The 65987-nt window shown below is 46.8% G+C and overlaps 1 protein-coding gene and 1 non-coding gene across 3 annotated transcripts; both read right to left on the bottom strand.

Moving 5' to 3' along the window:
* Positions 1–13695: 13695 nt before the first annotated feature.
* On the bottom strand, positions 13696–35151 carry LOC138855487 (uncharacterized). Its single transcript, XM_070105088.1, has 3 exons — positions 34934–35151; positions 14005–14786; positions 13696–13700 (listed from the first exon to the last, which is right to left on the bottom strand). Exons 2-3 carry the CDS (start codon positions 14717–14719, stop codon positions 13696–13698), a joined length of 720 nt encoding a protein of 239 aa, XP_069961189.1. The 5' UTR covers positions 14720–14786; positions 34934–35151.
* A 4683-nt stretch (positions 35152–39834) lies between these two features.
* On the bottom strand, positions 39835–46946 carry LOC128701719 (uncharacterized). Of its 2 annotated transcripts, none has more exons than XR_011394717.1 (3): positions 46889–46946; positions 46354–46573; positions 39835–43530 (listed from the first exon to the last, which is right to left on the bottom strand). It is a non-coding gene; the product is annotated as an uncharacterized protein (transcript). The 2 variants fall into 2 exon arrangements; XR_011394718.1 differs by having other exon boundaries at positions 46883–46941.
* Positions 46947–65987: the final 19041 nt, after the last annotated feature.

The raw sequence follows: 65987 nt of genomic DNA, 5'->3' as shown, positions 1-65987 counted from the left end.
ACACACTGTTACACACACTGCTACACACACACTGCTACACACACTGCTACACACACACACTGCTACACACACACACTGCTACACACACACACTGCTACACACACACTGCTACACACATACTCTGCTACACACACTGCTACACACACACTGCTACACACACTGCTACACACACACACTGCTACACACACACTGCTACACATACTCTGCTACACACACACTGCTACACACACACACTGCTACACACACACACTGCTACACACACACTGCTACACACACTCTGCTACACACACACTGCTACACACACACACTGCTACACACACACATTGCTACACACACACATTGCTACACACACACACTGCTACACACACACACTGCTACACACACACTGCTACACACACACACACACTGTTACACACACACACTGCTACACACACACACTGCTACACACACACACTGCTACACACACACACTGCTACACACACACTCTGCTACACACACACTCTGCTACACACACACTGCTACACACACACTGCTACACACACTCTGCTACACACACGCTGCTACACACACGCTGCTACACACATGCTGCTACACACACTCTGCTACAAACACTCTGCTACACACACACACACTGCTACACACACACTGTTACACACACTCTGCTACACACACTCTGCTACACACACACTGCTACACACACACTGCTACACACACACACTGCTACACACACACACTGCTACACACACACACTGCTACACACACACACTGCTACACACACACTGTTACACACACACTGTTACACACACACTGCTACACACACACACTGCTACACACACACACACTGCTACACACACTCTGTTACACACTCTGCTACACACACACTGCTACACACACACACTGCTACACACACACTGTTACACACACACTGTTACACACACACTGCTACACACACACACTGCTACACACACACTGTTACACACACACTGTTACACACACACTGCTACACACACACACTGCTACACACACACACACTGCTACACACACTCTGTTACACACTCTGCTACACACACACTGCTACACACACACACTGCTACACACACACTGCTACACACACACACTGCTACACACACTCTGCTACACACACACTGCTACACACACACTGCTACACACACACTGCTGCACACACACTGCTGCACACACAATGCTGCACACACACTGCTACACACACACTGCTACACACACACTGCTACACACACACTGCTACACACACACACTGCTACACACACACTGCTACACACACACACTGCTACACACACACTGCTACACACACTGCTACACACACACTCTGCTACACACACACTCTGCTACACACACACTCTGCTACACACACACTCTGCTACACACACACTCTGCTACACACACACTCTGCTACACACACACTCTGCTACACACACACACTGCTACACACAGTCTGCTACACACACACACTGCTACACACATACACTGCTACACACACACTCTGCTACACACACACTCTGCTACACACACACTCTGCTACACAGACACACACTGCTACACACACACTGCTACACACACACTTCTACACACACACACACACACACACTGCTACACACACACACTCTGCTACACACATTCTGCTACACACACACACTGCTACACACACACACTGCTACACACACACATACACACACACACTGCTACACACACACTGCTACACACACACTGCTACACACACTCTGCTACACACACACTGCTACACACACACTGCTACACACACACTGCTACACACACACTGCTACACACACACTGCTGCACACACAATGCTGCACACACACTGCTGCACACACACTGCTACACACACACTGCTACACACACACTGCTACACACACACTGCTACACACACACTGCTACACACACACTGCTACACACACACTGCTACACACACACTGCTACACACACACTCTGCTACACACACACTCTGCTACACACACACTCTGCTACACACACACTCTGCTACACACACACTGCTACACACAGTCTGCTACACACACACACTGCTACACACACACTGCTACACACATACACTGCTACACACACACTCTGCTACACACACACTCTGCTACACAGACACACACTGCTACACACACACACTGCTACACACACACTGCTACACACACACACACACACTGCTACACACACACACTCTGCTACACACATTCTGCTACACACACACACTGCTACACACACACTGCTACACACACACATACGCACACACACACTGCTACACACACACTGCTACACACACACTGCTACACACACACACACACACACACACACACTGCTACACACACACTGCTACACACACACTGCTACACACACACTGCTACACACACACACACACACACACACACACACACGAGGAGAGGTTAAGGGAAATCAACCTGACGACACTGGAGGACAGGAGAGATAGGGGGGACATGATAACGACATACAAAATACTGAGAGGAATTGACAAGGTGGACAAAGACAGGATGTTCCAGAGATTGGACACAGTAACAAGGGGACACAGTTGGAAGCTGAAGACACAGATGAATCACAGGGATGTTAGGAAGTATTTCTTCAGCCACAGAGTAGTCAGTAAGTGGAATAGTTTGGGAAGCGATGTAGTGGAGGCAGGATCCATACATAGCTTTAAGCAGAGGTATGATCAAGCTCACGGCTCAGGGAGAGTGACCTAGTAGCGATCAGTGAAGAGGCGGGGCCAGGAGCTCGGACTCGACCCCCGCAACCTCAACTAGGTGAGTACACACTGCTACACACACACTGCTACACACACTCTGCTACTCACACACACTGCTACACACACACTGCAACACACACACTGCTACACACACACACTGCTACACACACACTGCTACACACACACTGCTACACACACACACTGCTACACACACACTGCTACACACACACACACACACACTGTTACACACACACACTGCTACACACAGACACACTGCTACACACACACTCTGCTACACACTCTGCTACACACACTCTGCTACACACACACTGCTACACACACTCTGCTACACACACTCTGCTACACACACTCTGCTACACACACTCTGCTACACACACTCTGCTACACACTCTGCTACACACAAACACACACTGCTACACACACACACACTGCTACACACACACACTGCTACACACACACACTGCTACACACACACACTGCTACACACACACACTGCTACACACACACACTGCTACACACACACACTGCTACACACACACACTGCTACACACACACACACACACACTGCTACACACACACACACACACACTGCTACACACACACACACACTGCTACACACACACACACACACACACACACACACACACACACACTGCTACACACACACACTGCTACACACACACACTGCTACACACACACACTGCTACACACACACTGCTACACACACACTGCTACACACACACACTGCTACACACACACACACTGCTACACACACACACTGCTAAACACACACACTGCTACACACACACACTGCTACACACACACACTGCTACACACACACACTGCTACACACACACACACTGCTACACACACACACACTGCTACACACACACACACTGCTACACACACACACACTGCTACACACACACACACTGCTACACACACACACACTGCTACACACACACACACTGCTACACACACACACACTGCTACACACACACACTCTGCTACACACACACTCTGCTACACACACACTGCTACTCACACACTTCTACACACACACTGCTACACACACACTGCTACACACACACTGCTACACACACACTGCTACACACACACTGATACACACACACTGATACACACACACTGATACACACACACTGATACACACACTGATACACACACACTGATACACACACACTGATACACACACACTCTGCTACACACACTCTGCTACACACACACTGCTACACACACACTGATACACACACACTGATACACACACACTGATACACACACACTGATACACACACACTGCTATACACACACTGCTACACACACACTGCTACACACACACTGCTACACACACACTGCTACACACACACTGCTACACACACACTGCTACACACACACTGCTATACAACACACACACTGCTATACAACACACACACTGCTATACAACACACACACTGCTATACAACACCACACACTGCTATACAACACACACACTGCTATACAACACACACACTGCTATACAACACACACACTGCTATACAACACACTGCTATACAACACACACACTGCTACACACACACTGCTACACACACACTGCTACACACACACTGCTACACACACACTGCTACACACACACTGCTACACACACACTGCTACACACACACTGCTACACACACACTGCTACACACACACTGCTACACACACACTGCTACACACACACTGCTATACACACACTGCTACACACACACTGCTACACACACACTGCTACACACACACACTGCTACACACACACACTGCTACACACACACTGATACACACACACTGATACACACACACTGATACACACACACTGATACACACACACTGATACACACACACACTGCTACACACACACTGCTACACACACACTGCTACACACACACTGATACACACACACTGATACACACACACTGATACACACACACTGATACACACACACTGATACACACACACTGATACACACACACTGATACACACACACACTGCTACACACACACACTGCTACACACACACTGCTACACACACACTGCTACACACACACTGCTACACACACACACTGCTACACACACACACTGCTACACACACACTGATACACACACACTGATACACACACACTGATACACACACACTGATACACACACACTGATATACACACACACTGCTACACACACACACTGCTACACACACTGCTACACACACACTGATACACACACACTGATACACACACACTGCTACACACACACTGCTACACACACACTGCTACACACACACTGTGTTCACTCAACACCTCACCATGTTTACCCTCACTCCTCTTATTTAACTCCGTGAGGGGAACCACTTCACAGAGACCCCTCACCTTATTCAGTCTTCCGCGATATTACACGATCTTCCGGGAGGGAGCGCGCGGGGGGGGCGCAGATCCCCTGCAACTATTAAGACGTGAGCAGTGTACAAGGTGGATGAGCACGAATATCCATAAGAAGGAGACTACCACATACACCACCTCTCCACCATCTTGCCCACACTAACGTGCCATATAGGAAGACTCTGCCCACATACACCACCTCTCCACCATCTTGCCCACACTAACGTGCCCTCTAGGAAGACTCTGCCCACATACACCACCTTTCCACCATCTTGCCCACACTAACGTGCCCTCTAGGAAGACTCTGCCCACATACACCACCTCTCCACCATCTTGCCCACACTAACGTGCCCTCTAGGAAGACTCTGCCCACATACACCACCTCTCCACCATCTTGCCCACACTAACGTGCCCTCTAGGAAGACTCTGCCCACATACACCACCTCTCCACCATCTTGCCCATACTAACGTGCCCTCTAGGAAGACTCTGCCCACATACACCACCTCTCCACCATCTTGCCCACACTGACGTGCCCTCTAAGAAGACTCTGCCCACATACACCACCTCTCCACCATCTTGCCCACACTAACGTGCCCTCTAGGAAGACTCTGCCCACATACACCACCTCTCCACCATCTTGCCCACACTAACGTGCCCTCTAGGAAGACTCTGCCCACATACACCACCTCTCCACCATCTTGCCCACACTAACGTGCCCTCTAGGAAGACTCTGCCCACATACACCACCTCTCCACCATCTTGCCCACACAAACGTGCCCTCTAGGAAGACTCTGCCCACATACACCACCTCTCCACCATCTTGCCCACACTGACGTGCCCTCTAAGAAGACTCTGCCCACATACACCACCTCTCCACCATCTTGCCCACACTAACGTGCCCTCTAGGAAGACTCTGCCCACATACACCACCTCTCCACCATTTTGCCCACACTAACGTGCCCTCTAGGAAGACTGTGCCCACATACACCACCTCTCCACCATCTTGCCCACACTGACGTGCCCTCTAGGAAGACTCTGCCCACATACACCACATCTCCACCATCTTGCCCACACTGACGTGCCCTCTAGGAAGACTCTGCCCACATACACCACCTCTCCACCATCTTGCCCACACTGACGTGCCCTCTAGGAAGACTCTGCCCACATACACCACCTCTCCACCATCTTGCCCACACTGACGTGCCCTCTAGGAAGACTCTGCCTACATACACCACCTCTCCACCATCTTGCCCACACTAACGTGCCCTCTAGGAAGACTCTGCCCCCATACACCACCTCTCCACCATCTTGTCCACACTGACGTGCCCTCTAGGAAGACTCTGCCCACATACACCACCTCTCCACCATCTTGCCCACACTGACGTGCCCTCTACGAAGACTCTGCCCACATACACCACCTCTCCACCATCTTGCCCACACTAACGTGCCCTCTAGGAAGACTCTGCCCACATACACCACCCCTCCACCATCTTGCCCACACTGACGTGCCCTCTAGGAAGACTCTGCCCACATATACCACCTCTCCACCATCTTGCCCACACTAACGTGCCCTCTAGGAAGACTCTGCCCACATACACCACCTCTCCACCATCTTGCCCACACTGACGTGCCCTCTAGGAAGACTCTGCCCACATACACCACCTCTCTACCATCTTGCCCACACTGACGTGCCCTCTAGGAAGACTCTGCCCACATACACCACCTCTCCACCATCTTGCCCACACTGACGTGCCCTCTAGGAAGACTCTGCCCACATACACCACCTCTCCACCATCTTGCCCACACTGACGTGCCCTCTAGGAAGACTGCCCACATACACCACCTCTCCACCATCTTGCCCACACTGACGTGCCCTCTAGGAAGACTGCCCACATACACCACCTCTCCACCATCTTGCCCACACTGACGTGCCCTCTAGGAAGACTGCCCACATACACCACCTCTCCACCATCTTGCCCACACTGACGTGCCCTCTAGGAAGACTCTACCCACAGAAACCACCTCTCCACCATCTTGCCCACACTGACGTGCCCTCTAGGAAGACTCTGCCCACATACACCACCTCTCCACCATCTTGTCCACACTAACGTGCCCTCTAGGAAGACTCTACCCACATAAACCACCGTATAAACCACCCAAGATAAACCAAAAAAGTCGAAGTAACTTGTTATCATTGGCGTTCTTAATATCTTATTTAAACCTAAGAGGTTTAAACAGGCGAAAATATTTTAACACGTGAGGAAGCTCTAAACCTGAAGGGGTCAGACACAAGCTATTTAGTGTTAATAAAAGGGAAGAGTAGCTCAAACTCCTCGAGTAGAGAGCACTTCTCCAAGATAACCCAAACTATCCTTCAGGACTGCTGTGCCTCCCTGGGGAGGCAGGCTGCTGTACCAACCAGGACTGTTGTACCTCCCTGGGGAGGCTGGCTGCTGTACCAACCAGGACTGTTGTACCTCCCTGGGGAGGCTGGCTGCTGTACCAACCAGGACTGCTGTACCTCCCTGGTGAGGCGGGCTGCTGTACCAACCAGGACTGTTGTACCTCCCTGGTGAGGCTGGCTGCTGTACCAACCAGGACTGTTGTACCTCCCTGGTGAGGCTGGCTGCTGTACCAACCAGGACTGTTGTACCTCCCTGGGGAGGCTGGCTGCTGTACAAACCAGGACTGCTGTGCCTCCCTGGTGAGGCAGGCTGCTGTACCAACCAGGACTGTTGTACCTCCCTGGGGAGGCTGGCTGCTGTACCAACCAGGACTGTTGTACCTCCCTGGGGAGGCTGGCTGCTGTACCAACCAGGACTGTTGTACCTCCCTGGTGAGGCGGGCTGCTGTACCAACCAGGACTGTTGTACCTCCCTGGTGAGGCAGGCTGCTGTACCAACCAGGACTGTTGTACCTCCCTGGTGAGGCAGGCTGCTGTACCAACCAGGACTGTTGTACCTCCCTGGTGAGGCGGGCTGCTGTACCAACCAGGACTGTTGTACCTCCCTGGTGAGGCAGGCTGCTGTACCAACCAGGACTGTTGTACCTCCCTGGTGAGGCAGGCTGCTGTACCAACCAGGACTGTTGTACCTCCCTGGTGAGGCGGGCTGCTGTACCAACCAGGACTGTTGTACCTCCCTGGTGAGGCTGGCTGCTGTACCAACCAGGACTGCTGTACCTCCCTGGTGAGGCAGGCTGCTGTACCAACCAGGACTGTTGTACCTCCCTGGGGAGGCTGGCTGCTGTACCAACCAGGACTGTTGTACCTCCCTGGTGAGGCTGGCTGCTGTACCAACCAGGACTGCTGTACCTCCCTGGTGAGGCAGGCTGCTGTACCAACCAGGACTGTTGTACCTCCCTGGTGAGGCAGGCTGCTGTACCAACCAGGACTGTTGTACCTCCCTGGGGAGGCTGGCTGCTGTACCAACCAGGACTGCTGTACCTCCCTGGGGAGGCTGGCTGCTGTACCAACCAGGACTGTTGTACCTCCCTGGGGAGGCTGGCTGCTGTACCAACCAGGACTGTTGTACCTCCCTGGGGAGGCTGGCAGCTGTACCAACCAGGACTGCTGTACCTCCCTGGGGAGGCTGGCTGCTGCACCAACCAGGACTGCTGTACCTCCCTGGGGAGGCTGGCTGCTGTACCAACCAGGACTGTTGTACCTCCCTGGGGAGACTGGCTGCTGTACCAACCAGGACTGTTGTACCTCCCTGGGGAGGCTGGCTGCTGTACCAACCAGGACTGTTGTACCTCCCTGGGGAGGCTGGCTGCTGTACAAACCAGGACTGCTGTGCCTCCCTGGGGAGGCTGGCTGCTGTACCAACCAGGACTGTTGTACCTCCCTGGGGAGGCTGGCTGCTGTACCAACCAGGACTGTTGTACCTCCCTGGGGAGGCTGGCTGCTGTACCAACCAGGACTGTTGTACCTCCCTGGGGAGGCTGGCTGCTGTACCAACCAGGACTGTTGTACCTCCCTGGGGAGGCTGGCTGCTGTACCAACCAGGACTGCTGTACCTCCCTGGGGAGGCTGGCTGCTGTACCAACCAGGACTGCTGTACCTCCCTGGGGAGGCTGGCTGCTGTACAAACCAGGACTGCTGTACCTCCCTGGGGAGGCTGGCTGCTGTACCAACCAGGACTGTTGTACCTCCCTGGGGAGGCTGGCTGCTGTACAAACCAGGACTGCTGTACCTCCCTGGGGAGGCTGGCTGCCGTACCAACCAGGACTGTTGTACCTCCATGGGGAGGCTGGCTGCTGTACCAACCAGGACTGCTGTACCTCCCTGGAGAGGCTGGCTGCTGTACCAACCAGGACTGTTGTACCTCCCTGGGGAGGCTGGCTGCTGTACAAACCAGGACTGCTGTACCTCCCTGGGGAGGCTGGCTGCTGTACAAACCAGGACTGCTGTACCTCCCTGGGGAGGCTGGCTGCTGTACCAACCAGGACTGTTGTACCTCCCTGGGGAGGCTGGCTGCTGTACCAACCAGGACTGCTGTACCTCCCTGGGGAGGCTGGCTGCTGTACCAACCAGGACTGTTGTACCTCCCTGGGGAGGCTGGCTGCTGTACAAACCAGGACTGCTGTACCTCCCTGGGGAGGCTGGCTGCTGTACCAACCAGGACTGTTGTACCTCCCTGGGGAGGCTGGCTGCTGTACCAACCAGGACTGCTGTACCTCCCTGGGGAGGCTGGCTGCTGTACCAACCAGGACTGTTGTACCTCCCTGGGGAGGCTGGCTGCTGTACCAACCAGGACTGCTGTACCTCCCTGGGGAGGCTGGCTGCTGTACCAACCAGGACTGTTGTACCTCCCTGGGGAGGCTGGCTGCTGTACCAACCAGGACTGTTGTACCTCCCTGGGGAGGCTGGCTGCTGTATCAACCAGAACTGTTGTACCTCCCTGGAGAGGCTGGCTGCTGTACCAACCAGGACTGCTGCACCTCCCTGGGGAGGCTGGCTGCTGTACCAACCAGGACTGCTGTACCTCCCTGGGTAGGCTGGCTGCTGTACCAACCAGAACTGTTGTACCTCCCTGGGGAGGCTGGCTGCTGTGCCTCCCTGGGGAGGCTGGCTGCTGTGCCTCCCTGGGGAGGCGGGCTGCTGTACCAACCAGGACTGCTGTACCTCCCTGGGGAGGCTGGCTGCTGTGCCTCCCTGGGAAGGCTGGCTGCTGTGCCTCCCTGGGGAGGCTGGCTGCTGTGCCTCCCTGGGGAGGCGGGCTGCTGTACCTCCCTGGGGAGGCTGGCTGCTGTACCAACCAGGACTGTTGTACCTCCCTGGGGAGGCTGGCTGCTGTACCAACCAGGACTGCTGTACCTCCCTGGGGAGGCTGGCTGCTGTACCAACCAGGACTGCTGTACCTCCCTGGGGAGGCTGGCTGCTATACCAACCAGGACTGTTGTACCTCCCTGGGGAGACTGGCTGCTGTACCAACCAGAACTGTTGTACCTCCCTGGGGAGGCTGGCTGCTGTACCAACCATAACTGTTGTACCTCCCTGGGGAGGCTGGCTGCTGTACCAACCAGGACTGTTGTACCTCCCTGGGGAGGCTGGCTGCTGTACAAACCAGGACTGTTGTACCTCCCTGGGGAGGCTGGCTGCTGTACCAACCAGGACTGCTGTACCTCCCTGGGGAGGCTGGCTGCTGTACCAACCAGAACTGTTGTACCTCCCTGGGGAGGCTGGCTACTGTACCAGCCAGGACTGTTGTACCTCCCTGGGGAGGCTGGCTGCTGTACCAACCAGGACTGCTGTACCTCCCTGGGGAGGCTGGCTGCTGTACCAACCAGAACTGTTGTACCTCCCTGGGGAGGCTGGCTGCTGTACCAACCAGGACTGCTGTACCTCCCTGGGGAGGCTGGCTGCTGTACCAACCAGAACTGTTGTACCTCCCTGGGGAGGCTGGCTGCTGTACCAACCAGGACTGCTGTACCTCCCTGGGGAGGCTGGCTGCTGTACCAACCAGAACTGTTGGACCTCCCTGGGGAGGCTGGCTGCTGTACCAACCAGGACTGTTGTACCTCCCTGGGGAGGCTGGCTGCTGTACCAACCAGGACTGTTGTACCTCCCTGGGGAGACTGGCTGCTGTACCAACCAGGACTGTTGTACCTCCCAGGGGAGGCTGGCTGCTGTACCTCCCTGGGGAGGCTGGCTGCTGTACCAACCAGGACTGCTGTACCTCCCTGGGGAGGCTGGCTGCTGTACAAACCAGGACTGCTGTACCTCCCTGGGGAGGCTGGCTGCTGTACCAACCAGGACTGTTGTACCTCCCTGGGGAGGCTGGCTGCTGTATCAACCAGAAATGTTGTACCTCCCTGGGGAGGCTGGCTGCTGTACCAACCAGGACTGCTGCACCTCCCTGGGGAGGCTGGCTGCTGTACCAACCAGGACTGCTGTACCTCCCTGGGGAGGCTGGCTGCTGTACCAACCAGAACTGTTGTACCTCCCTGGGGAGGCTGGCTGCTGTGCCTCCCTGGGGAGGCTGGCTGCTGTGCCTCCCTGGGGAGGCGGGCTGCTGTACCAACCAGGACTGCTGTACCTCCCTGGGGAGGCTGGCTGCTGTGCCTCCCTGGGAAGGCTGGCTGCTGTGCCTCCCTGGGGAGGCTGGCTGCTGTGCCTCCCTGGGGAGGCGGGCTGCTGTACCTCCCTGGGGAGGCTGGCTGCTGTACCAACCAGGACTGTTGTACCTCCCTGGGGAGGCTGGCTGCTGTACCAACCAGGACTGCTGTACCTCCCTGGGGAGGCTGGCTGCTGTACCAACCAGGACTGCTGTACCTCCCTGGGGAGGCTGGCTGCTATACCAACCAGGACTGTTGTACCTCCCTGGGGAGGCTGGCTGCTGTACCAACCAGAACTGTTGTACCTCCCTGGGGAGGCTGGCTGCTGTACCAACCATAACTGTTGTACCTCCCTGGGGAGGCTGGCTGCTGTACCAACCAGGGCTGTTGTACCTCCCTGGGGAGGCTGGCTGCTGTACAAACCAGGACTGTTGTACCTCCCTGGGGAGGCTGGCTGCTGTACCAACCAGGACTGCTGTACCTCCCTGGGGAGGCTGGCTGCTGTACCAACCAGAACTGTTGTACCTCCCTGGGGAGGCTTGCTGCTGTACCAGCCAGGACTGTTGTACCTCCCTGGGGAGGCTGGCTGCTGTACCAACCAGGACTGCTGTACCTCCCTGGGGAGGCTGGCTGCTGTACCAACCAGAACTGTTGTACCTCCCTGGGGAGGCTGGCTGCTGTACCAACCAGGACTGTTGTACCTCCCTGGGGAGGCTGGCTGCTGTACCAACCAGGACTGCTGTACCTCCCTGGGGAGGCTGGCTGCTGTACCAACCAGAATTGTTGGACCTCCCTGGGGAGGCTGGCTGCTGTACTCCCTGGGGAGGCCGGCTGCTGTTCCTCCCTGGGGAGGCCGGCTGCTGCACCTCTCTGGGGAGGCTGGCTGCTGTACCTCCCTGGGGAGGCCGGCTGCTGTACCTCCCTGGGGAGGCTGGCTGTTGTACCTCCCTGGGGAGGCTGGCTGCTGTACCTCCCTGGGGAGGCTGGCTGTTGTACCAGCCAGGACTGTTGTACATCCCTGGGGAGGCTGGCTGCTGCACCAACCAGGACTGTTGTACCTCCCTGGGGAGGCTGGCTGCTGTACCAACCAGTACTGCTGTACCTTCCTGGGAAGGCTGGCTGCTGTACCAACCAGGACTGCTGTACCCCCCTGGGGAGGCTGGCTGCTGTACCAATGAGGACCGCTGTACCTCCCTCGGGAGGCTGGCTGCTGTACCAACCAGGACTGCTGTACCTCTCTGGGGAGGCTGGCTGCTGTACCAACCAGTACTGTTGTACCTCCCTGGGGAGGCTGGCTGCTGTACCAGCCAGGGCTGTTGTACCTCCCTGGGGAGGCTGACTGCTGTACCAACCAGGACTGTTGTACCTCCCTGGGGAGACTGGCTGCTGTACCAACCAGGACTGTTGTACCTCCCTGGGGAGACTGGCTGCTGTACCAACCAGGACTGTTGTACCTCCCTGGGGAGGCTGGCTGCTGTACCTATCAGGACTGTTGTACCTCCCTGGGGAGGTTGGCTGCTGTACCTATCAGGACTGTTGTACCTCCCTGGGAAGGCTGGCTGCTGTACCAACCAGAACTCTTGTACCTCCCTGGGGAGGCTGGCTACTGTACCTCCCTGGGGAGGCCGGCTTCTGTACCTCCCTGGGGAGGCCGGCTGCTGTACCTCCCTGGGGAGGCCGGCTGCTGTCCCTCCCTGGGGAGGCCGGCTGCTGTCCCTGGGGAGGCCGGCTGCTGTACCTCCCTGGGGAGGCCGGCTGCTGTACCTCCCTGGGGAGGCCGGCTGCTGTACCTCCCTTGGGAGGCCGGCTGCTGTACCTCCCTTGGGAGGCCGGCTGCTGTACCTCCCTGGTGAGGCCGGCTGCTGTACCTCCCTGGGGAAGCCGGCTGCTGTCCCTCCCTGGGGAGGCTGGCTGTTCAACTGAATGTCATCCATCTCATGCTGAAAAAATTACTACCACTATTATTACTACCACTATTACTACTACCACTATTACTACCACTATTACTACTACTACCACTATTACTACCACTATTACTACTACTATTACCACTATTACTACCACTGTTACTACTACTACTACCACTATTACTACCATTATTACTACTACTACTACCACTATTACTACCATTATTACTACTACTACCACTATTACTACTACCACTATTACTACTACTACTACCACTATTACTACTACTACTACCACTATTACTACTACTACTACCACTATTACTACTGCTACTACCACTATTACTACTACTACTACCACTATTACTACTGCTACTATTACTACTACTACTACTAATACCTTGCGTGAGTCGTGTGGTGGTAGTTGTCTTGACACCATCAATGGTAACACCTGTGGCTATGGGCGTGAGGGTGACCACACCGCCCACGTTGTGGAGGATGCAGTGTTCGGCCTCCACGCCCGCTCCCATCACAACGATGTCAGGCACCACGCCCATCCCGCCCGCACCCACCACCGTGCGTCCCTCGTTGATAGTGTGTAGAGTGATGGCTGTGGAGAGGCGCCCACTGCCCATTGAGACCAAATGTGGGCGGTCTGTGGCCACCCTCACCGCCCCACCCGCGCCTTCCACTACCGCCAGACCACCGTAACTATGGTGGCGTGTGAGCGCGGGCGTGGTAGTCAAGCTGACTGTTGATGCTGCTGCTGGTGTGGTGGCCAAGCTGACTGTTGCTGCTGGTAATGGTTTGGAGTAAACACATCTGGTGTTAGCTGTATGTGGGGTTGGTATGGGTGATGTGTGGGTAGTGTTGTAATACACTGGGCCTGCCCCACCCACTGCTCTGGATGCCCCCGCCCTCGGACCACAGTAAGTGTGGGTGGTGAGAGTGGGCGTGGGCGGGGCATTTGTTTCAGGAGGGTCGGCGTCAGCGAAAGGAATATCACCAGCCGGCGTATGAAGCCCACACAAGCTGGTAGCTGCTGACGCCATCACTCTGCACCAGTGTCAGCCAGCGTCACCAGTGTCAGCCAGCGTCAGCTGTGTCAGCCAGCATCACCTGTGTCACACAGAAATACATGTGTTAATATTTACAGTGATAATTACACGAAAAATATTCTGACTTTGTCCACTATAACACATTACCTGTGTGTGTGTGTGTGTGTGTGTGTGTGTGTGTGTGTGTGTGTGTGTGTGTGTGTGTGTGTGTGTGTGTGTGTGTGTGTGTGTATACTCACCTAGTTGTACTCACCTATAGTTGAGGTTGCAGGGGTTGAGTCCAAGCTCCTGGCCCCGCCTCTTCACTGGTCGCCACTAGGTCACTCTCCCTGAACCATGAGCTTTATCGTACCTCTGCTTAAAGCTATGTATGGATCCTGTCTCCACTACATCGCTTCCCAAACTATTCCACTTCCTGACTACTCTGTGGCTGAAGAAATACTTCCCAACATCCCTTTGATTCATCTGTGTCTTCAGCTTCCAACTGTGTCCCCGTGTTACTGTGTCCAATCTCTGGAACATCCTGTCTTTGTCCACCTTGTCAATTCCTCTCAGTATTTTGTAAGTCGTTATCATGTCCCCTCTATCTCTCCTGTCCTCCAGTGTCGTCAGGTTGATTTCCCTTAACCTCTCCTCATAGGACATACCTCTTAACTCTGGGACTAGTCTTGTTGCAAACCTTTGCACTTTCTCTAGTTTCTTTACATGCTTGGCTAGGTGTGGGTTCCAAACTGGTGCCGCATCCTCCAATATGGGCCTAACGTACACGGTGTACAGGGTCCTGAACGATTCCTTATTAAGATGTCGGAATGCTGTTCTGAGGTTTGCCAGGCGCCCATATGCTACGGCAGTTATTTGGTTGATGTGCCTGGTGTTATACTCACCCCAAGATCTTTTTCCTTGAGTGATGTTTGTAGTCTCTGGCCCCCTAGACTGTACTCCGTCTGCGGCCTTCTTTGCCCTTCCCCAATCCTCATGACTTTGCACTTGGTGGGATTGAACTCCAGGAGCCAGTTGCTGGACCAGGTCTGCAGCCTGTCCAGATCCCTTTGTATTTCTGCCTGGTCTTCGATCGAATGAACTCTTCTCATCAACTTCACGTCATCTGCAAACAGGGACACCTCGGAGTTTATTCCTTCCGTCATGTCGTTCACAAATACCAGAAACAGCACTGGTCCTAGGACTGACCCCTGTGGGACCCCGCTTGTCACAGGTGCCCACTCTGACACCTCGCCACGTACCATTACTCGCTGCTGTCTTCCTGACAAGTATTCCCTGATCCATTGCAGTGCCTTCCCTGTTATCCCTGCTTGGTCCTCCAGTTTTTGCACTAATCTCTTGTGTGGTACTGTGTCAAACGCCTTCTTGCAGTCCAAGAAAATGCAATCCACCCACCCCTCTCTCTCTTGTCTTACTGCTGTCACCATGTCATAGAACTCCAGTAGGTTTGTGACACAGGATTTCCCATCTCTGAAACCATGTTGGCTGCTTGTGATTAGATCATTCCTTTCTAGGTGTTCCACCACTCTTCTCCTGATAATCTTCTCCATGATTTTGCATACTATACATGTCAGTGACACTGGTCTGTAGTTTAATGCTTCGTGTCTGTCTCCTTTAAAAATTAGGACTACATTTGCTGTCTTCCATACTTCCGGTAGTCATCCTGTACCGATAGATGCGTTGAAGATTGTTGTTAGTGGTACACAAAGCCCCTCTGCTCCCTCTCTCAGGACCCATGGGGAGATGTTATCCGGCCAAACATTTAGTCAATATAGATACCCAAGTGTTGCAGATGTGTCTTATTCAGCAATAAAGATACCCAGGTGTTACACAAGTGTCTTACTCATTAATAAAGGTACCCAGGTGTTACACAAGTGTCTTACTCATCAATAAAGACACCCAGGTGTTACACAGGTGTCTTATTCAGCAATAAAGACACCCAGGTGTCACACATCATTTATGTTAACGATCCATACATATAAAAATGCTGAGGATGACAACACAAAACAAAGCTTACTATCACATTTTGCGGATGATGACACAGCAAGTCACCTCAGTATGATTGTAATAATGGTAGAATTACCCACGAAATGTTAGGCAAGAGCACAGTAACTAATGTGACATTATATTGTAACGGCTTAAAGATCCTGGAGAGCGTAACGTTGATACAATTAAATGTTACATTAAATGTAGCAACACTGCTGGTGTTCCCACAATGTAACTATCATATAGAACAGTGTAGCAACACTGCTGGTGTTCCCACAATGTAACTATCATATAGAACAGTGTAGAACACTGCTGGTGTTCCCACAATGTAACTATCATATAGAACAGTGTAGCAACACTGCTGGTGTTCCCACAATATAACTATCATATAGAACAGTATACCAACACTGCTGGTGTTCCCACAATGTAACTATCATATAGAACAGTGTAGTAACACTGCTGGTGTTCCCACAATGTAACTATCATATAGAACAGTGTAGTAACACTGCTGGTGTTCCCACAATGTAACTATCATATAGAACAGTGTAGCAACACTGCTGGTGTTCCCACAATGTAACTATGATATAGAACAGTGTAGCAACACTGCTGGTGTTCCCACAATGTAACTATCATATAGAACAGTGTAGTAACACACTGCTGGTGTTCCCACAATGTAACTATCATATAGAACAGTGTAGCAACACTGCTGGTGTTCCCACAATGTAACTATGATATAGAACAGTGTAGCAACACACTGCTGGTGTTCCCACAAAGTAACTATCATATAGAACAGTGTAGCAACACTGCTGGTGTTCCCACAATGTAACTATCATATAGAACAGTGTAGTAACACACTGCTGGTGTTCCCACAATGTAACTATCATATAGAACAGTGTAGCAACACTGCTGGTGTTCCCACAATGTAACTATCATATAGAACAGTGTAGCAACACTGCTGGTGTTCCCACAATGTAACTATCATATAGAACAGTGTAGTAACACACTGCTGGTGTTCCCACAATGTAACTATCATATAGAACAGTGTAGCAACACTGCTGGTGTTCCCACAATGTAACTATCATATAGAACAGTGTAGCAACACTGCTGGTGTTCCCACAATGTAACTATCATATAGAACAGTGTACCAACACACTGCTGGTGTTCCCACAAAGTAACTATCATATAGAACAGTGTAGCAACACTGCTGGTGTTCCCACAATGTAACTATCATATAGAACAGTGTAGTAACACACTGCTGGTGTTCCCACAATGTAACTATCATATAGAACAGTGTAGCAACACTGCTGGTGTTCCCACAATGTAACTATCATATAGAACAGTGTAGCAACACTGCTGGTGTTCCCACAATGTATCTATCATATAGAACAGTGTAGCAACAGTGCTGGTGTTCCCACAATGTAATTATCATATAGAACAGTGTAGCAACAGTGCTGGTGTTCCCACAATGTATCTATCATATAGAACAGTGTAGCAACAGTGCTGGTGTTCCCACAATGTATCTATCATATAGAACAGTGTAGCAACACGGCTGGTGTTCCCACAATGTAACTATCATATAGAACAGTGTAGCAACACTGCTGGTGTTCCCACAATGTAACTATCATATAGAACAGTGTAGCAACACTGCTGGTGTTCCCACAATGTAACTATCATATAGAACAGTGTAGCAACACTGCTGGTGTTCCCACAATGTAACTATCATATAGAACACTGTAGAAACACTGCTGGTGTTCCCACAATGTAACTATCATATAGAACAGTGTAGCAACACTGCTGGTGTTCCCAAAATGTAACTATCATATAGAACAGTGTAGCAACACTGCTGGTGTTCCCACAATGTAACTATCATATAGAACAGTGTAGCAACACTGCTGGTGTTCCCACAATGTAACTTTCAATTAGAATTGTATAAAAACCACAGCCTTTACCCTTCTTCCCTCTCTTCTCTCTTCTCTCTCTCTCTCTCTCTCTCTCTCTCTCTCTCTCTCTCTCTCTCTCTCTCTCTCTGTGCCAGTATCTGCCACCATCAGTTTTTTGCTCACCTCTGACTGCTGAACAGTTCTTCTCTGTTTCCCCTCTCCCTCCCTACCCCCTCCCTCCCTTCCTACCCTCCTCCCTCCTCTCCCTCCCTTCCTACCCTCCTCCTTCCCTCCCTTCCTACCCTCCTCCCTCCTCTCCCTCCCTTCCTACCCTCCTCCCTCCCTCCCTTCCTACCCTCCTCCCTCCTCTCCCTCCCTTCCTACCCTCCTCCCTCTCTACCCTCCTCCCTCCCTCCCTTCCTACCAACCTCTCTCCCTTCCTTCCTACCAACCTCCCTCCCTCCCTTCCCACCCCCCTCCCTTCCCACCACTCCCCCTCCCTCCATTCCTACCCTCCCTACCCCCTCCCTTTTTCCTTTCCACCCACCCTCCCTTCCTACCACCTTCCCTTACTCCCACCCTTCCTCCCCCCTCCCTCCCTTCCTACCACTCTCCCTCCCTCCTTCTCACCAACTTCCTGTTCCATCCACTACCTTGCACCTCCTCCTCCTCCTACCATTTCCTGTCTTCGCCTCTCCCTCCCCCTCCTCCCCCCTTCCTTCCACTTCCCCAACCATCTTCCTCCACCCCCCGTACACTCTCAATCCTCTTCCTCTCCATGCTGCCTTTCTGTTATACTTCCCTTTCCTGGTTAGTAACTTGGTCAATCAGGCTGTTAGTGCACTCAGCACGCACGACGCATCACCTCCAGTAGGTGCAACATCGCGCTATGTTTGAGCTACACTATCTGTAGGGAGACCAACGCCCCCGCGGTCAGGTCCACGACCAGGCCTCCCTGTGGATCAGGGCCTGATCAACCAGACTGTTAATCTTGGCCACACGTAAACCGACGTATGAACCCCAGCCCGGCTGGTCAGGTACTGACTTAGGCGACTGTCCAGCGCCTTTCTGAAGACAGCCAGGGGTCTTGAAGGCAGCCAGGGGTCTATTGGTAATCCCTCTCGTGTATGCTGGGAGGCAGATGAACAGTCTTGGGCCCCTGACACTTACTGTGTTGTTTCTTATCGTGCTAGTGGCGCCCTACTTTTCTGTCAAGCACCTTAACTACTGGGAACGCTTGGAAGCACTTGACTTGTACTCGTTGGAACGCAGGAGGGAGAGATATATCATAATCTACACTTGGAAAATCTTGGAGGGAATGGTCCCAAATCTGCACACAGAAATCACTCCCTACGAAAGTAAAAGACTGGGCAGGCGATGCAAAATGCCCCCAATAAAAAGTAGGGGCGCCATTGGTACACTAAGGGAAAACACCATAAGTGTCCGGGGCCCAAAACTGTTCAACAGCCTCCCATCAAGCATTAGGGAAATTGCTGCCTTCAAGAGAGAGCTGGACAGATACCTAAAGTCAGTGCCGGATCAGCCGGGCTGTGGCTCGTACGTTGGACTGCGTGCGGCCAGCAGTAACAGCCTAGTTGATCAGGCCCTGATCCATCGGAAGGCCTGGTCATGGACCGGGCCGCGGGGGCGTTGATCCCCGGAATAACCTCCAGGTAACCCCTGGACCACACCGTGGGACCACTGACCCCTGGACCGAGTCCTGGACCAGGCCGTGGGACCACTGACACCTGGACCAGGCCGTGGGACCACTGACCCCTGGACCAGGCCGTGGGACCACTGACCCCTGGACCGAGTCCTGAACCAGACCGTGGGGCCACTGACCCTTGGACCGAGTCCTGGACCAGGCCGTGGGGCCACTGACTCTTGGGCCGAGTCCTGGACGAGGCCGTGGGGCCACTGACACCTGGACCGAGTCCTGGACCAGGCCGTGGGGCCACTGACCCTTGGACCGAGTCCTACCAGGCCGTGGGGCCACTGACCCTTGGACCGAGTCCTGGAGCAGGCCGTGGGGCCACTGACCCCTGGAACCAAAAACAGGTAGAACAATGAGGACAAGTTACTCTCTCTCTCTCTCTCTCTCTCTCTCTCTCTCTCTCTCTCTTCCTCCTTCACTTATCTTCTCCTCCTCCCTTCATTGCTTTCCTCCTCCTCTCATCTCCCTCCCTCTCTTACCTCTCCCCACCCACTATCCTCTCCCCTTGTTGCTGTAATTTCCTGTATCTCATGTCTTAACGACCTTTAGTGCAGTCTTGCCACCACCCACACATGACCCACCCACACATGACCCACCTCTTGCTCTCCCAGCCTCAACACACACACACACACATACCAGAAGCTGTGACTTGACCCCTGCAACCACAATTAGGTGAATACACCCAGGAGGCTGTGAATCGACCCCTGCAACCACATATAGATCACACACACACACACACACACACACACACACACACACACACACACCCTGCTCATGGAGCAGGGAGAGGACCTAGTAGCGATCAGTGAAGAGACGGGGCCAGGAGCTATGGATCAACCCCTGCAACCACAAATAGGCGAGTACACACACACACGTCAGGCACATGCGGGAGGACTTGCTGTCCTATTGTTTGTGTAAGAGAGCAGTGTACTTAAGTGTACACAGGGAGAGCAGACAGTGGCACACTAGTGAGCTGCCAGGTAACTAGGTTAACAGGGAAGAGTGAAGTGAGTGAACGAGAGTTGCACTAACCTGGTGAACTCTTTACTGGCCGAGTGAGGCAGGTGGGAGTGAATGTCACAGATGGGGAGGGAGAGAGAGAGGGGGGTAAGTGAGGCAGGTGGGAGTGAATGTCACAGAGGGAGAGAGAGAGAGGGGGGGTTAACCGAGGCAGGTGGGAGTGAATGTCACAGATGGGGAGGGGGAGGGAGAGAGAGAGAGAGAGAGAGAGAGAGAGAGAGAGAGAGAGAGAGAGAGAGAGAGAGGGGGGGGGATTAAGTAAGGCAGGTAGGAGTGAATGTCACAGATGGGGAGGGAGGGAGATAGAGATAGATAGATATAGATAGATAGATAGATAGATAGATAGATAGATAGAGAGAGAGAGAGAGAGAGAGAGAGAGAGAGAGAGAGAGAGAGAGAGAGAGAGAGAGAGAGAGAGAGAGAGGTTAAGAATCTAAGGAAAGTGAGAAAAAAGAGGGATGGGGTGAAGGAGGGAGGGGGGAACGGTGTGGTGATGGTTGAAGAGGCTGGGATGATGATGAGGGAGGAAGAAGCAGGACAGAGAGAGGAAGAAGCAGGAGAGAGAGAGAGAGGGAGAGATGGTGTGAGAGAGAAGGAAGCAGACTCCCCAGAGGATGAGATGACTTACTCTACAGGAGGGAGGGAGGAACTGTGAGGACTGAGTTTTCACACACACACACGACCAGCAAAGAGGCGGAGCCAGGAGCTGTAACTCAACCCCTGCAACCACAACTAGGTGAGTACACACACTCAGAGGCTAAGGGAGGCGTTAAAATAGATAGAATGGGGGAAATGGTAAGAAGAAAGCAATCTAGAAGTTAATACAATGGAAGGAAGAAGCGAGTGATGAATCACAGACTCCAGGAGACTAAGTTTACTTAGACACAATTATTATCATACGTAGTATAAATTATCTACCACGATAACTCAAACAAGTGAATTATTTCCACTGTAGTCTAGGGAGTTGAAGAAAACCCAAGAATAAGAGATTGGAAGATGATGGAGCTAAGATTATACCGATAATCGAGTTCACAGGATACGAGGGAGAGAGAGAGTAATGATGACAAAGCTTCAATTTGAAGGTTTTACCATAGACAACATTCAAAGTAACATTGTAGTTATATTTAGCTGAGATGATGATCCTACGAGGGAGTGTATGCATTACATTGTACCTGGATCAGAACAGTGACGGAACAATACATAAATAACTCGCACATAACAGGCGCATCACGACGTCAAGTCCCATTTGGATCATTAACAACTCAGTGTTGTGCCTCGTGTTGCTCAGGGAAGGAAAAGCTGAGGAAGAATGTCAAAACATACCAGGAACGAAGAGAGGGAAAGAACAGTAAACGAGGGGCCAGAAGACAACACCCAACATTGAAAAACTCATCCACAACAATCCCCCCGACCTCTATCAGCTGGCCCAACCCCAGACAACCTCTCACATCCCCAATACCAACCCCCGTTTCTCCTCTGCACACCCCGCCTCTTTCACCTCCCTGCCTACAACCTCATCCATAACCCCTTCCCTAATAATGGTACACACTCCAACCCCAGTCCCACCTCCACAACTACTGAGGGAGCAACATACAGTAAGTGTAAACAATATAAACAAGTGTAACCAGAGCGTGGTACACAAATACAAATGAATTGTCAAACAAGAGTGAGGAATAAACAAAAGGGTGGACGAAGGGGTCGAACTGTGGTCCATAAATTCACAGTCCGACGATTTACCGTCTCGACTACCTTCAATAGGAACGAATCAGATGTAATACTTACGGACGCAGTTCAAGCCCCTAGTCCACCCTAATATTTAGGAACCGTGGTTCAAGCCCCTAGTCCACCCTAATATTTAGGAACCGTGGTTCAAGCCCCTAGTCCACCCTAATATTTAGGAACCGTGGTTCAAGCCCCTAGTCCACCCTTCTGTTTATTCATTGACAGTTATTTATTTCAACTTAATTTGAGTCCAAGAGTGATGAGTACAAGGAACGAATGAGTTAACTCCCTGACATCGTAGTTATTATATCAACTGCAGTATTTCCAGTAAAATATCAAGTGATAAGGAAAGACAGCGGGAACAGGAGGCAGGTGAAACCACAGATCTAGAGGATGTGCAGAGAGCCTTCAATGTTCGTATAAACGCAATCAAGCACTGGTGTTATTGATGACAAACATATATACATAATAATTTACACCTGTAAAATTCTTGAGAGATTGGTCACAAATTTGTACACTAAAAACTGCTTTCAATGAAAGCTAAAAGCTTGAGAGAGAGTGCAAAATGTCTGCAATGAAAAGCAACGGTGCCATGACACTAAGAGTAAGTGTAAAGGGACCAAGACTTTTCAACACCCTCCCTTCATACACAATGGGAATTGCAATCAGACGCCTGGCTGTCTTCAAGAGCGAACTGCTACAGTTAGTGGCTAACCTGGCGGCTTGTGGTGCACACATTGTACTGTATGTACCAAGAGTTTGAGTTTGCAGGTCATCAAGGCAGGTGTGAGCGAGTCAGTAATGACCAGGACAAATGAAGGCAGACCACAACATCTGCCTCCACCTACTATCATTACTCTGCCACAATACATCAACAACTAGGATCCTACTAGTGTATGATACAGCAGGTAGTGGCAGGTGAGCTTGACTGCAGGTAAGTACCACCATGATGGCCTCAGACAGGTCTGCCATGGTGGATACAACAGGTAGTGGCAAGTGGGTTTGACTGCAGGCAACTAGCACCATGATGGCCTCACATAGGTCTACCATGGAAGAATATCCCACAAAACTGGGGACAGTTGTGCCTCATGTAACTTGGTACATACTCACAAAATATTTCAGTAATATTTGCTTTACTGCAGATATACAAATTACGTCTTGTTATATAAGGTTATCAGGTGTTATAGAAGGAAGACAAGATAACCACAGTTCCTTGAATGAAGAACCTGTTATCAGGGCACCACTGTAACCTTTGTAGAGTGACAAGATATAATATGGATGAACAGTGATGAACTATACATCAGACAAGATAACAACATGGGTGAACAATGATCAACTAAACATCAGAGAAGATAACAACATGGGTGAACAATGATCAACTAAACATCAGAGAAGATAACAACATGGGTGAACAATGATCAACTAAACATCAGAGAATATAACAACATGGGTGAACAATGATCAACTAAACATCAGAGAAGATAACATGGGTGAACAATGATCAACTAAACATCAGAGAATATAACAACATGGGTGAACAATGATCAACTAAACATCAGAGAATATAACAACCTGGGTGAACAATGATCAACTAAACATCAGAGAATATAACAACATGGGTGAACAATGATCAACTAAACATCAGAGAATATAACAACATGGGTGAACAATGATCAACTAAACATCAGAGAATATAACAACCTGGGTGAACAATGATCAACTAAACATCAGAGAATATAACAACATGGGTGAACAATGATCAACTAAACATCAGAGAAGATAACAACCTGGGTGAACAATGATCAACTAAACATCAGAGAAGATAACAACATGGGTGAACAATGATCAACTAAACATTACGTCATGAGGAAAAATAAAACTCGGCAAGCAACTTTGAGAACAAAACCTTATTCTGAAAGCTTATGTATACGTGACTAACCCAGCAGTATGTACACACACACACACACACACACACACACACACACACACACACACACACACACTCGACTACATAGTTGAGCTCCAAGTGGAGAGAGTAGCAGGAATAGGCTGGGAAAAACCAAACTACAAAAGGGGGAACTACTCAGGCATGAGGAACTTCCTTCAAGACATTCAGTGGGAGAGGGAACTGACAGGAAAACCAGTACAAGAAATGATGGACTATGTAGCAACAAAATGCAAGGAGGCAGAGGAGAGGTTTGTTCCCAAGGGAAACAGAAATAATGGGAAGAACAGAACGAGTCCTTGGTTCACCCAAAGGTGTAGGGAGGCAAAAACTAGGTGTAATAGAGAATGGAAAAGGTACAGAAGACAGAGAACTCAGGAAAATAAAGAAATCAGCCGAAGAGCCAGAAACGAATATGCACAGATAAGAAGGGAGGCTCAGAGACAATATGAAAATGACATAGCATCAAAAGTAAAGACTGACCCGAAGCTGTTGTACAGCCACATCAGGAGGAAAACAACAGTCAAGGACCAGGTAATCAGACTGAGGAAGGGTGATGGGGAATTCACAAGAAACGACCGAGAGGTATGTCAGGAGCTCAACACAAGATTTAAAGAGGTATTTACAGTGGAAACCAGTAGGACTCCAAGAAATCAGAACAGGGGGGCACACCAGCAAGTGCTGGATGAGGTACATATAACCAAGGAGGAGGTGAAGAAGCTGCTATGCGAACTTGACACCTCAAAGGCGGTGGGACCAGACAACATCTCTCCATGGGTCCTTAAAGAGGGAGCAGAGATATTGTGTGAGCCATTAACAAAGATCTTCAACACATCATTTGAAACTGGGCAACTCCCTGAGGTATGGAAAATGGCAAATGTAGTCCCAATTTTTAAAAAGGGAGACAGACATGAGGCACTAAACTACAGACCTGTATCTCTAACGTGTATAGTATGCAAGGTCATGGAGAAGGTCATCAGGAGGAGAGTGGTGGGGCACCTGGAAAGAAACAAGTGTATAATTGACAACCAGCACGGTTTCAGGGAAGGAAAATCCTGTGTCACAAACCTACTAGAGTTTTATGACAAGGTGACAGAAGTAAGACAAGAGAGAGAGGGGTGGATCGACTGCGTATTTTTGGACTGCAAGAAGGCTTTCGACACAGTTCCTCACAAGAGGTTACTGCAAAAGCTAGAGGACCAGGCACACATAACAGGAAAGGCACTGCAATGGATCAGAGAATATCTGACAGGGAGGAAACAACGAGTCATGGTACGCGACGAGGTGTCAGAGTGGGCGCCTGTGACAAGCGGGGTTCCACAGGGGTCAGTCCTAGGACCTGTGCTGTTCTTGGTATACGTGAACGACATAACGGAAGGGATAGACTCAGAAGTGTCCTTGTTTGCAGACGATGTGAAGTTAATGAGAAGAATCGAATCGGACGAGGATCAGGCAGGACTACAAAGAGATCTAGACAGGCTACAAGCCTGGTCCAGCAACTGGCTCCTAGAATTTAACCCTGCCAAATGCAAAGTCATGAAGATTGGGGAAGGGCAAACGGGGATTGTCCTATGAAGAAAGGTTGAGGGAAATCGGCCTGACGACACTGGAGGCCAGGAGGGTCAGGGGAGACATGATAACGACATATAAAATACTGCGCGGAATAGACGAGGTGGACAAAGACACACACACACACACACACACACACAGTAAACCTCCCTGAACGAGGACCCTGACTAGCTTGTGCTACGAAGTCGGCTCCTTCCTTAAGACGTGTCTGACCTCACTGGGTCAAGGCATCGGCTTAAGCCGGTGTTAGAATTGGACCTGCCTCGCATAGGCCAGTAGGCCTGGTGCAGTGTTCCTTCTTTCTTGTATTCTTATATTAGAGGACAGAAGGATCAGAAGTGACATGATTATGACGCATAAAATACATAAGAGGAACTGACAGGGTGGACAGTGTTTTAAAGGAAGGTCTCAGGTACACAAGGTCACAGCTGGAAGCTAAAAAACACAGATGAGTCACTAGGATGTTAGGAAGTACTTCATTAGCCTTAGAGTGGTCATAAAGTGGAACAACCTAGACAGTGAAGCGGTAGAGCCAGGAATCCATACACTGTTTTAAGTATATCTGATTGGTCAAAAGAGAGGCATATATAGGCAAATCAAAAGAGGAGAGGGGCAATTAAGAAATCGATATATTCAGTTAAAGAGAGAAATAAAAAAGGGAATTAGAAAAGCAAAAAGAGATTATGAGGTTAAAGTTGCAAGAGAATCGAAGAGGTTCCTAAACCTGTATTCCCTGGAACGCAGGAGGGAGAGATACATGATTATATACACCTGGAAAATCCTAGAGGGACTAGTACCGAACTTGCACACGAAAATCACCCACTACGAAAGCAAAAGACTTGGCAGACGATGCACCATCCCCCCAATGAAAAGCAGGGGTGTCACTAGCACGTTAAGAGACCATACAATAAGTGTCAGGGGCCCGAGACTGTTCAACTGCCTCCCAGCACACATAAGGGGGATTACCAACAGACCCCTGGCAGTCTTCAAGCTGGCACTGGACAAGCACCTAAAGTCAGTTCCGGATCAGCCGGGCTGTGGCTCGTATGTTGGTTTGCGTGCAGCCAGCAGCAACAGCCTGGCTGATCAGGCTCTGATCCACCAGGAGGCCTGGTCTCAGACCGGGCCGCGGGGGCGTTGACCCCCGGAACTCTCTCCAGGTAAACTCCAGGTAAACTAACCCAAAAGGATTCTTTCAGGTATACAGAAGTAAGATCAGGGACAAGATAGGCCCACTCAAAAGTTCCTCGGGTCAGCTCACTAACAGTGATAAGGAAATGTGTAGAATTTTTAACATATACTTCCTCTCAGTTTTTACACAGGAGGATACCAGCGATATTCCAGAAATGATAAATTATGTAGAACAGGACGATAATAAACTGTGCACGATTAGGGTCACAAGTGACATGGTCCTTAGGCAAATAGATAAATTAAAACCTAACAAATCCCCAGGCCCTGATGAACTGTATGCAAGGGTTCTAAAGGAATGTAAAGAGGAGCTTAGCAAACCTTTGGCTAATCTTTTCAACATATCACTACAAACTGGCATGGTGCCAGATAAGTGGAAAATGGCAAATGTGATACCTATTTTCAAAGCAGGTGACAGGTCCTTAGCTTCGAACTATAGACCAATAAGCCTAACCTCCATAGTGGGAAAATTTATGGAGTCAATAATTGCCGAGGCAGTTTGTAGCCACCTTGAAAAGCATAAATTAATCAACGAATCTCAGCATGGTTTTACAAAGGGGCGTTCCTGCCTTACGAATTTATTAACTTTTTTCACTAAGGTATTTGAGGAGGTAGATCATGGTAATGAATATGATATTGTGTATATGGACTTCAGGAAGGCTTTTGACAGGGTCCCACATCAGAGACTATTGAGGAAAATTAAGGCACATGGAATAGGAGAAGAAATTTTTTCCTGGATAGAGGCATGGTTGACAAATAGGCAGCAGAGAGTTTGCATAAATGGGGAGAAATCAGAGTGGGGACGCGTCACGAGCGGTGTTCAACAGGGGTCAGTGTTGGGCCCCCTGCTGTTCACAATCTACATAAACGACATAGATGAGGGCATAAAGAGCGACATCAGCAAGTTTGCCGATGACACCAAAATAGGCCGTCGAATTCATTCTGACGAGGACATTAGAGCACTCCAGGAAGATTTGGGAGATGCCAGCAGTGGGGTGCCATAAGGATCTGTACTGGCTCCAATACTGTCGTGGTGGGGAGATGCCAGCAGTGGGGTGCCATAAGGATCTGTACTGGCTCCAATACTGTCGTGGTGGGGAGATGCCAGCAGTGGGGTGCCATAAGGATCTGTACTGGCCCCAATAATCTTTTTAATTTATATAAATGACAGGTTGACTCGAATCTACCTGGAGGGGGTTTCGGGGGTCAACGCCCCCGCGGCGCAGTCCTTGACTAGGCCTCCCAGTGGATCAGGGCTTGATCAGGGCTGGCCACACGTAGTCCACCGTACCAGCCACAGCCTGGTTGATCTGGTACTGACTTTAGGTATCAGTCCAGCTCCCTCTTGAAGGCATCCAGGGGTCCAACCCTTATGCCTAGTGGGAGGCTGATGAACAGTCGTTGAGGGATTTGTGTGTGCAGATTTGGGATCAGTCCCTCTAGGATTTCCAAGTGTAGATTACTGTTCTCTCTCGCCTGAGCTCCAGTAAGTACAGGTCAAGTGATCCCAAGCGGTGTACATTCTCTAGATCTGCCATCTCACCTGCCTTGAATGGGGCTGTTAGTGTACAGCAGGAGCTGTTGCTGTACAGGGGAGCTGTTAGTGTACAGCAGGAGCTGTTGCTGTACAGGGGGGCTGTTAGTGTACAGCAGGAGCTGTTGCTGTACAGGGAGGCTGTTGGTGTACAAGGGAGCTGTTAGTGAACAGCAGGAGCTGTTGCTGTACAGGGGGGCTGTTAGTGTACAGCAGGAGCTGTTGCTGTACAGGGGGGCTGTTAGTGTACAGCAGGAACTGTTGCTGTACAGGGAGGCTGTTGGTGTACAAGGGAGCTGTTAGTGAACAGCAGGAGCTGTTGCTGTACAGGGGGGCTGTTAGTGTACAGCAGGAGCTGTTGCTGTACAAGGGGGCTGTTAGTGTACACCAATATTTCAGCCTGGAGAGAACAAGTTATTTAAAAAGGATCATTATTGGCTTGGCATGTCTTGTTCAGTTCTTATTATCCATCATATCAGTTTCCTGGCAGATGTGATGGCTACACTGCTGACATCCTTAAAGGTGACATCCTCTGACATTAACATTAGATGGACGATAGAATTTAAATACAGCTAAATACCATGTAATGGAAATGAGCGAAATGTTAGACGAGTACAAGAGAAGAGGAGCTGGGTGGGGAGAACATGGGGTAGTGAATGGCTAGGGAAAGAGGGTGTAGAGGAGAAGAACATTATTCACAGAGTGTAAAGAGACCCTCCTCTTCCTCCCCTCCCCCAGGAATGGACACACCCCCTCCCCCATGGAGTAACATCCCCCCCTCTCACCCCTTGTAACATAACCTATGTCCGGGTGTGTTCCTCTCTGCAGCTTCCAGTGTTCCTTTATGTTTATTCACATCTATCTTACTGTTATTTTTGTGATCACCAGAATCACTTAAGTTTATACACATCTGTTATTTCTCTTACGTGATCAACATTACGTCTCTGTTCTCTCGAAGCTTACAGATAATATTTTCCTTGTAATACTCTGAACTCTACTAAGTTCTCTCTCCTATCTGTTTTACCATTCCAGTTACTTACTATCACAAAAATTCTGTTTCTTAGCGTTCTGTCGGATAGATGCCGGTCTAATATGACTCCAGAGGAGAGTTGCTGATTCAATATCGGCGTATCAAACCATACCATGGGCGGGGATAGAACCCGCGGTCAGAGTCTCAAAACTCCAGACCGACGCGCTAGCCACTGGACCAGCTAGCCACAATAAGATTCATCCAACTAGGTATATTTATACACCATAGGAAGGTTGGCATAGGCCACCACTGTGACCACAAATGAAAGTTTTTACAGAGGAATCTCCAGCTAGCGTGGCCCTGACGAACTCTAGCTCGTCTACCTGGAGTCTACCTGGAGGTTATTTCGGGGATCAACGCCCCCGCGGCCCGGTCCACGACCAGGCCTCCCCTCAAAGCCGTGGGTTCTATCACCACCCGTGGTATGGTTTGTTTGCAATCGTGTCATTACGATATAGTGAGTCATAACGACGTATCCTTGTTGTTGTAGGTTCACTGGTCTTGTTCCAGTCCTGGTCTTGTTCCAGTCCTGGTCTTGTTCCAGTCCTGGTCTTGTTCCAGTCCTGGTCTTGTTCCAGTCCTGGTCTTGTTCCAGTCCTGGTCTTGTTCCAGTCCTGGTCTTGTTCCAGTCCTGGTCTTGTTCCAGTCCTGGTCTTGTTCCAGTCCTGGTCTTGTTCCAGTCCTGGTCTTGTTCCAGTCCTGGTCTTGTTCCAGATGGCGCCCCAGCAGACGTATCCTTCATAATTACCACAATCATTAACAGTATTATCAACTTTCAAGGAATATATACATGGAAAACCAACCAGACTTGTCAGTGTTTTGCTAAATAAGGATCCCAATGGACAGTCACTGATATTTTTAGATGTTTCTAGGTAATTTACACTATGTATATTTTTTGTACTTGTGGCGATATGTGGGGCAGCAGGCCTCCAGCAGCAACAGCTTGGTTGACCAGGCATGCACTAGACGAGCCTGGCCCATGGCCGGGCTCAGAGAGTAGAGAAACTCTGGAAACTCTTCAAAGGTATATAACATACAAGAATCTTTGCCCAGGATTCGTCCCGGCACTTTTTATTTTGACTCGAACCCGTTGCTATTTTAATCTTTATTGGAAGGAAGGGGCGATAAGAGGGAGACATGAAGGTGGGGAGAGAAGAATGAATAGGATGTTGGGTGATGATGTGGGTGAGAGGGTTGGGGTTGTTGGATGCGGGTGGGGGTAACATGGTAGACACATCCCTGGGAATGTACTCGTCTAACCGTGTTTGCAGGGGTTGAATCACAGCTCCCAGCACGGCACAATTCAATATGATACACAAATAACCCACACAAGGGAAAAAGAAACAAATATCAGGGTCCAACTTGGAATCTCCTGACAAAACTTTCCAATTATCCTCTGACCAGCGTCAGCGATCCTCACTTGACGGATCTGTTACGAAATGTTTTGTATATCTATCTATATAAGTATCTTAAGTTACTTCATGATCAGCCGAGTTCTAGCGCATGAGTCTGACTCATCAGGGAGTCTGTTAGGCCTAGTCTAGGACTAGGCCGGAGGGTGGGGGGCTGACAGTATGAATACGATGGTGTCAGGACTATGGTGACTACATACAGGAAGTGTCAAGACTATGGTGACTACATACAGGAAGTGTCAGGACTATGGTGACTGCATCCAGGAAGTGTCAGGACTATGGTGACTACATACAAGTATCAGGACTATGGTGACTACATGCATGTATCAGGACTATGGTGACTACATGCATGTATCAGGACTATGGTGACTACATGCATGTATCAGGACTATGGTGACTACCATGTAACAGGACTATGGTGACTACATACAAGTATCAGGACTATGGTGACTACATACATGTATCAGGACTATGGTGACTACATACAAGTATCAAGACTATGGTGACTATATACATGCATCAGGACTATGGTGACTACATACAAGTATCAGGACTATGGTGACTACATACAAGTATCAGGACTATGGTGACTACATACATGTATCAGGACTATGGTGACTACATACAAGTATCAGGACTATGGTGACTACATACAAGTATCAGGACTATGGTGACTACATACAAGTATCAGGACTATGGTGACTACATACATGTATCAGGACTATGGTGACTACATACAAGTATCAGGACTATGGTGACTACATACATGTATCAGGACTATGGTGACTACATACACGTATCAGGACTATGGTGACTACATACAAGTATCAGGACTATGGTGACTACATACATGTATCAGGACTATGGTGACTACATACATGTATCAGGACTATGGTGACTACATACAAGTATCAGGACTATGGTGACTACATACAAGTATCAGGACTATGGTGACTACATACATGTATCAGGACTATGGTGACTACATACAAGTATCAGGACTATGGTGACTACATACATGTATCAGGACTATGGTGACTACATACACGTATCAGGACTATGGTGACTACATACAAGTATCAGGACTATGGTGATAGTACGGTTTTATCCGATAAAATAACCATTTTAGCCAGATTCGTTATAATTATTATATAAAATTGTTAGATCAGATAGATAGAGTTGAGAGGACAGCTGATTATGATAGATTATGTATGTTAATGTGCAGGTGTTGCAGCTTGGGTTCTGCTGGGATACACACAACACCTGTCATATACTGGTGGGATACACACAACACCTGTCATGTACTGCTGGGATACACAAAACACCTGTCATACACTGGTGGGATACACACAACACCTGTCATATACTGGTAGGATGTGATGAATGGTAGGATACACACAACACCTGTCATATACTGGTGGGATACACACAACACCTGTCATATACTGGAAGGATACACACAACACCTCTCATATACTGGTGGACACACACAACACTTGCAATATACTACTGACAGACTCTGTGGTTACCTGGAGGTTATTCCGGGGATCAACGCCCCCGCGGCCCGGTCCATGACCAGGCCTCCCGATGGATCAGGGCCTGATCAACTAGGCTGTTACTGCTGGCCGCACGCAGTCCAACGTACGAGCCACAGCCCGGCTGATCCAGCACTGACTTTAGGTATCTGTCCAGCTCTCTCTTGAAGGCAGCCAGGGGGTTATTGGCAATTCCCCTAATGCTTGATGGGAGGCTGTTGAACAGTTTTGGGCCCCGGACACTTATGGTGTTTTCTCTTAGTGTACCAATGGCGCCCCTACTTTTTATTGGGGGCATTTTGCATCGCCTGCCCAGTCTTTTACTTTCGTAGGGAGTGATTTCTGTGTGCAGATTTGGGACCATTCCTTCCAAGATTTTCCAAGTGTAGATTATGATATATCTCTCCCTCCTGCGTTCCAACGAGTACAAGTCAAGTGCTTCCAAGCGTTCCCAGTAGTTAAGGTGCTTGACAGAACTTATACGTGCAGTAAAGGATCTCTGTACACTCTCTAGATCTGCGATTTCACCTGCTTTGAATGGAGATGTTAATGTACAGCAGTATTCCAGCCTAGAGAGAACAAGCGATTTGAAAAGGATCATCATGGGCTTGGCATCTCTCGTTTTGAAAGTTCTCATTATCCATCCTATCATTTTCTTTGCACGTGCGATCGTGGCACTGTTGTGATCCTCGAAAGTGAGATCCTCAGACATTACTACTCCCAGGTCCCTTACATTATTTTTCCGCTCTATTGTATGGCCGGAGTCAGTAGTATACTCTGTTCTAGTTATTATCTCCTCCAGTTTTCCATAACGGAGTAGTTGGAATTTGTCCTCATTGAACATCATAACAGATAACATCTGTGGTGGCAGACATCTGTGGTGACAGACAACATCTGTGGTGACAGACAACATCTGTGGTGGCAGACAACATCTGTGGTGGCAGACAACATCTGTGGTGACAGACATGTGGTGACAGACAACATCTGTGGTGACAGACAACATCTGTGGTGGCAGACAACATCTGTGGTGGCAGACAACATCTGTGGTGGCAGACATCTGTGGTGGCAGACAACATCTGTGGTGGCAGACAACATCTGTGGTGACAGACAACATCTGTGGTGACAGACAACATCTGTGGTGACAGACATCTGTGGTGACAGACAACATCTGTGGTGACAGACAACATCTGTGGTGACAGACAACATCTGTGGTGACAGACAACATCTGTGGTGACAGACAACATCTGTGGTGACAGACAACATCTGTGGTGGCAGACAACATCTGTGGTGGCAGACATCTGTGGTGGCAGACATCTGTGGTGGCAGACAACGTCTGTGGTGGCAGACATGTGGTGGCAGACAACATCTGTGGTGGCAGACATCTGTGGTGGCAGACATCTGTGGTGGCAGACAACAACTGTGGTGGCAGACAACAACTGTGGTGGCAGACAACAACTGTGGTGGCAGACAACAACTGTGGTGGCAGACAACAACTGTGGTGGCAGACATTGTCTCCTCAACACAACTTACCTACTTAAGTTCCCGTAAAGTTTGTTCCCCGAACAACTTAAGTTACCCCCAAGTTACTACACTTCCTCACAATGTTAAAATAAGCCCAAAATGGTATAAATACGAGTTAATAAGCTGATAAAGAACAAAATAAGTCAACATACCCTGAGTGAGTGGGCATCAACTTGGTTAACTTAACATAAACCATCAATTATCCGGGTTATCATTATCCAGACAACACCACTCATATATACAATGTTTCTTGTAAGTACAATGACACACAAATACTCAATAATGAGTAAATTAATGCGAATAAACCAGGAAAAACCGAGATAAGAACACAGTGTTGGAGGTTTAAGGGCAGACTGAGTGTTGGTCTCCCTCACTCCCTCATATATTGCCATTACTCACTATATTATTCATTTTAATAATATTTATTATCGTTATAATGACTTTGGGATTATTTTTTCATATATATTTTAACATGATATAATTGTTAGATATGTTAGTTTATGGGTATTAATGTATTATAACGATTATAATGGATATTAGTCACTTTTGACTTTGATTTTGAGTTACCATAGAGGATATTTTATATGTTACTAAGTAAATGATATGTTTAGACATAGATATATATAATTATAGTTATCATATATAGTATAAATTATCTAAGATAATCCAAAAATTATCACGTGACTTATTTCCATTATTTATGTGGACTTGTACCTAAATAAATTATTTTATTACTGTGGTAAGAATAACTTCCTCCTCCTCCTACTACAATTATTACTACTACTATTACTACTACTATTACTACTATTACTATTACTACTATTACTACACTACTACTACTACTACTACTACTACTACTATTACTACTATTACTACTACTATTACTACTACTATTACTACTACTATTACTACTACTATTACTACTACTATTACTACTACTACTATTACTACACTACTACTACTACTACTACTACTATTACTACTACTACTATTACTACTACTACTACTACTACTATTACTACTACTATTACTACTACTATTACTACTACTACTACTACTACTACTATTACTACTACTACTATTACTACACTACTACTACTACTACTACTATTACTACACTACTACTACTACTACTATTACTACTACTATTACTACTACTACTATTACTATTACTACACTACTACTACTATTACTACACTACTACTATTACTACTATTACTACACTACTACTACTACTACTACTATTACTACTATTACTACACTACTACTACTACTACTACTACTATTACTACTACTATTACTACTACTACTACTATTACTACTACTACTACTATTACTACTACTACTATTACTACTACTACTATTACTACTACTACTACTATTACTACTACTATTACTACTACTATTATTACTACTACTACTTTAAGGTTAAAATAAGATATTACTTTGTCTTACTTTTCTGGGTTGTCCTGGAGGGTAATTCAGACATGTATGATAATTGCACTTATGGGTACCTGTAAGTTTATTTAGGCACAGGTATATATAAGTACAATTATAATACATATGTGTAAATTATCCACCAGAATAACCCCCCAAAATCAGCAGCTTATTTCCATTGGGGTCCTTGTAATATCTCATAATTTAATTAAATCTTAATTAAAAGTACCTGAATAAGTTGACTTATTTACTTACAACAAACTACAAAGGACCCCAATGGAAATAAGTCACTTTGACTTTTTTTTTTTTGGGTTATCCCAGGTTCTCTACACATATGCTGCTATGTATGATAATCTATGTAACTGTGTATACCTGAATAAACTTGATAAATTAGACACAAGTGCAACTCTTGGGTATCTTTATTAAGGAAACGTTTCGCCACACAGTGGCTTCATCAGTCCATACACAGGAGAAACTTGAAGAACAGGAGGAGAATGAGGTAATCAGTCCCTCAACCTTGAGTCGATGTGGGACTGATTACCTCATTCTACTCTTGTTCTTCAAGTTTCTCCTGTGTATGGACTGATGAAGCCAATGTGTGGCAAAACGTTTTCTTAATAAAGATACCCAAGAGTTGCACTTGTGTCTAATTTATCAAAGTGTCGGTTCTATGAACCATTCATCTACAATCCTGTCAGACACTGCAACTTCTTGGGATCTTAATACTTGGGAATTCTTCACTTGCCTAACCCTTGGGCACGACCTACTTCCACATTGGGCAAATGTGACACCACCTACAACTGCTGCTTCTCGGCTCATATGCCATATTCTATTTTAGATTGATGAACTGACCACATCGACTCAAGGTTGAGGGACTGATTACCTCATTCTCCTCCTGTTCTTCGAGTTTCTCCTGTGTATGGACTGATGAAGCCACTGTGTGGTGAAACGTTTCCTTAATAAAGTTACCCAAGAGTTGCACATGTGTCTAATTTATCAACGTGTCGGTTCTGTGAACCTTTCATCTACAATCCTGAATAAACTTACTTACTAACTAACTTGCTAATATATCCATGAGCAAGATACTTAACTCCTGCTAGAAGTCACACTATGAGGAAAAATACTTAATATATTGTAAATTTTAGTTCTGATGGAAGTATTCAAGTTTTGGATCAAAATTATCATGTTATGGTGTATATAGATATAAAGTTATAAATATAACCTTAATTTTTTAAGGGGTGAGCCAGTGGAAGGCCTCAGTCAGATTACCAAAAGCTCCAGCTGTGGGTCATCATATGACCAAGACCTGCATCAGGAAGCACTTGTCCTGTTTCCTGACAAAGCTAACCTAACCTAACCTAATCTAGCTTAACCTTACCTTACGTAACCTAACTGCCTTACCTAACCTAACCTGAATATTGAATAATGTACTTACACTAACCATTGTAATAACTGATCATTTGTAAGTTATTTTGTGAATAATAATTAACATTGGAATAAAGTCAATTAGAACAAGACATATAAATGTACACTGAAGTTAATTAAAAACTCAATCAATATTAATCTATATCTCTCTCTGTCTCACAGCTTTAAGAAGACAACGATAAAGCTCTTGGAACCAGGGGAGAGTGGACCTAGTAATGACCAGTGAATAGGCATGGCCAGGAGCTGTGAATCGACCCCTGAAACCACATGTAAGTGAGTACACATGCACACAGGACCTGGAGTGACATGATAACAACATACAAGATACCGAGAAGAATTTATAGAATGGATAAGGCAAAACTGATGAGTCAAAATGATGTTAGGAAATACTTCTTTAGCCATAGAATGGGAAGGAACTGGAATGATCTTTCGAGTGCAGTGGTAGAGGCAGGATCCAGACATAGTTTTAAGAATAGGTATGACATATCACACATCCAGGAGTGAACCTGGAAGTAGCCAGGAGCCAATACTCAACCCCTACAATCATAACTAAGTGACAAATCATGAAAGTGCTTGGAATGCCACTTAATTTTGCATAATAATGACCGTAAAGTGCAGTAGAGAAGCTGGCAGCTCTTCAAAACTTAAGAGAAGTCATCAAGTGCTTCCCATCAGTGAAAAGGTGATAATTGTTCATAATTTAGCAATTAAACTTTATAATAGGTACTATCCGCGGTAGGTCCTTGGAACATATTCCTATGGATACAGGGGTCCTACTGCATATATATATATATATATATATATATATATATATATATATATATATTTATATATATATATATATATATATCTATATATATCTATATATATATATTCTTTCTTTCAACACACCGGCCGTATCCCACTGAGGTGGGGTGGCCCAAAAGGAAAAACGAAAGTTTCTCCTTTTACATTTAGTAATATATACAGGAGAAGAGGTTACTAGCCCCTTGCTCCCGGCATTTTAGTCGCCTCTTACAACATGCATGGTTTACGGAGGAAGAATTCTGTTCCACTTCCCCATGGAGGTAAGAGGAAATAAGAACAAGAACTTGAAAGAAAATAGAAGAAAACCCAGAGGGGTGTGTATATATATGCTTGTACATGTATGTGTAGTGTGACCTAAGTGTAAGTAGAAGTAGCAAGACATACCTGAAATCTTGCATGTTTATGAGACAGACAAAAGACACCAGCAATCCTACCATCATGTAAAACAATTACAGGCTTTCGTTTTACACTCACTTGGCAGGATGGTAGTACCTCCCTGGGCGGCTGCTGCCTACCAACCTACTACCTAGGTCACATATATTTATATAGATATTTTTTTTTTAACAAGTTGGCCATTTCCCACAGAGGCAGGATGACCCAATAAGAAAGAAAAACCAAAAAAGAAAGAAAAAAACTTCCATCATCATTCAACACCTTCATTGATCATTCATGCATAATCACTGTCTTTGCAGAGGCGCTCAGATATGACATGTTTAGACGTCCCTTCAAACTACCAATATCCTAAACCCCCTCCTTTAAGGTGCAAGCATTGTACTTCCCATTTCCAGGTTACTCTGTTTGTGTCATGTACAAACCCACTGTGTAAGCAAAATGTTGTCACCAAAATATCTCATTACACTGCATTAATCTCTGTGTTTCCATTAACACTATAGCTTTGAAAGTTAACATTGGAAAATGAGGCTTGGTTGCCAAACTGCAAACATTTCTACACATCGTTCAGGATGCGGGAACTGCACTTCCCACCTCCTGGCTGACTGCTCTGGGTTACACCAGAGAACAACTTGAAGTTCAAAACACAGACGAGTTAAAATGATTTTAGTAAACACTTCTTTAGCCTTAGAAGGGAAAGGAACTGAAATGACCTTGACAGCAAAGTGGTAGAGGTGGAATCCATAATTTTTTTTTTAACACACCAGCCATCTTCCATCGAGGTAGGGTGACCTGGAAAAAAAAGAAACACTTTCACCATCATTCACTCCATCAGTGTCTTGTCAGAGGTGCACTGAATTACAGCTCAGGTGACTCCACTGTAATATTCCTGCCCCTTCCTCAGTTTCAATATTATTAGTCTCACCTCCAGCAAATAATCCACTATTAGAAATTATAGTTATGAGGATATTTATTATTAAGAGAAAAAAACATATAATCTTTTCCAAGTTTATTGACTGAGAGTTAATTCTTATTACTTATGTACAATATATACTGGTAAGACACATAGGCAACAGTTAGGCATCTTTATCTAAAACATTTCACTGACCTATAGGTATTGTATACTGTTTTGATGTTCACAATACACATATACTAAATAGTTTTCAGTCATGACTTACATCTTTATAATTATTATTTCCATGTTCTTAAGCCATCACACTTTACAGTTACATAAAATATGGTATTAATCAATCCAAAATTACATTAAAACTATACTGTATAATACACAAAGAAATTTCTGCTAAATTACATTTGTTTTTCATTTTGTTAGTAACATACTGGCTATTTCCTACCAAGGTAGGGTGACCTGAAAAAAAAAGAAACACTTCTATCATCATTTACTCCATCACTGTCTTGCTAGAAGCACGCTTAAACTACAGTTAAAAAACTGCAACATCAACACTCCTCCTTCAGAGCACAGAGACTGTACTTTCCATCTCCAGGACTAAAGTCCAGCTTGCCAGTTTCCCCGAATCCTTTCATATATGTTACCCTGTTCACACTCCAACAGCATGTCAAGTCATAAAAACCATTCGTCTCCACTTGCTTCTATCTAACACACCCACCCATGCTTGCTGGAAGTCCAAGCCCCTCGCACACAAAGCCTCCTCTTTCCAACCTTTCCTAGGATGATCCCTACCCTGCCCACCTTGCACTACAGATTTACATGCTCTCCAAGTCATTCTATTTTGTTCCATTCTCTCTAAATGTCTGAACCACCTCAACAATCCCTCCTCAGCCCTCTGGATAATACTTTTAGTAACAGTGCACCTCCTCCTAATTTCTAAACTATGGATCTCTGCATTATATTCACACTGCACACTGCCCTCAGACTTCTCCCACATCTTCACTGCCTCCAGACTTCTCCTTGTTGCAACATTCACCACCCATGCTTCACACCCATATAAAAGTATAACTATACTCTTATACATTCCCCTCTTTGTTTCCATGGATAACATTCTCTGTCTCCACAGACTCCTCAAATGCATCACCTCTACTTTGTAAAAACCTCTCATAAGCTAACTTTTTCTCACTTACATCATCATTCCACCCATCACTTTTCTTCCCTCTCACACCCACTTTCTTGTAACCACACACTTCTGCTGAACACTAACACTACAGTCTTAAATCAACCTTTTCAACCTCGCTGCTTGGCCCATCTTCCTCCCAACAGTTGTTTATATCTTACCCTAACTGCCTTCTCCTTTATTAGTAAATAGGTAAAATATACATGTTTATTTCTTATCTACACTCTCCTGCCTTCTACAGTAAAATCCACATACAGGTACCATCCAACTTACGACCAAGCTTGGTTCCGACCAACCAGTTGTAAGTCAAAATGAACGTAAGTCGAACCTTACTACTGAATATCAACATTGCACTTTTGTAATGATATTATTTTATTGTTTTATTTTGGTATTTCATTTTTTCCTTTACTTTTTATGCTGTTAGTAATGTATTTTATACCGTAAGGTTTAGGATAAACACTGTGTACAACACCAACAGTTGTTTATTTCCCAGAAATTTGGCATAAAAAACATGGTTGTAAGTCGAGTGGTCGTATGTCGAGCAGGTCGTAAGTCGGATGGTAGGTGTATATATTTTAACAGAAATTTAACTAAGTTTGCTTTCGAAAATTTTCTTGTTTGCTGTTATTATTCTAACAATTATAAATGTTGCATTTTGCAAATAATTATTGTATCTATTCTCGTTATAGCTGTATAATTATTACAATCAAAGATAAGCTCTAAACCCACAAGGGTCACACAGCTTGTCATAATAAAAACAAGGAAAACATCCCATAAATGTCTATTGTAATTACCTATTTGTAACTAAAAGATCAGTGCTGTTTCATGGGGCATAGCTTCAGCAATTAATTCATCCTATTTTACAAAATTTCCTATTGTCTTATTATCATTATTATAATAAAAAATAAGTACAGTGGACCCTCAGCTAACAATGACATCACCTAACGTTAAATCCAGCTAACGATACATTTTAACACAAAAATTTTGCCTCAGCTAACGCTAAAAAACTCACCCTACGCGATTTATTCGAGACGCGTGGGTGGGTGCCAGTGTTTACAAGCCAGCCAGTGCGGTCGCATCCACGCATACAATCGGAACATTTCATATTATCACAGCGTTTTTAGTGATTGTACCTGCAAAATAAGTCACCATGGGCCCCAAGAAAGCCTCTAGTGCCAACCCTTCAGGAAAAAGGGTGAGAATTACTATGGATATGAAGAAAGAGATTAAGGAAATGTGTGTAAAGTGGCTTGAAGTGCAAACCTTTATGGATGAAAATCACCCTCACACAGCTATTGCAAGCTGTGCTGGTGACTATTACAATGACAATGTTGTGAACCACTTTAGACAAATCATAAAGGAATGGGAGGTACAGAGCTCTATTGACAGATATGTTGTGCAACAGAGGTCCAGTGACTCTCAAGCTGGTCCTAGTGGCATTAAAAGAAGAAGGGAAGTAACCCCAGAAAAGGACTTGATACCTCAAGTCCTAATGGAAGAGGATTCCCCTTCTAAACATTAACAACTTCCACACTTTCCTCTCCTCCCATCCCACCAATCATCACCAGATCTTCAATAAAGGTAAGTGTCAGTTTGTGTGTATTAAAATTAATATTTCATGTGGTAAATTTTTTTTTTTTTTCATACTTTGGGGTGTCTTGCACGGATTAATTTGATTTCCATTATTTCTTATGGGGAAAATTAATTCAGCTAACGATAATTTCAGCAAATGATGAGCTTTCAGGAACGGATTAATATCGTTAGCTGAGGGTCCACTGTACTAAACCCTCCAACTGTTTTTGCATTTACAATCTCCTCTTTTAACCCGTAAACGGTCCAAACGTATATATGTTTTTTCAACATTTGAAAGTATGTAAAAAAAGTAGATCTTTTTGTTTTTCTACATTTGAAAATGTGAAAAAAAAACTCTGATCTACTTTTTTTTTTGTTATATTTGAAAATATGTAAAAAAACTTAGATCTACTTTTGTAGCACTACACGTGAACGTAGATCTGCTTGGACCGTTTACGGGTTAAACTATGATATTATTCCATCACTTTACTGTACTTATAACTCTACTTTATTCTTCATTTGCAACTGCAACTTCTTGTTCTCTCTAGCGAAAGCATTATACTAAAATCTTATTTATTTATTCTTTTTCATTATTTTACATATGATAATCTCTGTTAAAACTCCAAATTATCATATTATGTCTTAAATAAACAAAGTAAAAAAATTTACGATCAAGCCGGGTTATAAAATATTAAGTCAAGGAATCATGTACACTCTGATGATGATGAGAAAAAGTACAACTGTGGATTTAGCACTTAGTTCTGATTGTAATAATAATTTCATCACACACTAAATGTAGTTGCCATATCTGCATGATTCATATGTGAAAACATGCACTGTTTGCGGGTAATATACATGCAATCCCTGCAACATCTTACAGCAAACTATGTACCTCACATAATTGTAAACAATATTACATCATGTACACTGATGACTATGGATCATTGGGCAGTTTAAAGCCTACGATGTCAGCAGTTTCCTTAACGGTCCTCTCACCACGACTATGGTATTCATTGTGTAGTTCGAGGTATCTGTAAAGACAATTTCTGTTAAGTCAAACATAAAAAGGAAAATATGATAGGAATATGTATGTGAAAAAGATTAGAACAGAAAAAACCTTAATTATTAGGTTTTTTCTTATAGATTTTGCTGCAGAAAGAGCTAGTCTATCTTACATTCTGTGAATGGTAGCACAAAATATGAGAAAGAAAAGCTATCAAAATTAAATATATAATCAAACACCATTTCGACCATGAGCAGAACACATATTTATGCAAAAGGCCCTAGAGACCTGCCTCGTGCCTGCTATAATAGCAATAATAATATTAGTCATCACCATAGTAGTTACAGTAGTAGTAGTAGTTCATGTATGGTACATGTGCATAATCACACTTCAAGGCCCTCCACACAAACATATAAACGACCCACCAATAATATATCAGAGATCAACCTGAACTTGAGAAGTGCACTTACTGGGAAATGCATTTACTGTGTCACTAAGGATAATAAGGTATGGATAGGTAAGAAAACTGAGCTATTTATATATAAAGACCTTGTCTTGTTGATTCTAGCACCAGCCATATTCAACTAGTAATGGGCTCCTGATTCTGCAGACAGCTACTCTCTAGTGGATGCCACGGGACGTCCAGACAATGATCTTCACCCCAATCTTCTAATGTTAAATATATTTGAAGGAGAAAATGCCCCAGATATTTACACCAAAGGAAACAATGAGGAAGGGGGTGAATTAGACCCTTGGACAAGATGAGGTAGGACAGAAAGGTTAAAGAAGGTGGGAGTGTCGGAAGAGAACACCTGGAAGCTGCTGTGTACTGGGATAACACAAGTAGATAACATCACATCATGACCATACAATGCGCCTTTCCTCTTGTAAACAGTGAAAGTTGCATTCCTGTTTGAAAATTGGACTTGTAGAGAAATATGTGGAATGATTCCTTGAACTACTGAGGTAATGTGTTACCCACCACTGAGGGGAAGAGTGTTAGTTGTTGTTGCAAAAGAACATTTGTACTTTGCTGGAAAGCCAAATTACTAGGAGATTTAACACTTATCTCTGGGTGGGTTATTTCCAGATTTAGCTATCATTATTGGGAAATTACCAGTTAAGCACAACTTGAGCCATATTGCTTGCATACATAGAGCAGCCATGTGTGACAGTTCAGATGTCTCTCCAAACAGCAAATATCCCAAATCCCTTCTTTAAAGTGTAGGCATTGTACTTCCCACCTCCAGGACTCAAGTCCAGCTAACTGGTTTTCTGAATCCCTTCACAAAATATTAACCTGCTCACACTTGGACATTGTTATTATTATTATCAACCAGGTTTCTTAGAATGGTCCAACAATGAGTCATTTAGTAACAAGGGATATGGAAACCTAAAGCAAAAACCTGTGAAAATAAACCAAATTTTGCCAAGAGCAATCAAAATTAAAGTATTTGCTTTAAATCACCCACCTGACTGCAACTCCACTGCCTGGAAAGCTGCATCTTTATTAAAACAGATGGAGGTGATCATTACACTGCCCTCAAGCACTAATCAGATATCCCACAGGTAAAGACATAAGAGAACCAGGAGCAACAATAATTGCAAAATGTCGATTACTACAGGTGAACAAGTTTCTCTTTAACAACTTCTTCCCTCAATAGCCTGAGGGCTGATGCCTCCGTCATTGCTCCCTTCAACTGACCAAGTCTCAACCACAACTAAAACGTCCAATCAAAGAAAATCACCTGTTAACTTCCTTGAGAGTTTTGATGAAGCTCTTCAAGACAACTCAGTTTTGGCTGAAAAGAAACAGAGTAGATGGAGTCTGAACCCATGACAAGTGAGTTCTAAAACTCCAGGCCACTTGCCATGGGTTCAAACCTTACCTGTTTCATGGTTTGTTTAGAATCGTGTTATTACAACTTTGCGAGTTAGCTTTGGCTCATTTCATCAGTGACCAGCAACTGAAAATAAAAAGCTTGAATAAAAAAATTGAAATTCTCCATGAAGCCTACAATGACTGCACTTAAAACCTTCTGATGAGCTAAGTAAGCAAGCAAGCAAGTTTATTCAGGTATACACAAATACAGTCACAGCCATAGCCAGGCTAGGTGTCCTAGTGGCCCCCTCTGTAATTAGTATTTTATAACATGTAAACCACACAATACCCAAAACCTGTAAACCCCACATTGTAACCCTTATGGAGAATGAACTTGAATTGAATTGAATTAATAGATTATCATACATAGCAGCATATATGTAGAGAACCTGGGATAACCTAAAAACGTCAGATAGACACACTGACTCACCACTGAAACAAATTAACCAGTCTAAGAGATGTCAGGGAAAACAAACTAGACATGAAAACAACAATCCCAAGTTAGTGGAAGTGAAACACACTGAAATGCAATGAAAAGATTAAAAAAAATATGTAGACTTTAAAACATATATGAAAACATGTTTATTGATCTACACAAAGAAGCAGATTAAAGGAAACAGCAACAACTAGTTGATAATGTTGTTATAAATAGCAAGGCAAGCACTGAACACAAATACAGTGGACCCCCGCCTTACGATATTATTTCATTCCAGAGGTCTGTTTGGGTGCCGGTATAGACCGAATTTGTTCCCATAAGGAATATTGTGAATTAGATTAGTCCGTTTCAGACCCCCAAAAATACACGTACAAAAGCAGTTACAAAAATACACTTACATAATTGGTCGAGTTGGGAGCTGATCATAAGGCGGGGGTCCACTGTATAATTGGAAAGAAGTGTATTAGCAAGGCGTTGTAAAGCGAGCACCATGTTAATGAAGTGTGTCTGTATTATTCAGAGCAACTGCTTACTTTCTGCTGGACTCCAAGTATGTAGCACAAGTGTTGGCCAGATGTGCCAGCTCTTCCTGCTGGCAGCAATACTGCTCATCAGTCAGAGCATTACAGCAGTACTGCTTCATTATACATGAGAAGGATGTGGAGTGTCTCCACCTCTCATTATCTGCAAGAGATTAACACAGCTCTCCAATAAGGGTTCACAGGGTTTCAATCTTCTTTACTGAAGTTGTTTCTGAAATATAAACTTATTGTCAAGATACTGAATCTAGAAATATTGAATTGTATAATACAACAGCTACTAGTGTTAAAGTTACAGAATGATAGGTGATGAATGTAACACAGGAGTAAATAGGTTAAAAACTTGGCCTGATACTCAGTGAATTTTGGCCATTTATAGTCTGACTTGTGCAATTTTAAGCTTGTTTTACAGTTGAGATATTATTGTGCCTTTTTATTCTCTATTATTTTGTTATACAAATGCATAAAATGTAACCTAACCAAATGAAACCCACTCAGCCCAACTTAAAATAACCTAGCATACCCTTACTCAGCCACTGTTAGATGTGTGTCTTGGGTTAGGTAAGGTTTGACTCACGAAATCGTAATGACATGATTGCAAACAAACCATACCACTGGCGGGATTTGAACCCGCGGTCAGAGTCTCAAAACTCCAGACCATGGGTTCAAATACCGCCGGTAGTATGGTAGGTAAGGTTTGTCAGCAAACAGGCCTGGTCACAGATTGGTCCACAGAGGCGCTGACCCCCAAAACCTCTCCAGGTATACTCCAGGTAAACAGAACAAGTGATTTCTGACATGGGTCTTAGTCACATGATGACCTGCCACTAGAGCTTTTGGTCATCTGACTGAGGCCTTCTGCTGGCTTACTGGTCCACCCCTTTAAAAATTATGATCATAATTACAATCATTGCTTTGGAAGTAGAGGCAAGTATGGAGGAGGCCCGGTGGCTAAAGCTACCGCTTCACACACAGAGAGTCCAGGTTCGATTCCCAGCGGGTGGAAACATTTTGACACGTTTCCTCACGCCTGTTGTCCTGTTCACCTAGCAGCAAATAGGTACCTGGGTGTTAGTCGACTGGTGTGGGTCGCATCCTGGGGGACAAGATTAAGGACCCCAATGGAAATAAGTTAGACAGTCCTCAATGACGCACTGACTTTCTTGGGATATCCTGGGTGGCTAACCCTCCGGGTTTAAAAATCCGAACAAAATCTTATCACAACTGCTCAGTGAAAACATACACAAAACAATGTCAAAAAAAGAAAAACTGTAATACAAAGAATGAAGCTGACCAAACCACAGAATGAATAGGTTTGACCCCATGGCTAGTGAGTCCTAAAACTCCAGGCCAGTGTGTGAGACACTTGGCCAGCTGGTCAGTGTGGGGTCCATGCCAACTTCCCTATGGTGTACAGAAATATACATAATTTAATGAATCTCCTAGTGGCCAGCTGGCCCACTGGCTTACACACTGGCCATGAGTTCAAACCCCACCCATTCAGTGGTCTCTTTGCAATCGTGTTATTATGATTTCGTGAGTCATGTAGTTTGCCCCGTCAATCAAAGGATTTACTTATTAATACATTCTTATTGATTTATTCATAATTTATACATAAACAAGAGTGAGTGGTATTGAAAATTGTGATGGAGAGAAATTATTTATTTTTTTTTTTTTATTATCACACTGGCCGATTCCCACCAAGGCAGGGTGGCCCGAAAAAGAAAAACTTTCACCATCATTCACTCCATCACTGTCTTGCCAGAAGGGTGCTTTACACTACAGTTTTTAAACTGCAACATTAACACCCCTCCTTCAGAGTGCAGGCACTGTACTTCCCATCTCCAGGACTCAAGTCCGGCCTGCCGGTTTCCCTGAATCCCTTCATAAATGTTACTTTGCTCACACTCCAACAGCACGTCAAGTATTAAAAACCATTTGTCTCCATTCACTCCTATCAAACACGCTCACGCATGCCTGCTGGAAGTCCAAGCCCCTCGCACACAAAACCTCCCTTACCCCCTCCCTCCAACCCTTCCTAGGCCGACCCCTACCCCGCCTTCCTTCCACTACAGACTGATACACTCTTGAAGTCATTCTCTTTCGCTCCATTCTCTCTACATGTCCGAACCACCTCAACAACCCTTCCTCAGCCCTCTGGACAACAGTTTTGGTAATCCCGCACCTCCTCCTAACTTCCAAACTACGAATTCTCTGCATTATATTCACACCACACATTGCCCTCAGACATGACATCTCCACTGCCTCCAGCCTTCTCCTCGCTGCAACATTCATCACCCATGCTTCACACCCATATAAGAGCGTTGGTAAAACTATACTCTCATACATTCCCCTCTTTGCCTCCAAGGACAAAGTTCTCTGTCTCCACAGACTCCTAAGTGCACCACTCACTCTTTTTCCCTCATCAATTCTATGATTCACCTCATCTTTCATAGACCCATCCGCTGACACGTCCACTCCCAAATATGTGAATACGTTCACCTCCTCCATACTCTCTCCCTCCAATCTGATATTCAATCTTTCATCACCTAATCTTTTTGTTATCCTCATAACCTTACTCTTTCCTGTATTCACCTTTAATTTTCTTCTTTTGCACACCCTACCAAATTCATCCACCAATCTCTGCAGCTTCTCTTCAGAATCTCCCAAGAGCACAGTGTCATCAGCAAAGAGCAGCTGTGACAACTCCCACCCTGTGTGTGATTCTTTATCTTTTAACTCCACGCCTCTTGCCAAGACCCTCGCATTTACTTCTCTTACAACCCCATCTATAAATATATTAAACAACCACGGTGACATCACACATCCTTGTCTAAGGCCTACTTTTACTGGGAAAAAATTTCCCTCTTTTCTACATACTCTAACTTGAGCCTCACTATCCTCGTAAAAACTCTTCACTGCTTTCAGTAACCTACCTCCTACACCATACACTTGCAACATCTGCCACATTGCCCCCTATCCACCCTGTCATACGCCTTTTCCAAATCCATAAATGCCACAAAGACCTCTTTAGCCTTATCTAAATACTGTTCACTTATATGTTTCACTGTAAACACCTGGTCCACACACCCCCTACCTTTCCTAAAGCCTCCTTGTTCATCTGCTATCCTATTCTCCGTCTTACTCTTAATTCTTTCAATTATAACTCTACCATACACTTTACCAGGTACACTCAACAGACTTATCCCCCTATAATTTTTGCACTCTCTTTTATCCCCTTTGCCTTTATACAAAGGAACTATGCATGCTCTCCGCCAATCCCTAGGTACCTTACCCTCTTCCATACATTTATTAAATAATTGCACCAACCACTCCAAAACTATATCCCCACCTGCTTTTAACATTTCTATCTTTATCCCATCAATCCCGGCTGCCTTACCCCCTTTCATTTTACCTACTGCCTCACGAACTTCCCCCCCACTCACAACTGGCTCTTCCTCACTCCTACAAGATGTTATTCCTCCTTGCCCTATACACGAAATCACAGCTTCCCTATCTTCATCAACATTTAACAATTCCTCAAAATATTCCCTCCATCTTCCCAATACCTCTAACTCTCCATTTAATAACTCTCCTCTCCTATTTTTAACTGACAAATCCATTTGTTCTCTAGGCTTCCTTAACTTGTTAATCTCACTCCAAAACTTTTTCTTATTTTCAAAAAAATTTGTTGATAACAGCTCACCCACTCTCTCATTTGCTCTCTTTTTACATTGCTTCACCACTCTCTTAACCTCTCTCTTTTTCTCCATATACTCTTCCCTCCTTGCATCACTTCTACTTTGTAAAAACCTCTCATATGCTAACTTTTTCTCCCTTACTACTCTCTTTACATCATCATTCCACCAATCGCTCCTCTTCCCTCCTGCACCCACCCTCCTGTAACCACAAACTTCTGCTGAACACTCCAACACTACATTTTTAAACCTACCCCATTCCTCTTCGACCCCATTGCCTATGCTCTCATTAGCCCATCTATCCTCCAATAGCTGTTTATATCTTACCCTAACTGCCTCCTCTTTTAGTTTATAAACCTTCACCTCTCTCTTCCCTGATGCTTCTATGGAGAGAAATATAAATTCTATTACGCAGTAGTTGAGGTTGTTTATTAACTCTTATAGTTAATTACCGGGAGTATACCTGAAGAGGGCTTCAGGGGTCAATGCTTTGGGGTGGATCAGGGCCTGATCAACCAGGCTGTTAGTGTTGGCCGCACACAAACCGACATACGAACCACAGCCCGGTTGGTCAGGTACTGACATTAGGTTCAGATAATATTACAAGGACCACAGTGGAAACAAAGTCACTTTGTCAAACTTTTTTTAGGTTATCTTTGATAATTTACACATATGTTACTAATGTATAATAATTTGTGTATTATTGCCCTGTAGCTGGATTGGTAGAGCACTCAGCTGACACACTTAGGTCTAGGGGTCAGTCAGCGGAAAGAGTGGAAACATTGGGCGTTTGCTTACACCTGTTGTCCCTGGTTACCTAGCAGTAAGTAGGTACCTGGGTGTTAGTGGACTGGTGTGGATGGCATCCTGGGTGTTAGTGGACTGGTGTGGGTCACATCCTGGGTGTTAATGGACTGGTGTGGGTCACATCCTGGGTGTTAATGGACTGGTGTGGGTCACATCCTGGGTGTTAGTGGACTGGTGTGGGTCACATCCTGGGTGTTAGTGGACTGGTGTGGGTCACATTCTGGGTGTTAATGGACTGGTGTGGGTCACATCCTGGGTGTTAATGGACTGGTGTGGGTCACATCCTGGGTGTTAATGGACTGGTGTGGGTCACATCCTGGGTGTTAATGGACTGGTGTGGATCACATCCTGGGTGTTAGTGGACTGGTGTGGGTCACATCCTGGGTGTTAATGGACTGGTGTGGGTCACATCCTGGGTGTTAATGGACTGGTGTGGATCACATCCTGGGTGTTAGTGGACTGGTGTGGGTCACATCCTGGGTGTTAATGGACTGGTGTGGGTCACATCCTGGGTGTTAGTGGACTGGTGTGGGTCACATCCTGGGTGTTAATGGACTGGTGTGGGTCACATCCTGGGTGTTAGTGGACTGGTGTGGGTCACATCCTGGGTGTTAATGGACTGGTGTGGGTCACATCCTGGGTGTTAGTGGACTGGTGTGGGTCACATCCTGGGTGTTAGTGGACTGGTGTGGGTCACATCCTGGGTGTTAATGGACTGGTGTGGATCACATCCTGGGTGTTAGTGGACTGGTGTGGGTCACATCCTGGGTGTTAATGGACTGGTGTGGGTCACATCCTGGGTGTTAGTGGACTGGTGTGGGTCACATCCTGGGTGTTAATGGACTGGTGTGGGTCACATCCTGGGTGTTAGTGGACTGGTGTGGGTCACATCCTGGGTGTTAATGGACTGGTGTGGGTCACATCCTGGGTGTTAGTGGACTGGTGTGGGTCACATCCTGGGTGTTAGTGGACTGGTGTGGGTCACATCCTGGGTGTTAGTGGACTGGTGTGGGTCACATCCTGGGACAAAACTGAACTAATTTGCCGGAAATGGTCACCAAACAAAGATCTTTGTATATAATAGTATGTCACAGGTGTGAACTATGTTCTTATGTTAAGTTGTATCATGTTGTGCTAAATATTATATTACCATTATAATCAAAAAGAAGCGCTAAGCCACAAGGGCTGTACAGATTATATTACCAGTCACTTGCTTGTTGTAGGTTTATGAGGACCAGTGACGGCTTACACTCTACTGAACCAGACTAACTCATGTAAGTAAGCAACAAGCAAGCAAGCAACAAGCAAGCAAGCAACAAGCAATCAAGCAACAAGCAAGCAAGCAACAAGCAAGCAAGCAAGCAACAAGCAATCAAGCAACAAGCAAGCAAGCAAGCAAGCAACAAGCAAGCAAGCAACAAGCAAGCAAGCAACAAGCAAGCAAGCAACAAGCAAGCAAGCAACAAGCAAGCACCCCCCTGGCTGGACCTGACACGATACATCCACCTGGATTGGCATTACAGGAACAGGGAACCCCCTTAGTTAGTTGCATTTGTGTTTGAAAAGTTTCGCTCTGTGGCCCGGTGGTCTGGTGGCTAAAACTCCCGCTTCACACACGGAGGGCCCGGGTTCGATTCCCGGCGGGTGGAAATTCCGACACGTTTCCTTACACCTATTGTCCTGTTCACCTAGCAGCAAATAGGTACCTGGGTGTTAGTCGACTGGTGTGGGTCGCATCCTGGGAGACAAGATTAAGGACCCCAATGGTTAAAAATCCGAACGAAATCTTATCTTATCTTATATATGGTTCTTCATTCTCCGTCTACACGGATGGTTGGACACGGTCCCCCCTTCTACATCATCTGCCGCCTTCTTCACTAATCTCTCCCTGAGTTAGTTTAGAAAGACACGTATTTATTACCAAGGTTTATACCATCTCCCTGTGTTAAACGTTGGACCCTGCTCATTCTGTTCTGGCAGGGGAGCTCTTCGCCATTCACCAGGCTCTGGCTTTTGTCCTACATCACATTCCCTCACAACCACTGGTCCTCTTCTCTGATTCCCAATCTTCCCTGGCACTTTTGTGCTCTGCCCGTCCACGATCACTGCTCGTCCTCGTACGTCGGACACAATCTCTCCTCCTGCGCTTCTTGCGGAGCCCAGGTTGGAGCATCTTCCTTCAGTGGGTTCCCGCCCATGTTGGAATCTGGGGAAATGAAGTGGCAGATCGGGCGGCCTCCCTCGCGCACACACTTCCTACTGTTACCCCTCTTGCCCTGGGCCACAGTGATTTCACAAGGGCTGTCTGGAAGGGAATCCGTCATCAGTGGCAAGTGGGCCTTGCACACTCCCCCTCTTCTTCGGCGTTGGGCTCTGTCCGAACTTTTAATGGCCCCTGCCCTTGGGCTCACCATCCCAACCGCTCGGTGGACGTTGAACTGACTCGCCTTGAGTCGGGCACTCGCGACTGGCGGCTCATCTATATCGCCTTCGGATGACGGACTCTCCGTACTGCCCGTGGTGTCCCTCACAGCCTGAGACGGTGGAACACTTCCTGCTGTGGTGCCCACGTTATCACTCTGCACGGACTACTCTCTGTGCGGCCTTGCGCACACTTGGGGTGCACACTTTCACTCTACCTGTCCTCAACGGGGAGGGGTTTCGCCCTCTGGACCGTCAGGAGATATTGGCTTGTACCTGCTCCTTCCTGCTGGCTTCAGGACGTATCAGAGACATAAAATATTAGTCAAGACATTCTTCCACTTTGGTCGATATTCCCTCTCCTAGCACTGGACGGCCGGGCTCGATACAGTGTATGCTGTCAGTGGCCCTGAACCCCAACAGAAGAGTAAGCAAGTGATCAAGCAAGCAAACAAATAATAAAGCAAGTAAACAAGCAAACATGCAAGCAAGCAAGCAAATAAGCCAGCCAGCAAGCAAGCAAACAAGTACGCAGGCGGGAGAGATACATGATTATATACACCTGGAAAATCCTAGAGGGACTAGTACCGAACTTGTACACGAAAATCACTCACTACGAAAGCAAAAGACTTGGCAGACGATGCAACATTAATACAATGAAAAGCAGAGGTGTCACTAGCAGGGGTGTCACTAGCAGGGGTGTCACTAGCACGTTAAGAGACCATACAATAAGTGTCAGGGGCCCGAGACTGTTCAGCTGCCTCCCAGCATACATAAGGGGGATTACCAACAGACCCCTGGCAGTCTTCAAGCTGGCACTGGACAAGCACCTAAAGTAGGTACTTGACCAGCCGGGCTGTGGCTCGTACGTTGGTTTGCGTGCAGCCAGCAGTAACAGCCTGGTTGATCAGGCTCTGATCCACCAGGAGGCCTGGTCACAGACCGGGCCGCGGGGGCGTTGACCCCCGGAGCTCTCTCCAGGTAAACTCCAGGCCTTCATGTAGAGTACTAGTGGTACAATAATTTGGCCTTCATGTAGAGTACTAGTGGTACAATAATCTGCCCTTCATGCAGAGTACTAATGGTACAATAATCTTCCCTTCATGTAGAGTACTAATGGTTTAATAATCTTCCCTTCATGTAGAGTACTAATGGTTCAATAATCTGTTCATGTAGAGTACTAGAGGTACAATAATCTGTCCTTCATGTAGAGTATTAGTGGTACAATAATCTGCCCTTCATGTAGAGTACTAGTGGTATAATAATCTGGCCTTCATGTAGAGTACTAGTGGTACAATAATCTGGCCTTCATGTAGAGTACTAGTGGTATAATAATCTGGCCTTCATGTAGAGTACTAGTGGTACAATAATCTGGCCTTCATGTAGAGTACTAGTGGTACAATAATCTGGCCTTCATGTAGAGTACTAGTGGTACAATAATCTGGCCTTCATGTAGAGTACTAGTGGTATAATAATCTGGCCTTCATGTAGAGTACTAGTGGTACAATAATCTGCCCTTCATGTAGAGTACTAGTGGTACAATAATCTGCCCTTCATGTAGAGTATTAGTGGTACAATAATCTGGCCTTCATGTAGAGTACTAATGGTTCAATAATCTGTTCATGTAGAGTACTAGTGGTATAATAATCTGCCCTTCATGTAGAGTACTAGTGGTACAATAATCTGCCCTTCATGTAGAGTACTAGTGGTATAATAATCTGCCCTTCATGTAGAGTACTAGTGGTATAATAATCTGCCCTTCATGTAGAGTACTAGTGGTACAATAATCTGGCCTTCATGTAGAGTACTAGTGGTATAATAATCTGGCCTTCATGTAGAGTACTAGTGGTACAATAATCTGCCCTTCATGTAGAGTACTAGTGGTACAATAATCTGCCCTTCATGTAGAGTACTAGTGGTACAATAATCTGGCCTTCATGTAGAGTACTAGTGGTACAATAATCTGGCCTTCATGTAGAGTACTAGTGGTACAATAATCTGCCCTTCATGTAGAGTACTAGTGGTACAATAATCTGCCCTTCATGTAGAGTACTAGTGGTACAATAATCTGCCCTTCATGTAGAGTACTAGTGGTACAATAATCTGCCCTTCATGTAGAGTACTAGTGGTACAATAATCTGGCCTTCATGTAGAGTACTAGTGGTACAATAATCTGGCCTTCATGTAGAGTACTAGTGGTACAATAATCTGGCCTTCATGTAGAGTACTAGTGGTACAATAATCTGGCCTTCATGTAGAGTACTAGTGGTACAGTGGTACTACTAGTACTCTGGCGGTGAGAGTGGTGCCCTGGAGTGAGGTACATTGAAGGTGGTGGTGAGGGTCTCTTGATCTAAGGAATGTGATCTATGCCACCTGGGAGTGAACTTAACCTCCCAGGTGGTCCTTGACCCCCACGGGTTGAGCGCTCCACCACGAGTAGTACTGACAGTGACGGTGTAGTAGTGCCATCTAGTGGTGGTAGTCAGAGTTAGTCAGGTTGTCAGTGATGGTGTTATAGTGAAGGTCAGGACAGTGACCAACCTTAAGGTCACTAAAGGTCAGTTGACCTTCATTGGTCGTACAGGAGAGACGCGCTGCTCCTCCTCCTGCTGCCCCGCCGGCTTTACCGCTTCCTCAGCCTCTTAATACACCTAAATAATTTAAGTATTGCCTGTTGACGTGTTTGTCAGTACAACAGCAGAGTTGAGCTGCAGCTCCTGGTCTCCACCACCAGTTTTGTCACTAAATTATTTAAATCTTAATTTTCTTTGGTGTCTTGGGGGGTGGGCTTGGTGCGAGGAACTGGAGCTGCTCTCCTTCCTCGGATCAAACAATAACTCTCACACTAGGTCTTACATAATGCTCTATGTAGTTCTCACCTATTTTTTTCCACTACTGAGAAATTAGTGAAGGTCTCTTGATCCAAGTAAGTTGCGCCTTGTGATCCAGATATAGACGTCCACGTAAACAAATTGTTAGTTATGTTAATGTTAAAGAAAATAAAGATGGTTTTACTATGTTAAATATTAAGTTAGGAAAAATAACATTGTATCAGGTTGTTACAACGAGGATGACCCGTTGAATGTACCCCATACCCATCCTATGGGGGGTAGTCACCCCATACCCATCCTGTGGGTGGTAGTTACCCCATACCCATCCTGTGGGTGGTAGTTACCCCATACCCATCCTGTGGGGGTAGTCACCCCATACCCATCCTGTGGGGGTCGTCACCCCATACCCATCCTGTGGGGGGTAGTTACTCCATACCCATCCTGTGGGTGGTAGTTACCTCATACCCATCCTGTGGGGGTAGTCACCCCATACCCATCCTGTGGGGGGTAGTTACTCCATACCCATCCTGTGGGTGGTAGTTACCCCATACCCATCCTGTGGGTGGTAGTTACCCCATACCCATCCTGTGGGGGTAGTTACCCCATACCCATCCTGTGGGGGTAGTTACCCCATACCCATCCTGTGGGTGGTAGTCACCCCATACCCATCCTGTGGGTGGTAGTTACCCCATACCCATCCTGTGGGGGAAGTCACCCCATACCCATCCTGTTGGGGGTAGTCACCCCATACCCATCCTGTGGGGGGTAGTCACCCCATACCCATCCTGTGGGAGGTAGTCAAAAGATTAGAGGGACATAATGGGTCCAGGGACTGTACCTCAACATTAGAGGTACATAATGGGTCCAGGGACTGTACCTCAATATTAGAGGTACATAATAGGTCCAGGGACTGTACCTCAACATTACAGAGGTACATTATGGGTCCAGGGACTGTACCTCAACATTACAGAGGTACATAATGGGCCCAGGGACTGTACGTCAACATTACAGAGATACATTATGGGTCCAGGGACTGTACCTCAACATTACAGAGGTACATAATGGGCCAAGGGACTGTACCTCAACATTACAGAGGTACATAATGGGTCCAGGGACTGTACCTCAACATTAGAGGTACATAATATGTCCAGGGACTGTACCTCAACATTAGAGATACATAATGGGTCCAGGGACTGTGCCTTAACATTACAGAGGTACATTATGGTCCAGGGACTGTACCTCAACATTACAGAGGTACATAATGGGCCCAGGGACTGTACGTCAACATTAGAGGTACATAATGGGTCCAGGGGCTGTACCTTAACATTACAGAGGTACATAATGGGTCCAGGGACTGTACCTCAACATTAGAGGTACATAATGGGTCCAGGGACTGTACCTCAACATTGGAGGTACATAATGGGTCCAGGGACTGTACCTCAACATTACAGAGGTACATGGGTCCAGGGACTGTACCTCAACATTACAGAGGTACATAATGAGTTCAGGGACTGTACCTCAACATTAGAGGTACATAATGGGTCCAGGGACTGTACCTCAACATTACAGAGGTACATGATGTGTCCAGGGACTGTACCTCAACATTACATAGGTACATAATATGTCCAGGGACTGTACCTGAACATTACAAAGGTACATAATGGGTAAAGGGACTGTACCTTAACATTACAGAGGTACATAATGGATCCAGGGACTGTACCTCAACATTACAAAGGTACATAATGGGTCCAGGGACTGTACATCAACATTACAGAGGTACATAATGGGTCCAGGGACTGTACCTCAACATTACAGAGGTACACAATGGGTCCATGAACTGTATCTCAACATTAGAGGTACATAATGGGTCCAGGGACTGTACCTCAACATTAGAGGTCCATAATGGGTCCAGGGACTGTACCTCAACATTAGAGGTATATAATGGGTCCAGGGACTGTACCTCAACACTATAGAGGCACATTATGGGTCCAGGGACTGTACCTCAACACCTCTTCAAGGGGGGCTCCTTGGCGTGGTGAAGAGGCTCTTGGTCTGAGGAATTAGACCTATCGGTCTTCTTCCTCAGACCGAACCTAATTACCCCCCAATCTCCCCTCCCCTATCCCATCCTCCCCATCCTCCCCTTTTTCCTTTCCTCCTCCTCCTCCCCACTCCTCCCTTTTGCCCTTCCTCTTTTTGTCCTTTGGGATTTCTCCCACAGGCACGCTAGTTCCTAGGTAGAGGAAAGGACACCGGGGTCGATCCCATTCCGTTGAGGTTTCTTGGCGGTGGCGTAGTTTGCCGTGGAATCTGGATTGCCTAGGGATGTCCCGATCCCTCTCCGGTATCCCGGAGTAGCTTTGGGTGTCTTTTGGGCGACGGGTGTATCTCTGGAAGCCACCTTTCGGATTCCGGGGGTGGTGGCTGAAGGAGGTATGCTTTGTGGCGGATATCCGGCCGCCCTCTCTTTTGTCCACCGAGGTAGCTCGGCAGATGTGAGGTTGCTATCCCAGATTGCTGGTTTACTGGCATGAAGGGTAGGGTATGGCACGGGTTCCATGCTGCATCTGCGCTACTAGCGGTGTCGAGTCCTCTTGGGCGCGGAGGGAGATTTCTGGCCCTTTCATTCCTCCTAGGAACTATCCCTCCCCGGTCCCCCCTTTTTTTTTCTTTTTTTTATTTTTATTTTCTTTTCTTCTTTCTTTTTTTTTCTTAAAAACAAAAAGAAAGAAGTAACCTAACCATGGCAGCCCTAGTCCATGAACCTGGTACCCCCGGGCCCCTTCTTGATACCGCACCCCGTTCTGACCCCGCCTCGTCTTTGGACCACTCTTCAGACATTCCTCATGCCTCTGTACCTATTGCCGGTGCTGTTTCCTCACCTGCTTCAGGTACTGAGGCCTCGACTGACTCCTTCGATTTACCAGACCTTCGCTCTCCTCTGACTATGCTTCCGGCCTCTCCCTCTACGGTGCGGCAATTTTCAAATCGCCGACCCGTTCCACGTCGGACCAACTCTGGTCCCACGCCTAAACGTCAACGACAATTACCTGCTGATGATACTTCTCCACCTTCACCTTCTCGTTCTTCTCAGAAAAGATCGACACGTCCTTCACTACCTTTCCACGCTCAGTTTCAGACTGAACAGTGGACTAAATTCTTCACTTTACGACCAACTTCCTCTACTGCCTATCTTTCTGACCATAGTATTGGCAAGGCACTCCTACGCCATGTTGGTAAAGATATTTCTTTTCATGCTCTTAAGAGCGGTACGCGCATCATTACCGTACAGAATGCTACCCAGGCTCGTGAGCTCTCTCGTCTTTCCCATATAGATACTGTTCCTGTCACCCTTGAAAAACATCATTCCCTCAATTCTTGTAGTGGTACCGTTATTCTGCCCCATACCATAGTTCAACAAAATTTCCAGACATGTGGCACCGACATTCTAGAACAGCTGGAACTCCAAGATCTCCCAATCCTCAAGGTAGACACTTACGTTCTTCCTGCCCGTGGGCGGAGACGATACCCTAGCAATGTGGCTCGTTTAACTTTTGACAGCCGAGAACTCCCATCCTCAGTTTATATAGCAGGACATCGGTTACAAGTTCGAAAGGTGATCCCTACACCACAACAGTGTAGAAATTGCTGGCGATTTGGCCATCCAGCGAAATATTGCAGATCTATCGCCGAATGCCCAGTCTGTGGTGCCGATGACCATTCTAATACGTCTTGCAATCGATCTCCCTCTTGCCTTAACTGTCATGAGGCTCACCCTTCGTACTCTCGCCGTTGTCAGGTCTATTTAAACGAGCGGGAAATCCGTTACCTCAAAGAGACAGAAGGTCTCCCTTATGCCATGGCAGTTTCTCATCTCCGCCTCCAAGGGAGACTCCCACGTGTTTCTTATTCCCGTGTTTCAAAACGTCCCCCCACTTCTGGTATCCCATCTTCTACACCCACCTCTGTGGTTACCTCTCCCATAATCACTCCTGTATCTAATCCTTTTGCTGTCCTCGGCTCAGACGTCCCTACTTCAACGCCTCAGTCTAATCTCGCTTCTTCGAGTTCTCTCTTACAAGCCTCAGTATCGACGAGACCTCGTACGACACCTCTTCCCAATCGTCCCTCTACTTCTCAAAAGTCAAAAAAAGGTCCGGTAACACCTCCTACCCATCTTCCACCTCCTCATTTTACCCTCCCTGTCTCTGTCCCTAGTTCTTCCCCTCTCACTGGCTCAGTTACAAGTGCAGAGGTTCACCCTCCTCCTCGTAATGTACCTTCCTCCCCTGTTCCCTCCCAAGTTTCTTCCTCTTCTGCTACCTCCCAGGTTCCTGTCTCTTCTGTCCCCTGCCACGCTTCTCCAGTTCCCTCCACCCTTTCGCCCCCCCCTACCTTGGTACAGTCCAATACAGTTCCAATCTTTACTCATCCTCCCCCTACCATTCCCAATATTGTCTCCCATACAACATCTCTGAATTCTGAAACACTTGAAGCAATCTCTGAATATATTGCAGAGACCAAACCATCAATGGACACTGATCCACCTTCCGCTCTTTCTCTCTCCTCTGCTCCATCTGCGCAACTCCTTTCTTCACAGCGCACCGTTCCTTCGCTGCTTGAACATTTTCCACTGCCTCCGCATGTGGACTTTTCTAACCCTCCTAGTCCGTAGGAACCCTTACCTGCGGATTTCAAGTATCTTTATCATTGCCATTCATGGCCTTTTTACAGTGGAATATACGTGGCCTCAGGGGTAATCGGGGTGAGCTTCAGATGTTACTCTCCCAGTTTGCCCCTGTTGGTGTTTGCTTACAGGAACCAAAATTACACTCTGCTGTTATTTCTCACATCTCAGGCTATAATTTATTGTATTCTTCAGATCCTTTTCCTGATGGGACCTTTAATGAAAGTGCCCTTCTTCTCCGCACTGATATTCCGTACCATCAGCTATTTGTTCATACTTCGCTGCATTACACAGCAGCCCGTATCCACTTACATAGGTGGTATACGCTCTGTTCTTTATATCTCTCTCCTTCTCGGGCATTATCTATTCCGGATTTTGCCTTCCTTGTTTCGTCATTACCGCCACCAATTCTGTTACTTGGTGATTTTAATGCCCACCATTTCCTCTGGGGAGGGTCTCACTGTGATTCCCGTGGAATTCAGTTAGAGGCTTTTCTTGCCACCCACCCCCTCCATGTTTTAAATACAGGTACTCACACCCATTTTGATCCTCGGACTCATACTCTCTCTTGCATCGATCTCTCAGTTTGCTCTTCCTCCGCCGCATTAGACTTTACTTGGTCTGTTCTCCCGGACTTACATGACAGTGATCATTTCCCAATCATTCTTACTTCCCCTTCATATTCGCCACCTCTTCGCACCCCACGCTGGCAATTTAATCGGGCAAATTGGAACCTTTACTCACACCTGACTGTTTTTAAAGAGGTTCCTTCTTCGTCCTCCATCGATGAGCTTTTACACCTCTTCTCATCCTCCGTTTTCACCGCAGCTTCTCATTCTATACCCCAAACTTCGAGCAGGCATTCTCAGAAATGCGTGCCTTGGTGGTCTCCTGCTTGTGCTCGTGCAGTACGTTTGAAACGCGCTGCATGGGGCAGGTACCGGTACAATAGAACCACAGAGCGACTCCTTGATTTTAAACAGAAGCGTGCGATCGCTCGCCGTGTCATCCGTGACGCTAAACGCACTTGCTGGCGAGATTATGTCTCCACCATCACCTCTGCTTCCTCTATGAGTGCAGTCTGGAAAAAAGTACGAAAACTGAGTGGTAAATATTCTCCTGACCCGGCTCCTGTTCTGCGGGTTGCCGGTGTTGATATAGCAAACCCACTAGATGTTGCCAATGAAATTGGCAATCATCTGGTCCGTATTTCTCAGGGACTCCATCTATGCCCCTCATTTCTTTCCTCAAAGTCTGCCAGAGAGTTAGCACCCTTGGACTTTTCTTCTCTCAGAGAAGAACAGTATAATGTGCCTTTTACACTTCAAGAACTGGAGGCAACACTCTCAGCTTGTCGATCATCGGCAGCTGGGCCCGACGACATTCATATTCGTATGCTACAACATTTACATCAGTCAGCCCTTGCAGTCCTATTACGCCTTTACAATCTTATTTGGTCACAAGGAGTTCTTCCACAGCTGTGGAAATCCGCCATTGTTCTCCCTTTCCGCAAACCAGGCACTACGGGACATGAAACCTCCCACTATCGTCCCATTGCTCTTACCAGTGCAGTTTGCAAAGTAATGGAACGTCTAGTAAATAGACGTTTAGTGTGGTATTTAGAGACACACAACAGTCTCTCCACTCGTCAATATGGCTTTCGTAAGGGACGTTCTACCATAGACCCCTTACTGCGCTTGGATACGTATGTTCGTAATGCCTTTGCGAATAACCACTCAGTTATTGCCATATTTTTTGATCTTGAGAAGGCATATGACACAACTTGGAGGTATAATATTTTAGCCCAAGCCCACTCCTTAGGCCTTCGAGGCAATCTACCATCCTTCCTTAAGAACTTTTTAACTGACAGGCATTTCCGTGTTCGGGTTAATAATGTGCTCTCCCCGGACTTTATCCAAGCTGAAGGTGTCCCCCAGGGATGTGTTCTGAGCACAACACTTTTTCTCCTTGCTATTAATGATTTGGCCTCTAGTCTTCCATCAAATATTTGGTCATCACTCTATGTTGATGACTTCGCTATTGCCTGTGCAGGCGCTGACTGTCACCTCCTTACAGTTTCTCTCCAGCATGCAGTCGACCGTGTTTCCAATTGGGCCACCACACATGGGTTTAAATTTTCCAGCACTAAAACCCACCAAATCACTTTCACTAGACGCTCTGTCATCTCTGATCATCCTTTGTACCTCTATGGCTCACGTATCCCTGAACGTGATACAGTCAAGTTTCTGGGCCTCCTCTTTGATCGTAGGTTATCCTGGAAACCTCACATTACCTCTCTGAAGGCAACTTGTCACAGCCGGCTGAACCTTCTTAAAACCCTTGCTCATCTTTCGTGGGGAGCTGATCGTCGAACCCTCCTTCACCTACATTCCACCCTTATTTTATCGAAACTTGATTATGGTGACCAGATCTATTCAGCGGCATCTCCTGCTACTCTCTCTAGCCTTAACCCCATTCATCACCAAGGATTACGTTTATGCCTTGGTGCTTTTCGCTCTTCCCCTGTCGAAAGCCTCTATGCAGAAGCGAACGTTCCATCCTTATCCGATCGCCGTGATGCCCATTGCCTGCGCTACTATGTACGCTCTCATGATCTCCGCAATCCTTCCATTTATAGAATGGTCACTGATATTAGTAGACATTCTTTATTTGTTCGCCGCCCCTGCTTACTCCGTCCCTTCTCTCTTCGCCTTCATTCGCTCTTGTCTTCTCTTCAACTACCACCTTTCTATGTACATGTAGCATCACACTTTTCCCTACCCCCCTGGGAAGTTCCAGCTGTTCGAGTCTGTTCTTTCTCCCTCCCTTGCTCGAAAGCCCAACTGTCTACGGTCGCTTCCCGCTCTCTTTTTCTTGACCACTTTCACTCTCATTCTCATGCCATTGCTGTGTACACAGATGGCTCTAAGTCTTCTGACGGCGTAGGATTCGCAGCAGTGTTTCCGGACAGCGTCGTACAAGGGCATTTACTATCTTCAGCTAGTATTTTTACTGCTGAATTATATGCCATCCTTACAGCACTTATCCGTATTGCATCTATGCCTGTGTCATCATTTGTGGTTGTCTCAGACTCCCTTAGTGCTTTACAGGCTATACAAAAATTTGATACACCTCACCCCTTAGTCCTCCGTATCCAACTTTGGCTACGCCGCATCTTTACTAAGCATAAAGATATTGTTTTTTGTTGGGTCCCTGGTCATGTTGACGTACAGGGCAATGAACAGGCAGACACTGCTGCGCGGTCAGCAGTACATGACCTACCAGTTTCTTATAGAGGTATTCCATGTACGGACTATTTTGCTGTAATATCTTCCCACCTTCACACCCGTTGGCAACAACGTTGGTCTACTATGCTCGGCAACAAACTTCAGTCTATTAAACCGAGTATAGGTTACTGGCCGTCTTCTTATCACCAGTGTCGAGGTTGGGAGACTACTCTCTCCCGTCTTCGCATTGGCCATACTCGTCTTACTCATGGATATCTCATGGAGAGGCGTCTTGCTCCTCTCTGTGAGAATTGCCAAGCTCCATTATCAGTCAGCCACATTCTGTTGGACTGCCCACTTTATCAACGAGCACGCAGAATTTACCTCTGTCGTCGTCTTCGCCCCGCTGCTCTCTCTTTACCTTCCCTTCTCGCTGATGGACCCACCTTTCATCCGGACTCTCTCATTGACTTTTTGACAACGACTGACTTACTCCACAAATTTTGATACGTTCAGCCCTTTCTACTTGTATCTCTTGCTACCCTCTACCCCCGTACTATCCCCTGCCCCGCTGTTTTCTGTAACCTGCTGATCATCCCCCCTCCCTTCTGCCATCCAATTCCCTTGCTTCCTTCCCTACCCTGCAGCGCTGTATAGCCCTTGTGGCTTAGCGCTTCTTTTTGATTATAATAATAATAATAATCAATTCTTGTAGTGGTACCGTTATTCTGCCCCATACCATAGTTCAGCAAAATTTCCAGACATGTGGCACCGACATTCTAGAACAGCTGGAACTCCAAGATCTCCCAATCCTCAAGGTAGACACTTACGTTCTTCCTGCCCGTGGGCGGAGACGATACCCTAGCAATGTGGCTCGTTTAACTTTTGACAGCCGAGAACTCCCATCCTCAGTTTATATAGCAGGACATCGGTTACAAGTTCGAAAGGTGATCCCTACACCACAACAGTGTAGAAATTGCTGGCGATTTGGCCATCCAGCGAAATATTGCAGATCTATCGCCGAATGCCCAGTCTGTGGTGCCGATGACCATTCTAATACGTCTTGCAATCGATCTCCCTCTTGCCTTAACTGTCATGAGGCTCACCCTTCGTACTCTCGCCGTTGTCAGGTCTATTTAAACGAGCGGGAAATCCGTTACCTCAAAGAGACAGAAGGTCTCCCTTATGCCATGGCAGTTTCTCATCTCCGCCTCCAAGGGAGACTCCCACGTGTTTCTTATTCCCGTGTTTCAAAACGTCCCCCCACTTCTGGTATCCCATCTTCTACACCCACCTCTGTGGTTACCTCTCCCATAATCACTCCTGTATCTAATCCTTTTGCTGTCCTCGGCTCAGACGTCCCTACTTCAACGCCTCAGTCTAATCTCGCTTCTTCGAGTTCTCTCTTACAAGCCTCAGTATCGACGAGACCTCGTACGACACCTCTTCCCAATCGTCCCTCTACTTCTCAAAAGTCAAAAAAAGGTCCGGTAACACCTCCTACCCATCTTCCACCTCCTCATTTTACCCTCCCTGTCTCTGTCCCTAGTTCTTCCCCTCTCACTGGCTCAGTTACAAGTGCAGAGGTTCACCCTCCTCCTCGTAATGTACCTTCCTCCCCTGTTCCCTCCCAAGTTTCTTCCTCTTCTGCCACCTCCCAGGTTCCTGTCTCTTCTGTCCCCTGCCACACTTCTCCAGTTCCCTCCACCCTTTCGCCCCCCCCTACCTTGGTACAGTCCAATACAGTTCCAATCTTTACTCATCCTCCCCCTACCATTCCCAATATTGTCTCCCATACGACATCTCTGAATTCTGAAACACTTGAAGCAATCTCTGAATATATTGCAGAGACCAAACCATCAATGGACACTGATCCACCTTCCGCTCTTTCTCTCTCCTCTGCTCCATCTGCGCAACTCCTTTCTTCACAGCGCACCGTTCCTTCGCTGCTTGA

The sequence above is a fragment of the Cherax quadricarinatus genome, chromosome 96 (genome assembly GCF_038502225.1).
Source record: "Cherax quadricarinatus isolate ZL_2023a chromosome 96, ASM3850222v1, whole genome shotgun sequence".
Lineage (NCBI taxonomy): Eukaryota > Metazoa > Arthropoda > Malacostraca > Decapoda > Parastacidae > Cherax > Cherax quadricarinatus.
The sequence above is the reverse complement of the archived record's forward strand: the minus strand, read 5'-3'. Positions and strand labels throughout refer to the sequence as shown.

Coding starts and splice junctions, on each gene's coding strand:
- LOC138855487 (XM_070105088.1), bottom strand. CDS start 14,719: ATGGCGTCAGCAGCTACCAGCTTGTGTGGGCTTCATACGCCGGCTGGT.